The sequence below is a fragment of the Narcine bancroftii genome, chromosome 1 (genome assembly GCF_036971445.1).
Source record: "Narcine bancroftii isolate sNarBan1 chromosome 1, sNarBan1.hap1, whole genome shotgun sequence".
NCBI lineage: Eukaryota > Metazoa > Chordata > Chondrichthyes > Torpediniformes > Narcinidae > Narcine > Narcine bancroftii.
The window spans coordinates 301,543,853-301,615,941 of record NC_091469.1 but is presented as its reverse complement, the minus strand read 5'-3'; the positions used below and the strand labels follow the sequence as shown (position 1 = coordinate 301,615,941).

Genomic DNA, 72,089 nt, shown 5'->3' with positions numbered 1-72,089 from the left:
GGAGAACAATGCCTCCGAGGTGGCCCTCACTGCTACCCTCAACCAAGGGGAGCGCCCCGTCGCCTTCTTCTCCAGGACACTCCATGGCTCCAAGCTAGAGAACTCAGCCATTGAAAAGGAAGCCCAGGCGAATGTGGAAGCGGTCCGCCACTGGCGCCACTACCTGGCTGGCAGGAGATTCACAAACCTCACGGACCAGTGGGCCATGGCATTCATGTTTAACACTACCCACAAGAGCAAGATAAAAAACAACAAGATCCTGCGCTGGAGAGTCGAGCTGGCAACCTACAGCTATGACATCCAGTACTGCCCCAGGAAGTTTAATGACTCATCTGATGCCCTCTCTCGTACCTGTGTGTCTATGCATGACAACAGGTTGCAGGCATTGCCTGAGTCCCTCTGCAATCCAGGCGTCACCTGGTTGTACCATTTTGTTAAGTCCCAAAATCTGCCATACACCATCAGGGACGTCAGGGACATGACCGAGGCCTGTCGGGTCTGTGCAGAGTGTAAACCCCATTTCTTCTGCCACCCCCCCACCCCCCACCCAGGCCCATGTTGTAAAGGCTACTCGGCCATTTGAGCGTCTCGGCATGGACTTCAAAGGACCCCTGCCTTCCACAAACTAAAGCATCTACTTCCTCACGGTGGTGGACGAGTACACATGCTTCCCTTTTGCCATCCCTTGTCCGGACACCTCCACAGCCCCCACCATCAGGGCATTTGGGCAGATTTTCACCATATTTGGCTACCCCGCCTTCATCCACAGCGACCGAGGGTCTAGTTTCATGAGTGACGAGCTGCACCAGTACCTGACAGCGAGGTGTATCGCGACCATTCGCACAACAAGCTATAACCAAAGAGGCAATGGGCAAATGGAACATGAGAATGGGTGGTCTGGAAGGCTCTCAGCTCAAAAGGGTGGCCCGTTGAGTTCTGGCAGGAAGCCCTGCCCGAGGCGCTCCATGCCATTCAGTCACTCTGTGCACGGCTACCAACGAGACCCCTCATGAACGTCTGTCCTCGTTCCCCAGGAGGTCGGCAACTGGAATGTCACTCCCAGCATGGCTCACGTCCCCGGGACCGGTGCTTTTGCGTAAGCATGTAAGGACACACAAGGCCATAGCCTTGGTGAAGCAGCTTTTCCTCCTTCATGCAAACCATAACTACGCTTTCGTTAGGTTCAGCAGTGGCAGGGAGGACACCGACTCAACCAGAGACCTGGCACCAGCAGGAGCACACATCACACCACGCCATCCTCCAACACAGGACGACGCTGACCGGGCATATATCCCTGTCCCCATGCAGCTCGGGGGCACGCAGTGCCTCCTTGACCACCAGGGGCCTGCTTCAGCCTTAGGAGTCAAACCCACCCCCCCACCCATCCAATAAGACCCCGGCCCCCCTGCCACCCCTCTGCGTGGCACCACACCAGACACACACACACCCCTCCCGCCAGCACTTTCCCTCTGACCAGTGACCACGAGCCAGTCCTACGATGGTCGCAGAGACCCCAGCGGCCGCTGAATCGTCTCAACCTGTAAATATTGTATGTACATAGTGGGTGCGATTCCTTGTTACTGCCCCCCCTACCCCCAGGACAATTTTAAAGAAGGGGGTGAATGTGGTGGTACACCACCAGCCTACTGCAAGGGGCAACCTCTGTACCTGCAGGAGTGTAAGGGGACAGGACAACATCTGGCCGGCTGCCAATCAGTTGGCCTGAATAGATGAAGCCCCACCTGGTCGGGTGTCAATCAACCTCCAGGATTATAAGCCTGCACCAGCCTCCCATGGCCTCACACTGAGTTGCTGCAGCCACAGCCAGCCTGGCTCTGTGGAAGTCTTTGTGGATTAAAGCCTGTGTACAGTCTTTACCTTGTGTGTGACTGATTCTGTCTAACAGTACACCACAAGGATGTTCAAGCATTTAGAGAAATTCTGTCTTTTCAGCGATAGTCAGCATGGCTTTGAGAGGGGCATTTCGTGCCTCACAAATCTAAATGAGATTTTCAAGGAGGTGGCAAAAGAAATTGATGAAGTTAGCACCTTCTGTTACATTACTTTTTAACAGTGTACATTTTTCTGAAAATACATATCAGCCAAAGCCAGGAATTTCATCAGTAATTCAGACTCCATTGCTGTAGCGACACAAAAAATTAATTCCTATTACTGTTACCCTTTAGGCAGTTTAAGGCATCCTAGTGGCTTTTCCTCTTTTTTTTAGTTTGGGGGAATAGATTTAGGATTAGTTAGTTATAGTTTTCTTTTCTTCTGGTATTTCTTTCTGAAGGAAAAAGAGATATAATATTGAATTTTTTTCTGTCTGTTTATTACTAGTTGCGACGTTCATTTTTAATCTAGGATACGTTGAAATTACTCGGTATCAGTACAGCATATTTTTCTTGCTTTTACTCTTTTTGTTTTGTGTATATATTTCACTGATAATTAAAATGAGAAAGGACAATTCTAGGAGTCAAGAGTGCTAGAATATTGGAAGGCATCAATTCTCTACATTGCCTCTTCCCAGTTTCTGGAAAGTTGTCAGGACAAAAAAAATGAATGGAGTGAAACTGTCTGCAGACGCTACAATTGTAGTGAAAACACACAGTAAATGCTGGAAGAACTCAGCCAGTCTCGCAATATCCATTGGAGGAAAAGATATAATACTGACATTTTGGGCCTGAGCCCTTCTTCAAGATTTATTTGAAAAACAGACAGGCATCCTAATAAAGACTGAGAGAGAAAGATGCAGGGGCAGTCGTCTGAAAAATGACTGACAGAGAAAGCACAGTAAATCTTCAGGAACTCAGTTGGTCTCACAGCATCCAGAGGAGATAAAGATATAACACTGGGGTTTCAGGTCTGAGCCCTTTCTCTCTCGGCCTGTCTGCTTTTTGCTGATGCCTTGAAGAAGTGCTCAGGCCCGAAACATCAGTAATATAACTTTACCTCCTATGGAGGCTGCGAGACCAGCTGGGTTCATCCAACATTTACTGTGTGTTTTTAGGACAAAAAAGAAGACAATTATTCTTTCACAGTGCTGGGGGAATATCAGCAACAAATCATTTGGGTGCTATTCAGCCTAATGTTTACTTGCTTTTCAAAAACAGGACAGAGTTCTGGACAAAGAATGATGCTGAGTTTTCCAAATCAAAAATGATTAAAAACATCATGTCATAAGGCAAAAACAATTTCTCTTTGTGATTATTCATTTAGATTTTGCATCTGAAGTATCCAAAATGCTCACAGAATCTGTTTAAAATTGTATGTGTACAGTCAGGCAGCCCTATCAACTCAGGAGTTCACAACAGAAAATTAGGTTTATTTTTATAATAACTTCAATGAATATAATAATGATCGACTGTGCTGCTTTTAATCATGCTTGGAAAATTTTCATTTAATTTGATTAATAATATCCATTGTTGATTTTAGGTAGATATTTGTGTTGCTTAGATTGTTATTAATTAAATTTTTCATCAATGTTTTTAAAAATAGCATTCTGGGTTTTCTCTTGTGATAATTATTGCACATAGACAAATATTTGAAATTATCAGAATAGGGAATAATCTTAATATTTAATTAGGCATTAATTGGACTGCAAAATATATTATGGAGCTATATCAAATGTATTAAGGGATTTTTCAAACTGTCAGAGGAGTTTAATGCCTCCTGTGATTTTTCAAACTTAAGATTGAAACCTGTAGATACAAAACTAATCTAACCAATCTCTATTGACAAATGGATGTCAGCTAATAAGTTTGAATAAGCAACATCAAATGTCTGGACTCAGAGAACATATTACTGTAAAGTAAATCCAGTGACACCATCTTACATTTAATGATTTAAAAATGCTGATCACATGGCATCTGGGTCACCTCTGTCCCAGTTCCAACACCTTGCTGATTTTCTGCACTTCCATTCCATTGACCTAGGACCATTTCCAGAGTTCCCTTTCTATTCAACTGGGCCCATTTCCTCTGCTTCCTTTTGACTTACCTGGTTCACTGGAAAATGTATTATTATTCTCCATAAAGTCAGAAAAAAATGAGCGCGGAGGTCTTGATAGAAATAGCATCCAACAATTCAGAAAATCTGTCAGTCCTGCACCACTTAAGTCTGTTAGTCCTGCACCACTTAAGTCTTGAGACAAAAGCTTTAGCAATGTCACCTAAGTAAAGCAGGTCTAATTGACAAGTTTCATATTTATTGCCCACATATAATTATTCTTAGATTTAGAGGATTACTGGACCATTATCTGGGCAGATAAATTTTATTCTGTTGCTGTTAGGCACTACCAGTAACCACAGAAACTAGATTGAGGGAATGATAGGCTTTAATGTACAGAAGAACCTTGCTAGCCCGGATCCAGGTACAGGAATGGAGGGAAGGGAGAGGTAGGTGGCTCGACCTTTATGGCCCAGGACCACGGGGGAAGTCTCATAGGGCATGAGTCATTAGTGGGTGGGCCAGCTCCATATATACAGTAGTCAACAATAACTATATACAATGGAGGAAACATATCACCACAGTAGTCACATTCAGGCTTGGCCATTTTGGGTAGTTGATTTCATGTTTTGAAAATCATTGGTGAAAAAGGTAAATTCTTATAATGATCAAGTAATTTTATGACAAGATTTATTGATAAAATATCTTATCTCCCAATTTATGGGTAGCATAATCCCATCAGTTGTTGTGATGAGATTTGAATTCATATTATCAGATCAATAATTTAATCTGGATATTGGTCCAATTGCTTTAACTATGCTACCCTATTCTAAAACTGTAACAAGATGGTTTCAGGTCATTCAAATACTAGTTCTCAATTTCTTGACACTTCTTTCTCATTGTGTATAATCAGAACTTTTTAAAGAGAGCAATTCTTCTCCAACACCAGGAGAGAGAATCTTGTGCATGCATAAATGTTATCACTAGTCATTCAACAACATCTATCCCAGCCCATTTTTATTCGACCTTATTAAAGCTATTTAAATAAATCTTTGTTCATAGTATTTTCCTGTTGTTCATTCAGATCTGAAATGTTGATTACTTTTTACCTCCCGCAGATGCTGCACGACATGCTGAATTTCTCCAACTATTTTGTGCAATGCACTCAACCCCAGCATGTACAGATTTTCTTGTTAAACATTATGAAGGGAAGCTCTCTGGACATACAAATGGTCATGTCTCATTCTCTCTCATTCTATTCCTCATAGCCCACAACCTACATCCAATGACACCTAAAGCTCGATTATCTCAATAGAAAATAGCTGAGCAGGAGAAGCCAGAGAGTAGTCACAAGATCACATAGTAAAGGAACAGAAGTAGGCCATTTGGCCCATCGATCCTGCTTACCCCACTCCACCATGTGCTAAACCATTCTCACATCTAGTTCCAATTTCCGGCCTTTTCCCCATATCCCTTGATACCCTGACTAATTAGATACCTATCAATCTCCTCCTTAAACTCCCCCAATGATCAGGCCTCCAAAGCAGTATTTGGCAACAAATTCCACAAATCCATGACCCTCTGGCTAATGAAATTTCTCCTCATCTCTGTTTTAAATAGTTACCCTCGAATTCTAAGACTGTGCCCTCTTGTCCTGGACTCACCCACCAATGGAAGCATCTACCATATCCAATCTTTTCAGCATTCAAAATGTTTCTATGAGATCTCCTCTCATTCTTCTATACTCCAATAAAATACAATCGAAGAACCAATAAACAGTCCTCATATGTAGGCTTCGTAAATCTTTTCTGAACTCTCTCCAACGTCAGAACATCCCTTCTAAGATAAGGGGTCCAAAGCTGCACACATTACTCCAAATGAGGTCTCACCAGTGCCCCATAGAGCCTCATCAACACCTCCTTACTTTTATACATTATTCCTCTTAAAATGAATACCAACATAACATTTGTTTAGGGCATCCTGCACAAGGACCCCCAAGTCACTAAGCACTTACGAATTTGGAATTTTCTCACCATCTAAATAATAATCTTCCTGTTTATTTTCTCTTCCAAAATGTACAACCATAAATTTCTCAAAATTGTATCTCATCTGCCATTTCTTTGCCCACTCTCCTAAACTGTCCAAGTCTCCCTACAATCTTTTGGTTTCTTCAACACTTCCTGCACCTCCACCTATTTTTGTGTCATCTGCATATTTAGCCACAAAACCATTTAATCCATAATCTATATACATTGTAAAAAGAGCAACACCGACCCCTGTGGTCGGCAACCAACCAGAACAGGATCTCTTTTTCCCCACCCTTTGCTTTCTGCCTATCAGCCAATGTTCCACCCAATCTAATATCTTTCCTGTTATTCCATGGACTCTCATCATATTAAGCAACCTCTTATGCGGCACCTTATCGAAGGCCTTTGAAAATCCAAATACACAACTTCCACAGCCTCTCCCTTGTCCATCCTACTTGAGATTCCAATAGGTTGGTCAGGTAGGATCTTTCCTTCCTGAAACCATGAAGTGGTGGATGTCTGTTTCTCAGATTGCTGGTCTGTGACTAGTGGCATGCCTCAGGAATCAGTGCTGGGACCATTGTTGTTTGTCATCTCTATCAGTGATCTGGATGATAATGTGGTAAATTGAATCAGCAAGTTTGCAGATAACACTAAGATTGGAGGAATTGTGGACAGTGAAGAAGGTTTTCAAAGCTTGCAGAGGGATCTAGACCAGATCCTTGAAAAATGGCAGATGGAATTTAATGCAGAGAAATGTGAGGTTTTGCATTATGGAAGGACAAACCAAGAAAAGACATATATGGTAAATGGTAGTGCACTGGGGCATTTGTTGGAACAGAGGGATCTGGGAATACACTTGCATAATTCCCTGAAAGTGGCATCACATGTGAATAGGGTTGTAAAGAGAGCTTTTGACATTTTGGCCTTCATAAATCAAAGTATTGAGTATAGGAATGGGATGTTATGGTACTGTTGTATAAGACATTGGTGAGCCCAAATTAGAACTATTGTGTGCAGTTTTGGTCACCTAATTACAGGAATGATCTCAATAAGATGGAAAGAGTGCAGAGAAGATTTACTAGGATGTTGCCTGGACTTCAGAAACTGAGTTACAGGGACAGGTTAAATGGGTTAGGGCATTATTCCCTGGAGAGTAGAGAGGAGAGATTTGATGGAGGTATTTAAAATTAGAGGGGGATAGATAGAGCAAATATAGATAGGCTTTTTCCCACTAAGGGTAGATAAAATACAAATCAGAGGACATGGGTTAAGAGTGAAAGGGGAAAAGTTTAGGAGGAACATGAGGGAAAATTTCTTCACACATAGAGGGGTGGGAGTGTAGAATGAACTGCCAGCTGAGGTGGTGAATGTGGACAAAATTTTAACATTTAAGAAGAATTTGGACATGTACATGGATGGGAGAAGTATGGAGGATTATGGACTGCATGCAGGTCAGTGGGACTAGGCAAAAAAAAATTGTTCAGCATAGACTAGAAGGGCCAAAGGGACCTGTTTCTGGGCTGTAAAGTTCTATGGTTCTATGATGGAAAGATGATGACAATTTTTCTACCATTTCCAGGAATATGTCACAAGTTGTATATTGCTGGCTAATCTTTCAGTCCCTTGAATATGGGTCTATTCTCATGCTCTCTCTTCAGGTATATCAACCCCACTTATCATTTTCAAATGGGAAGTTTAACACATAATTCAAAACCAAAATTCTGCAGATGTTGGAAATTATGAACAATTCAAGCAGCACTTCAGGAGAAGGAAAGCCAAGATTATCATGAGTAAAAACATAATGCTGTAGAAACTCAACAGGTCAAATACTGGTTATATGGGACAGCATGGTTAATGTAGCAGTTAGTTTCAGCACCAATCATCGGGACAGGGCTTCAAATACGACGCTGTCTGTCAGAGTTATGTACGTTCTCCCCATGTCTATGTGGGTTTTCTCCGGGTGCTCTGGTTTCCTCCCACCGTTCAAAATGTGCCAGGAGTTTTAGATCAATTTAATGTAATTGTGTGACACTGGCTCATAGGCAGAAAGGGCCTGTAATCATGCTCTATGTCTTCATCAAGGTATGACACTATTATAAGAGACCCATGTGAGATATTAACTCAGATTTTCTTGGGTTTTTTTTTCCATCAACCAGTTATTTATTTTTGTAATGCAACTGCTGTCATGTTCTAATACCTGCCATCTTTGACTATGAGTGTTTTTAAATACAAAGAAATAGATTGTAGGTCAGTCAAGGAAACTGAAAATGTGGACGAGAGTATGGATGAGAGCTGACACTGCTACTTTTGTGTAGATCCTGCATCTTAACAAGTTTCTCTTCCCAGATCTGACAATAGGACATTGACTTGAAATGTTCATTTTATTTCTCTTCTCATACATGCAGACTTGCCCATTGAGTATTCCCAGCATTTTCTTGCTTAACTTCAGATTTCCCACATCTGCGTGTTATTTTTTTTTTCATTTTAACTTTCCCAGTATCACCATGAATTAAATTGAGTAAAAGTCTGTAGATTGAAGTAAAAACCCACAATGTTGGAGAAACTCAGCAAGACAAACAAAATACATTTTACAGTAAAGGTAAAGCTACACAATAACTGTTTCGGACCTGAGCCCTTCATCAAGGTATGAGCCAAATGTTGGCAGGCCCCAAACAAAATGGTGGGGGAAAGGGCAGGGGGAGGAGCACGGGCCCACAGACAAAAGCTAATAGGTGGATAAGGGAGGGAGGGCACATCAGCAATCAAGGGGGAGGGGAGATGGCTCTGTGTGTAGGTGAGGGAAGGGGTGGAAAGCTGGAGGAAAGGAGACAGAGGGATGGGGAGGAGAGGAAGAACAGGGAGTGGTCTAGCAGAAACCAGAGAAGTCGATGTTAATGCCAACTAGTTATAGAGTGCCCACATGGAATATTTTGTGCTCCAATTTAATGGTGGCCTTGGTAAATTGATGCTGGATGGAATATCAGGTGTTTTGAAATGTAAAATGAAAATTGTTATAATTACAATCATAACATATCTATCCATAGAAAAATCCAGGAAAAATATGAATTGATACCTTTATCTCCAGACAAATGGTAAAGTAGTTCTTTCCAATAAGAGCATTACTCGTTTTGTGATGACTTGTGGTCGTTTCATTGAAACCACTAGCCTATTTCAAAAATTGAAAACCAACCAAATTGACATAATTCTAGCATGAATAATACAAATTTATTGACTGAAATATATCCACCACTGACTCAGATGACAGAATGGCTTCATTCTGCTTTGTGATCATTTGATGATTCAGTCATGCTTCTGAATGTTACAAAAGTAAAGAACATGCTAAAGAGACACTGATTTATTGCTCGGAAGTGTTACTCTTCAATCATTCTACTTCTGAGTCACTACGGTGGTTCAATGTTTCCTCAACTCTGTGACCTACCCCAAGGAGACAATTAAAGAAAAGTGTATCTTTACTGCAAGTTGAAGACTGAGAGATGCAAAAGGCACGTTTCCTGTTCACAAAACAAAACTATTGAGATGCAATGTTTGCAAGGTTATTTTGAAGCTTGTGGTATCAAAGGATTGTGATTTTAATATTACATCTGCACTTGACAAGAGTGCCATTAGCAGAAGTGCCTATCATTGTTAAGTATATTGGCACTCCTTTGCAAGTGTAAGTTCATTGCTCAAAGTGGTTCCATTTGATTCTGCCAAGATTTGTGGAGCTGGATAAGTCTCTTCCCCTCAGGGCACTCTTTATTCATGCATTGATGTTAAACCATTTAAAGTGCCTTCTTGAATTTATTGCCCCAATGCATCCCCAGTATCTATGCAAGCAAGCATTTGCTTTGGACATGGCCCTTGTCAGTTCCACTTTGGAAATTCTTTCAAGCAATGAGGCAGATGGTATTCAGTGTCTGAACAATTAGGTCTGATAGTCACTTTTGTTAGTAAACCTCGTGTTTGGCAATTGAGTGCAGCTGCAGTTTGAGAGTTATAGTTCACCATAGTACTATTCAAGAAGAACCACACATTATGGAAAGAAGCTCAGTTCAGTTTTCTGGTAAATGTCAAGTTACATCATGCCAGTTCAAGTCAAGTTTATTGTCATCTGATTAGCAAAGTACAACCCTTTGAAACAGTGTTCTCTGGTTCTTGGTGAAAAGCATGTAGACACACAACCAGATATAAGACACGCAGGCAGACAAACGATACACACGCAGTATTCATATATACAAATAAACAAATAAACATTGTTTCGGGAATATGACTGTCTAGGATGGATAGTGTCAGCCATTTGTTTGGTCATTCAGCATTTTCACTGTCCATGGGAAGAGGCAGTCCTGGTTCTGATACTCCTGTATCTCTTTCTTGAAGGGAGCAGCTGAACCATGCTGTATGTGGGATGGAAGGGATCCTCAATGATTTTGCCCTCTTCAGACAATGATCCCAGTAGATCATGTCGATCGGGGTGGGGGGCGGGGGGGGGAGTGATCTTCTCTACCACCCTTATGGTCCTGTGCATTGACAGCCAATCCATTTACTTGCAGCAACCATACCACACTGTGATGCAGCTAGCCAGGACATCCTCAATAGGGCTCCTGTAGAAGGTTGACATGGTCGCTGCCAGTAGCCTTGCCCACTTCAGACTTATCAGGAAGGGTAGTCATTGTTGCGCCTTCCTGACAAGTGTGGAGATGTTGTGTGTCCACAATAGGTTGCGAATGAAGTGAACTCCAAGGAACCTGGAGTTTGGGGCCTGCTCTCCACTCTCTCCACTACAGAGTTGTTGATGTGTAATGGAGGATGGCCATTCCTGGTACTTCTGAAGTTTATGGTCATCTCCTTCATCTTGTCCATGGAAAGCCTCAGGTTGTTATGCTTGCACTATATCACAAGATTTTCCATCTCCTCTCTGTAGTGGGACTCATCGTTGTTGCTGAAGAGGCGAATAATGGACCAGGTTTCTCCTGCATAACATTTTTTTTGTGTGTAATACTAAAATTAATTATTTTATATGCCAGGTATTCTTCCAGAATGTCATCCTTGGTCCTCCATCAAAACAACAACTGATGTATGAGCATCATTGAAGACATCTAATGATGTCCAGAGCCATCCAACATTCACTTATCAAGATTTGCTTCCACTATCTTCCCCAATATCCTCTGGCACCCCCAATCATCTTATCAATTACCTTGCACAATTATCTTCCCAACACGTCTCCTGGACCAATAAACTTTCTTCTCCACAGAGATCTTTCCCCTTTCACAACTCCTTCTAATTTCTTGCCACTCTCTCAATCTCACACCACCTTCCTTGAACTTTACACCAGTCCCTCCACTCGAACACCCAGACACTTTAGGCAAAATGCTTCCTTTGCAAACTCTATTCTCCAAAATTATGGACTCTTTGTGTGTGTATACTCTATCAAACTTCCACGGGTGCACTGTGGAAAATAAGCTGACTGGTTACATCACGACGTGGTTGAAAGCTCAAGTGTCCAGGAATGCAGAAGGCTGCAAAAGTGGCAGAAATAGCTAAGACCATTACAGGTATTAAACTTCTGACCATTGAGTTCATCTGAGGAAGTATTACCTCAAAAAGACAACCAACATCATTAAAGAAACGCAAGTCCCTGGTCATGCTCTCTTCTTGTTGCTGCCTTCAGGCAGAAGATGCAGAAGCCTGATGTTCAGCACGTTTAAGTTCCAGAAAAAAAATATTTCCCCCAGCTATCAAGCTCTTGAACCTCATACTAGTCTTAGCATAACACTACCTCATGGCCCTAATTATCTGCCTGGATTACAGACTCAGCATACCTTTTCCACTATATGTTGGGAAGTATTTTCCCTCTTCCTATTATTTTTTTCTCTCTTGTGTATTGTTGTGTTTTACATGTTTTTTTTAATATACCTGGGAATTTGCATCAAGTAAAACTTCCATTGCATCTATACATTGTGACATCAATAGTCCACCAGCAAGCATGTCCCAGCCCAATGAATGAATTACTGCATGAGTTTGTTTTCAGCAACAAACCAATGGCCATCCTTATAGTTGACAAAGAGATTTGTGCAGGAATTCTAGCAATCTTAGTGACATTGCTCACCTCATCCTCATTCAAAGGAATTGCTCACATTCAGAAACAATGACATCATCCATTGATTTCAGTGGCTAAATCTTGGAACCGCAGATGAAATCATATCACATGCCACATATGGACAATCTTCAACCCCATTATGTTGTGAAATATGGTCTATGCTTATATTTGGATGGGGAGGAACAATAATCACAATTTAAAATGCCACCTGTATCTTATGCAACAATATGCACCATCTTCATGACATTTTACTGTCAGATTGTCTCTAAGTATCTTAACTTCTCATCAGTTCCAAGATTTCTTTGATTGCACGGGAGGAAGATGGTAATTAGCACACATAAAGCATAAGAAATAATTCATAGTGTCTTCTGGATTTGCATACCTAATGTGCATCTTCCTATATTCCACTGGCACCACAATCATAACTTAGTATTATTTGCAAAGACTGAATTACTTTTGAAGCATTTATCATCATCCCTGATGCTAATGGGACAAATCGCCAGCTGATCAGAAGCAAAATCAAGCACCTTGTGAAATATATCTTTTTAATTGCCTGTCAATTCAGTTCTGGGATCTACAGAGCTTAAAGGAGCCCTTTCTTGTTTGACATTCAAATGGATCATGAAAATATTCAAAAATGTTCCTTACTTTTCTCAGTTTTGGCGAACTTGATACAACTAACCAAGGAGATGCAATGGAGAGCAGGCCTGCTGCTAACAGAGGCAGTGGAGGCGGTTACATTGGAGAAGGGAACTGATCCTCATTTACTCATGATCTCTGAAAGGACTTTCTTTTTTTCTCCTTTTGTTTACAATGTGTCATGGCGACTCTTTACCAGCCATTAAATGGTACACAAAGGAAACTTTTCTTTGTGACAATAAATTTCACTATAATAAATCTATAACTCAACATAAATCTAAACCTAATCATACAGAACAGCCTGTCACATCTTAGCCAATCATCAAGAACACATTTGCGCTCAACCTGTTTTATTCTCCACATATTTCCAGCTCCCAAACCTCTTCACGAAGTTAGCAATTGTCAAGTCAAGTTTATTATCATCTGATTGCACAAGTACAACTCGATGAAACACAACTCTCCAGTCCTCGGTGCAAAACTTGCAGACATAACACACATACAGACAACAATACGTATGCAGGACGAGTATTCATATATGCAAATAAATAAATAAATGATGCTTCATGAATTTGAGAGTCATAGATGGTTAGTGTGAGCAGTTCCTTTGAGGGTTTAGCATTCTCACTGCCCATGGGAAAGAGCTGATCCTCAGCCAGGTGGTTCTGGCACTGACACTTCTCTTTCTCTTTCCTGATGGGAGAAGTAGAAAGATGCTGTGTGCAGGATGGAAAAGGGACCTCAACAATTTTGCGCACCCTCTTCACAAAATGATCCCAGTAGATTACGCCAAAAAGGGGGGAGGAAGACTCCAGTGATCCTTTCTGCTACTCTTATGGTCCTGCAGATTGACCTCCATTCCATTTCACTGCATCAATTGTAACACACTGTGATGCAGTGGCCAGGACGCTCTCAGTAGAGCTCCTGTAGAAGGTTGACCTGATGGTGGCTGGTAGCCTTGCCTGCTTCAGTCTTCTCATAAAGAGCAGTTGTTATTGCACCTTAATGACAAGTGAGGAGGTGTTGTGAGTCCACAAAAGATCACTAGTTAAGTGGACTCCAAGGAACTAGGTCCTCTCTACTCTCTCCACTGCAGACTTATCGATGAGTAGTGGAGGATGGGGTTGTTTCTGGTCCTCCAGAAGACCATGATAATCTCCTTCCATCTTGTCTTGTTGATGTTGGGACTCAGGTTGTTCCTCTCATACCATATCACAAGATTTTCCACCTCTGTAGTGTGATTCATCATTGTTGCTGATGAGGCCGACTACTGTTGTGTCATTTTCAAATTTGATGGACACTGTTGGAGCTGGATCTGGTGATACATTCGTGGGTTAGTAACATGAAAGGGAGTGGGCTGAGGTGTACTAATGCTCGGCGTGATGGTACTCGACATTTTGCTACTGACCCGGTCAGACAGTGGTCCTTCTGTGTAAAAATACAAAATCAGGAATTCTTTCATTTTGATTCCTGCAAATTTTGTACATTAAAGCCTCTTACAGTAGTTATCAACATTCTTATTATTTAATTTGCTTTCAATAAAAATGTAATCGATATTCATGTCAAATTTTAGATGTGGAGGTAGCTGAGGTCAAGGCAAAATCAATGCCTTAGTTTCCAAAAACATGTGGTCAAATCCCACATAAAGATCAATTAAGAAGAATTAAACAAGTCTCCAGATGCAACAAAGAAGAATAACTTTTTTTTTAACAGCCTTTCTTCTCACTTGACCAGTGTTCAAAACTATAGATGACAGATTCACACCATCTATGGGAAAGAGTGCAGGCCATTACAGCCTACAAAGCGAGGGTGAACACCATAGAGAGATGTGAAGCTTGATTATCCAATGAGTTGAGCACCTTCTCTGCCTGCTTTGAGAAGAACCAAACAGTGCCAAATAGAATCCCTGTAAAGGCTGAGTTCCCTGTGATAGCTGTCTCTGAGGATGATGTTAGAACATTATTCAAAAGGGTGAAACCTCACAAAGTGATAGGCCTTGATGGTGTATCTGGCAGTGTTCTGAAAATCCATGCCAACCAACTAGCCGAGTGTTCACGGACATTTTCAACCTCTCATTGCTGTAGTCAGTAATTATCTCTTGCTTCAAAAGGGCATTAATCATCCCGGTGCCCAAGAAGAGGAGTGTGCACTGCCTCAACAACTATTACCCACTAGCACTAACTTCTACTGTGATGAAATGCTTTGAGAGGCTGGTCATGGCCAAAGCATGTACCTAAGCAAAGATCTGGTTCCAATGCAATTCACCTATCGTCCCATTCACTCCACACCTGATGCAATATCGCTGGCTCTCCACTCAGCTCTAGAACACCTCAAAAAAAGCAACTCATATATGTGGCTGCTCTTCAATACCATTATTCCCTCAGTGATGGCCAAGAAGCTACAAATTCTAGGTTTCTGTACCCTGCTCTTCAACTGGATCTTTAATTTTCTCATCAGAAGACTACAATCAGTACAAATTAGAAACAATGTTTCTTCCTCACTGATTATCAACACAGGTGCACTCCAGGGATGCATGCTTAGCCCACACCTCTACTCATTATATATCCATGACTGTGTGGCCAGGCACAATTCCAATGCTATCTGCAAATTTGCCGATGATACCACAAACAACAATGTGGAACCATTCAGGATAGAAATAGATCAGCTCTTTGAGTGCTGTCACAACAATAACCTTCCACTCAACATTAACAAAGCCAAGGAGATGATTGTGGACTTCAGGAGGGAACATGAGGGCTCAGTAGTGAAGAGGGTCATGAACTTCAAATTCTCAAAAACAAACATCTCCTAGGATCTGTCCTGGAGTCTCCATGTTGATCCAATCATAAAGAAGGCCCACCAGGGGCTATACTTTGTGAATGCTTGAGGAGATTCAGTATATCACTGAAGACTCTTGAAAACTTCTACAGGTGTACCATGGAGAGCATTCTGATTGATTGCATCACTGTCTGGTATGGAAGCACCCAATCTCAGAACAAGGAAAAGCTCCAGAGGGTTGTTAACTCTATCTGTGACATCATAAATACAGATTCCACTCCATCAACCACATGAGGCCGGTGTCTTAAAAAAGCAGTCTCTATCCTCAAAGTCCCCCACCACCCAAGCCATGCCCGCTTCACTCTGCTGCCATCGGGATAAAGGTACAGGATCCTAAAGTTGAGCACTCAGTGGCACAAGGACAGCTCCTTCCCCACTGCCATCAGATTCCTGGATAATCAATGAACCAAAGACACTGCCTTACTTTTAATTTTTTTAAATATTATTGTTGTAAGATGTTTCATAATATGTGTGTTTGCTCTATAATTGCCGCTGCAAACCACCGAATTTGTGACTTGTTCATGACAATCAATTCTGATTCTAAGATGTCCTCGACTTACGATGGGGTTACATTCTGATAAACCCATTGTAAATGGAAAAATCATAAGTCAAAAAAGAATACAGTACCACACCTACCGAACATCATAGCCTTGCCCACCTACCTTAAACGTGCTCAGAATACTTACTATGGCCTATAGCTGGGCAAATTTATCTAAAACATAACAATCACACCAACACCACCATGTGGCAAATTGTGAAACTACAGTACCAAGTGACGACATACAGGTATTTTCATTACAATGTGTGTCGCTATTGTAACATCAGAACTTCGAAAAATCATGTTGAACCATCTTTAATAGATGAGCATCTGTAATTAAGAGTTTCAAATGTACTTGGTGATGTCAAAGTAGAATGTAAATGTTTTTTCTCTATGTTTATGTGTAATTTTAAACTGGGAGCTGGAATTCACCCTTGATCAAATGTGAATGCCAGTTCTTCAGCTTGGAAGGAACTTACAAAGAAATACAGCAGAATTAGCACAGTACTTTAAAAATATTTAGACAATTGCAGCCACTCACTAAGAATGAGAAATATTTTTTTAATCTTTCTTTTTAAAAAAATTTTTTGATGTTTACATCATGCACAATTGAACAGTACAGTTATATATTGTATTGTAAGATTCAAAAGAAGATTCAAAACTTATAATTAAGAACCCCTTCCATTAAGCAAGGTTAAAAACTGACCTGTAAGAATTGAGTGACAACAACCTGGAGATGGTGGAGATAGACAGCACAGCACCAAAGCTTCAGAACAACCCGAATTCTTTAGGTTATGATAATAGTCCATAAATGGGTCCTATGTCTTTTGGAAGTTAATATTTGACTCTTTAATTTTTTCTAAACTTAAACAAGACATAATATCACCTAACCATTGTGCATGTGTAGGTAGAGTATTGTCTTTCCATTTAATCAAAATTCCATGTCTGGCTTGCAATGAAGTAAAGAATAAAATTTGATTTTAAGATGTTTTTTTTAATCAGTTGGGTTGACACCCAAAGTATAAACAACAAGCTTGACATGGTTAAGATAAAACTCCAAGAAGCCGATATCTAATTGTATCAGGAGTACAAGATTTACAAATTTGGTATTGTTCTTCTTGATTGGAAAGTTGTTTGAAGTGTTTATTTTTGACAATATAGCAAGTAACTGGTGTTTTTGTATGTATTATTATTTGGCAGTCAGTGTTCATCTATATTTGAATTAATGCATTATGGCATGATTGGCTAAATTAATTAGAAAATGTATAAAATCATCAGGAAACTGAAAAATGAAAGCTACTTGGGAGAATGAGGCAACATTCGAATTATTTGAAATAGAAATCATTGGTCAGATTAATAGAGGCATTTTATACACCATCTATTGGGTAGAGGAGGTGCAAATATTAAAAATTGCAGTGGAAGTTTATAATGGTAGCAATTAAAGAATTTTTAACTTTTCCAAAATAAATAGATGAGAACCAGTGGCAAGAGATACAGCAAATCAGATAGGTATATGAAATGATTACTCAATTTTTATTTCCCATCAGGATTGGTAGAATAGCCCATATCATTTCCAGCCCTTCTAATTTATAGCCCCCTATCAAATAGATTTATTTAAATCTAGTCGATATTTGATTTCAATTTTTTTTTCTGAAGACATTTTTGATACTTTCTCCATATTCACTTCTCTTATCTGTTCTGGTTCATTTCCCAACATGAATTCCAGATCCTGAGATCATCCAACATTCATTTCAGTTCCTTAATGTACCTGGGCCCACTTCTCAAAGGTGTAGACACCAGGCATATTGGAAGTTTCCATGACTTCTCACACCCTCCATGATGAGCACATCCTCGTTAACCGATGCAACAGCCCTGTGTCCATGAGACTCAAATTTTAGTGGCTTCATAATATTCCACAGTATTGTTAAAATCTGTGAAGTCACTTTTCCGACAATGAGGATGGAAACTGCTGAGAATATGTATCATTACTCTGATATCTGCAACTTAAAGACCTCAGATCCCGAAGTGTGGCTGTAATCTTGAACACTGATAAAATGGAGCCAAATTTGTTATATTGTGTACTTTGATGTTATTATATGTATGGAAAACTTTTAAATAAATTTTCTTTAAAAAATGAGTCATGTGGTGATTATAAACTCCACCTTGGGGGTGGGAGAGGTCCAGATCACCTAGAGAAAGTGCATGCGTAATACATCACCTCTCCTTTCTCAGTGTAGTGATCACCGCGTGGCCACCGTCTGGCTGGCCAGCAGAAGGTCACCGAAAATGGCCTCTCCTACATTACTGCATCATTAGCAAAGCCTTCTCATCAGTGTCTGCCGTTTTCACTGAGTTTGCTATGTCATGGTGCGACCAAGTGTCTGGCGGTATAACTGGATGTGTAGGCTGGGCTCATTAGCCTTGGTTGCCAGCCAACCTAAGAGAAGGAAAACTCTGACTTCAACCCAGGAAGAAGCCTTATCAGGGCATCCATTGAGGAGAAGGACTCTCCAAATGAACACCTACAACCCGTCCTAACTTGGCAGATAATCCCCAGGGACCAGTACCACGCACACTGCAATCTCCCTAAAAAGTCCATTGCGCATGCTCGAAGGACCTACCCATGTCTACAATCCCTCCTAAATCTTCGTTCACAAAGTCAAGCCATGATGATGAAGTCCACCTTGAATTAGTGTCAACAATTAGCAATATTGCTTGCAAATGTAACAGAGGCTATATGTGGTGCTTCACTAAAATGAAAAGTAACATGCTTAATTGTGGCTCAAGGCAAAATTGCAGAAATAGCACAAATGGTAGATCAGAAAGCTTAATAAATATGACAGAGTGGAAGCATTTACCATGAATGACTGGATATATTTGTCAAAATGAATGCACGTGGAAATAGTCAATAACGTACTCTGGTCAGTGTAAAATAAAGTTATAATTTCACTGGGCTTGAGTACTTCCAAAATGCTAGCTAAATTATTAGCACCTCACATACTAATATCGTTTGTTTGTGAGGCAGTTCAGATGTTATAGATGAATTATGACTTTGTATCATCTGAAATAATACAAACCTTTGAATGTGGTACATGTAATCAAATGCCAGAGGACACAATCAATGATTAATTAAATTATGAATTTGAAAATTTAGAAAAATGATGACAACATGAACCGTGTGTTGAAGACCAGCCTGCAGTTCAAGCTCAATGAAGGACGTAATCAGGTGGAGCTTTTAGTTCCGCTGGAGCCCACTTTTACACAATCAAGCAGAATCGCTGTTGAAGTGGATTAGGGCACTGCTGCTCAATGTGTGAGTTTGAAAAATAAAGGTTGAGAACCACTAGGTTGAAGTCAGAGTTTTCCTTCTCTTTGGTTGGCTGGCAATCAAGGCTAATGAGCCCAGCCTACACATCCAGTTATACCGCCAGACACTTGGTCGCACCATGACGTAGCAAACTTAGAATGAGAGGGAATTTCAGTTTGTGTAGGGTTCCAGGGTCCAGGGGTGGCAGATAGAGCAATAGCATTCTTTTCATCTTCTTCGCTGGGGCGCAGTTATGGAGGTGGCTTTTTTTTTTACGAATCCACCAGTTTTTTGTGACCTGAAAGGTGAGAAGACAACCATTGTTATTAAACCTTAAGTCCATGTCGGAGAGTTCCATGTATATTGATGATATATGTAGCAGAGGAGATGTACCTATGTGATAAATTATATTTGTATAGCAATTGGATGCCAAGTGGAAGAATGCAGTCTTTTAAAAAAAAACACCAATTACTGTACAAATAGTTTCAAATTAAAAATGATTCTGAAAATTCCCTTGCTAAATGAAATGTTATAGGCAAGATTTTGCTGTCTAATGATAAGATCGCATTACAAACATAATCTGAGCTACACCAATGACTTTAAGAGAAATAATGCACATGGTTCTGCACAATGGCAAAACAATCAAGTTATTGATGATTATCATAAGTACACAATGACCAGTACTACTGGGTAAAGGTTAGTTTTGGATGCTTTGACTTGAATATGCAGTTTGAGTAAAACGCAATCGGGATTGAATAAACAGTTAATACATGGTCCAATTGGTTTCATGATTTCTATGGTATCATCACTGGAGTTCATCCTGCATCCACCATGGTGTGTGGTCAATCCACTGCTGGAACATACATATGACCTTTTCTCTTCAGCCATGGGTGGGAGGAATGGTTGTGAAAGTTGGAACAGTGTGCAGTGTGGATGAAGGTGAATGGACAACCCCATTAATTGTAGCCCTTCATTTTGTGATTATATATGATTAGTCTGAATAAAATTGTTAACAACGAGCAAATGCCCATCCCCATGTCAGATGATCTCTACGTGTAGCTGGCAACAACCAAAAATTTTACCTGACTGGAATTAATACCTTCTCCCCGTTGTCTGCATGGATTTCCCCGGGTGCTCTGGTTTCTTTCAACCTTTCAGAAGCGTACTGGGGTTGTAGGTCAATTGGAAGTATTTAGGCAGCCCAGACTCATGGGCCAAAAGGGCTTGTTACCTTGCTGAATGTCTAAATTAAACAATTTAAGTGGTGCATGAAAATATGGCACTGGCCTTGACCACTCATGAACTGTTATTAGGGGATATGGGGAGAAGGCAGGTAGGTGGAGTTAGGTCATAAATTAGATCAGCCATGATCATATTGAATGGTGGAGCAGGCTCGATGGGCCATTTTTGGCCTACTCCTGTTCCTACTTCCTATGTTCCTATGTTCCTATGTTATATCATGGGCATTCGGATCAACAGCACTTGAATCAGATAGGCTTCAATGAAATTGAAATTGCAAAGGAAGCAGCATGTATCTTCAAGGATTACATCTAAATTTCATCATTGTTCAGACATCAATGGAATCAACACAGATAAAAAGTTAGAATTGATTGATCATTATATGGTTGAAATCTTCCACATTCATTTGCTGGAGACTGCCAAATCACATGTGCAGCTGTGCAAAAGATCGTAAATCACATCACTCATGCATGCAGCACTTCACATTATGCTTAAGAATAATGATCCACCAAGCATTATTGTTTTATGGTACATTTAATGAGATAGAATTTCCAGGTCAGAAGTTGAACCAAGAGCAGCAGCAATCATCAAAGACCCACACCACCCAGCATATGCTTTGTTCTCACTGCTGCCATCAGGAAAGGGGTCTAGGTGCCACAAGGCTAGCACCACCAGGTTCAGGAACAAACTCAATCAAACCCTCAAGTAAGGACTCTTACTTGTGCACTTTATTGAATTTCTTTTGTTCTCTCTGCACAGTCAGTTTGTTTCCATTAGTTATCTGCTTACAGTTCTTTTATTTGCTTACATGCTTATGCTGTGTACAGTTTATTATTTGCACTACCCATTAGTGGTAATTCTGCCACCCCTGCAGGAAAAATGAATATCAGTGTTGTATTTGATGTCATGTATGGAATCTGACAATAAATCTGAAATCTGAATCTGAAAGTGACCTATGGTAGTTTCTTAAAGTGAGTGAGTATCATGTGAGTGAGTGAGTGTGTGTGAGGGAAAAATAATCTATTTTCCTTTATTAGCACTGAAGGAGGAATTTTAACTCTCTGCACTTGTCGGGATCTAGGAATTAAAACAGAATAGCTGTGGTAAACCACCGTTATGCAATAATTAGCTGCTGCTGGCTGGACATGCCTCCCGAGACCAAACCTACCCATCGCCCTTTGCATGCTCCCCATTTCACTCTGCCTTGATCAGTAAATGAGGTTAACAACTGTTCCAGTCTATAGTTAATAAATGCATATCTGTTTCACAACTTCAGTGTTTTGTGATTATTTGATGGTGCATCAATAGCATTTTATTGTTCTATTTGGATCTAAAAAATTTAAGCAAAGACTTCAGTAGGGATCACATTAATAGAATAACTGAGTCATAAGATATACAATATCTAATAACAAGAGTCAGGTGTCCCGTGTGTGTGAAACGTAATTAATTCAAACTGAAATGGTGGCTATCTTTCAACACAGTACTGAAATGGCACTACTAATATTATTCTTTGTTCACTTCTTGCCATGTGGTTACTGGATCACCTTCACAGGGTAGATAAGGTTCGACTCTATTGGTGTGCATCCAGAGTTGCCTGTAAACCAGGCAATTCAAGTTCAGTGATGTTACTTTCTCAAATAATATTGGTGTTTCTGTTTTCATTTTACAGCAGCTTTGTGATTTTTTAATAAATACTCATACTTTTATAGAGATCAAACCTGATAATCTGAATTTAGTATTCTTAACTTTCCACTTGCACCACTTAAATTTATGTTTTGGGATAATTAATCCAATAAATGATCACTATCCAGAATCCTGTATAAAATGGATTAGCCTGGTATTCTCTTGAATATTTTTTTTTAATTTAGACATACAGCACGGTAACAGACCATTTTGGCCCATGTGTCCATGCCGCCCAATTTACACGCCATTAACCTACACCCTCCAATGTGCTTCAAAAGGTGGGAGGAAACCAGAGCCCCCAGAGTATACCCATGCAGACACGGGGAGAACGTACCAACTCCTTACCGCCAGTGCGAGATTTGAACCCTTTTCCCAATCTCTGGCGCTGTAAAGGTGTTGCGCTAACCACTTCGCATCATGCTGACCCCTTCCTTTATCAAGGATTTTATTTGATATTAATAAAAAACACTCTTGCTGCTGCCAACCCTGTCCCCTTCAAGAGTGAATAACTTCCAATAAATTCGGAGAGATGTCGAAAGAACAACATGGTTAAAAAAAAAAGAAACATTGAAAAGATTGTATCAAAAGGCTGCAGCAAAGTTTAATTGTTCTTCTGCCCTCACATCTTTCTTCAAGATTAAACAAACAGGATTGCTGCGCCAGTTATTTCATTTGCCAAAGCTCTGGATTTATCTCCGCATGTCCATTTTCAAATAAAACAGCATTGAAATTTAACCTGCAGTTCTTCCCATTTTTAATGGATATATGTGCAATAATTCTGATTTTAGTTTACAAATTCCTAGCGTGATTGGATTATGCACAGAGGAACCAAATGTCCCTGCTATGTCCATTGGTAACCGAAACATATTCTACAAATCCCTCTGATTTCTCAGTAAGCTTTAAATTCAAATAATACTAAGGTGGTGTTATGATTACTGATGGCTGTTAAAACCTCTGTCAGACAGTAGGCTGAGTGGGATCTCTACCTGTTAAAATTCCCAGGGAACTGATCCTATTAAGATAATGGGGTCATCTTATTCCCAAAAAAGGGCCGGTGCTTGACAATATGAGAACAGCAGGAAACAAGGAACAACCAGGGACCTGAAGGAATGCCGTATATTAGTTGAAACCTGCTAACTTAAAGAACTGCATCTCTTTCACTGAGCATGGTCGTTGGGGATGGAAACAGCAGGAAGAGAGAAAATAGTAAGCATCATTCTTCACTCTGTTACTGTTGAACAATCTGTCAGAATGAAGACAAAGAAAGAATGGGGCTGTTGGAACAGACAGAAAAACTCAAAGGCAGAATTCTAGAGCACCAAAAAGAACTACTGAGCCTATGCATCAGTAAATGTATAATCTTGTAAGATAGGAAAAAAAATTACTCAGTATTTACTCAGGAAACTGGAATAGTGTACAAGGAAAGAAGGAAAACAAACAGTAGAGGCATGGAGCATATGGAGATTAAACAGGAGGGGGCGCTTGCTGTTTTACAGGGAATAAAGGTAGATAAATTCCCAGGGCCCGACATGATGTTACCTCGGACCTTTAGGGAGACTAGTGTAGAAATTGCAGGGCCTCTGGCAGAAATATTTAAAATGTCCTTAGCCACAGGAGAGGTGCCGGAGGATTGGAGGGCAGTTCATGTTGTTCCATTGTTTAAAAAAGGCTCCAAAGTTAAACCAGGGAATTACAGGCCAGTGAGTCTGACATCAGTAGTAGGTAAATTATTGAAGGGTGTTCTAAGAGATCAGATATACAAGTATTTGGACAGCCAAGGGCTGATTAAGGATCGTTAACATGGCTTTGTGTGTGGTAGGTCGTGTTTAATGAATCTTATAGAGCTTTCAAGGAGGTTACCAAGAAAGTAGATGAAGGAAAGACTATGGATGTTGGATGTAAGGCCTTTGATAAGGTCTCATATGGAAGGTTAGTTCAGAAGGTTCAGGCACTAGGCATTTGGAAAATGAATTTGAAATTGGCTGAATAGGAGAAGTGGATGATTGATTTTCAGACTGGAGGCCTGTGATAAGTGGTGTGCCTCGGGGATTGATGCTGGGACCATTGTTGCTAGATGTCTATATCATTGATCTGAATGATAATGTGGGAAATTGGAGTAGCAAGTTTGCTGATGACACTAAGTTTGGAGGTGTTGTGGACAGTGAGGAAAGCTTTTGGCATCTTGGTCTTCATAAATCAAAGTACTGAGTATAAGAGTTGGGATGTTATGGTAAGATTGTATAAGACATTAGTGAGGCCAAATTTGGTGTTTTGTGTGCAGTTCTGGTCACCAAGTTACAGGAAGGATATCAGTAAGATTGAAAGAGTGCATAGAAGATTTACTAGGATGTCCCTGAGTTACAGGGAAAAATTAAATAGGTTAGGACTTTATTCCTTGGAGCATAGAAGAATGAGGGGAGATTTGATAGAGGTTTACAAAATTATGAGGCGTATAGACAGAGTAAATGCAAGTAGGTTGTTTCCACTTGGATTACAATGGATAAATATGAGAAGACCTGACTTTAGGGTGAAAGGGGAAAGGTTTAGGGGGAGCATTAAGTGGAACTTCTTCACTCAGAGAGTGGTGGGAGTGTGGAATGAGCTGCCATCTGACATGGTAAATGCAGGCTCACTCTTAAGTTTTAAGAATAAATTGGATAGATACATGGATAGGAAAGGTCTGGAGGGTTATGAAATGGGTGCAGGTCAGTGGGAGTAGGAGAATGATGTTTCAGCACACATCAGAAGGGCCAGTGGCCTGTTTACTGTGCTGTAGATTTCTATGGTTCTATCACCATTCAGGTCCTTTACTTTGATTAAGTTGGAACCTGAAATATTAACTCTGTTCCTGTTTCCACAGGCACCAAATTACCTGCTAAATATTTCCATCATTTTACGTTTTTAATTTTTAAAGTCCTTTCCCACCACATTATTTTCTCAGAATATGGATGTCACAATTTTCTTTGCGAAACATAAGGGAGATTTTTGACCCTGTCGCAAACTGTGCGTCTGTTCCACCCCTACAATATCTCTCTCCAGTTGGTAGCAAACTTTTCGTACTCTTTCCATTATAGATAACATTGTAATCTATTTCACTTGAACTGCAATACCTTCATCACCACTAGTCTAACCAGCCACCAATGTGGCTGAAACCAGTACAGTTTACAGGATACATTACAAGAATTTGGAACAAACCCATCTGTAGTAACCTCTAACCTGTGACCACCCACCTTTTAAAAAGATCGGGTATTAAAAGTGATGCTTTCGAATATCATTGTGTCTATTATCTTCTCAATGTCATTCACTGTTTTAATTTAAACATTTATCTTTCCTCTCCATAAGAGACTGGGTATTAAAAGTGATGCATTAAAAGTATTAAAAGTGATGCTTCTGAATATCATTGTGTCTATTATCTTCTCAATGTCATTCACTGTTCTAACTTAAACATTTATCTTTCCTCTCCATAAGAGAGGAATTGTGTGAGAATTTTCATCATATGGAATAAAAACAGCCACCTGCTCAGCCAACCAATGATGTGTAATAAAAGCTCCTCTCGTCAGCAGAGATCATGACTTTAGAATATTTTTAAAATGCCACAGCCTTCCTCTGTCCTTTCAATCTGCCTGGAGATGGAGCACTTAAAGCTTGACTTTGATTTGATTACTCAAAACCTTGATGACCTTTCAACTTCTGCACTTTTCAGCTGTGCCTAAATGCCAAAATCTAGATCCAATCCTGAACCAACTTGCCCTTGTTGCTGACCTGCATTATCTTTTCTCCCCACTGCTTCATATTTAACAGGTAACATTCCTGAATTGCACGCACGATGTTTAAGCCTACACTTCATATTTTAATTTTTAATTTAGAGATACAGTACAATAACAGGCCCTTCCAACCCATGAGCCTCCACTGCCCAAATACATCAATTTGTCCTCTGCATTCACTGTCACTTCCCACTTTTATAACTAGCCTTTAGACTCCCCATTTTGATTAAGAGTTTAGACACCCTCCAGCAACTCTCTATTCAGTCTGGAATCAATTTCCTCCTTTTTTAAGATTCATCTTATTATGAAATGCCTTGGATATTCTGCAGTGTGGAAGGTGATAGCGTGTGCATTCTTTTTGTTGATATGTTGTAGCATCATAATGTCCATGGATTTTTCTGCAAACTGCCCTGAAACCAACTGTCATTTTTAAATCACCAATTCCAGGTTAGACACCAAGGAGCTGATAGTTCTGGCACAAGTACAATCTGACCAATTTCCCAAACAGAGGAACTCATGGCAACTTGACTTGGACTATGACAATGAATGCAAAAAAAAAGAAATGGTAAACTACTGTTCTACTGATATTGGTTACTGCCGGCTGGACACACCTCCCGAGACTGATCCTACCCATGACCCCTTTGCATGCTCCCCACTCTTCCTGCTGGTTGCTGCTCCAGTCTATAGTCAATAAAAGCCTATTGACCTCAGTCTTTTGTGGTAATTGATGCTGCATCAGGTATCTAATGAAGAAACTTTAAGTCAAAGTTGAGAATAGAGTGATCCCCTACTGAAAGGAATGATCAGGAGCAAAGAGATTAGCAATGCTCTGTTCCTATAGTAACATGATGGATTTTATCATGCAGCTTCATGAAAATGTTATCTCAGGAAAGCAGCTGATCAGGTCTGACTCATAGAAACTACAAGCGATCAAAATACTTACTAATTTATGTTTCGAATCAAGAACTGTATCAGAGCTTGATTCATCCCAAGAGAGCATATTTGGCATCGTGCATGGGAAGGGATACAATGCCTAAAGTGGAATAATGTTGTCTTTATTGTTTCTTTCTTCACAAGTACGTAGATGGGAAGGATATGGATGGCTATGGGCTGAGTGCATGTCAGTGGGACTAGGCAGATTCATAATTTGGCACAGACTAGCAGGGCTCTAATGTTCTATGGTGCTATGATTCATCTTGTTCACATATAGTGTCTTAAGTTCCAGCCATTGGAATATGTTGTGTGATTACTGAAATAGCTTGTGCTCACTTGTTTAGTGTCTATCTAATTTGTAATCCTGAACGTATGGTTATACATTATGTCAGGCACACCTGTTGGAATTTAAGAATTGAACATAACTCTGGTGATATTTATTATGACAGTTCCTATTGTTGCAAGCATTTCTATTGACTGCAGAAACCGCAATCTCTCATGACGGAAACAAGTTCCTTCTCTATTTTTGCACATTATCCATTATTGGGAATGCATTTTATTATTAATTGTTTTCTGGGATTTGAGCATTACTGGGGAGAACAGTATTCATTTCCTATCTCTTGAGAAGGCCATGGTGAGCCATCTTCCTGAATCACTGAAGTCCTTCCAGTGACGGTAACACCATGTGCTGTTGGGTTTGGAGTTCCAATAGTTAATGAAGGAATGGCAACATACTTCCAAATGAGGATCTATGCTAGTTGAAAGGGAGCCTGTAAGTTGATGAAGTTCCTATAAGACTGGTGCCCTGATCGCTGATGCCCTTGTCCTTTCGCAGTTGAGTTTGTAGTCCTAGGTGTGCTGTTGAGTTACCAGAGTAAATAATGGTGTGCATTTTGCAGATGGTACTTACTGAAGCCACTGTGAGTTTACAGTATGATGAAGAGAATGATTAGTTAGCATGACGCATGGGATGGCAATCAAGTTGACTGCTTTGACCTGGCAGGGTCAAGCTTTTATGGAATTGTTGGATTGACATTCATCCAGGCAAAGAGAAATATTCCAAGACCCTTCTGATTTGTACCTTGTAAATGGCGGAACTGTTTTGAGATGTCACTCACCATAGAACAGTGGTTCCCAACCTTTTTCTTTCCACTCACATTTCTCTTTAAGTATTCCCTATGCCATTGTTGCTCTGTGATTAGTAAGGGATTTGCTTAAGGTGGTATGTGGGTGGAAAGAAAAAGTTTGAAAACCACTGTTTTAATCATATCGAATTGATTTGTTATGTGCAGGGTTTCATAACTCCAAAGGAAATGGGCCAATGACAATTTTTCTCAAGCAAAATATTTCAGTAACAATTAGGTCTAGAGCAGTGATTCTCAACCTTCCCTTCCCACTCACATACCACCTTAAGCAATCCCTTTCTAATCACAGAGCACTGATGGCATAGGGATTTGAGTGGAAAGAAAAAAGGTTGGGAACCACTGCGGCATAGAATATCTGCCAATTGAATGTAAACTAATTGGTGAAATGTTTCCATTTTTTAAAAATTGAAACAGCCTTCACTTTTAATTACCACACCAAAAGCTTAAGGATTTTTAAGTAAATGCTGGAAAACATAAATAGTATTTCTCTCTGAACTCAGTGACAATCTAAAGCTCAGTATCAATGAGGTCTATTAAATACAAATAGAGATTCTGTTACAGAAACATTTATTTTTTTAACTACATCTCTTGCTGCAGAATAAAAGCAAGTGGAATATTTTAAAGTGACAGTAAAATATTGAAGTTGCTGGAATTATAGCAAAAAGTACCAAGAATATTCAGCAGGTAAGGCAGCATCTAGGAGACACATATAGAGTAAATATTGGAAGTAAAAGCATTTGTAACAATTTCTCAGCAATGACAGGAGAAGGGAACTATAGAGTGGGAAAAGTAACAAGAGCTAAGACTCCGCTTGGATGGAAAGATAAAAATAAGATGCCGGGTGTAAGCAAAAGTGGTAATTAGACAAGTGAAGAATCAAGATGTATGCATCAAGAAGTGTGGATTCCTATTAGAAAAACATGTGCCATAAGTAGTGGTTTGAAATTGTCGACCATAACTGAGTCTGGAAGATTGCAAATTGCCCAATGTGGAACTATTCTTTGTTTACAAGAAGAGTACAGGAAGTTGAAGACACAGATCTAGGTCGGCGAATGAATTGGAAAGTGATCAGATCTCAGCAAAACATCATCATATGACCTTGTCAGTATGGCAGAGAATGCCAAATGGAGTAGAGGATGGTCAAAGATGTACGAGAATACAAGGACATGCAAGTACAGCGGAAAGTAGGAGCTGAGTGGGTCACTCAGTCTTTCCTTCCATTCATAATGTTTGTTATGGCAGGGTCAAGCTTCTATGGAATTGTTGGATCAGCATTCATCCAGGCAAAGATAAATATTCCAGACTCCTCTCCTCTTGTAGTCAGTTCTACATAACCTCCAATTCCCAGACTTTCACATAGATCTAGCCTCCTGACCTTTCTTAGATAGAGAATTCAAAACATTCAAGACCTCCTGTAAAATTAAATTCCTACATCCCTCAGTTACTGTATAAAAGATGGCTCTCTTTGTCTGAAACTACGTCCTTTTGCTCAAGACTCTTATACTGCGATAGACAATTCTTCTTCTACCCTGCCATAGCTCTTTAGGATCTTAAGATTCAATAAGATCACCACTCATTCTTCTAAACTCCAAAAAATACAGATCTTTGCAACTGGACAACTTCTCAGCCCAATGGCCTTCTCTTGGGTTGGCTCCAAAGCTGGTAATAAATAAAAAGACCAAAACTGTACACAGTTCCCTTGGTACAGCCAATCAAGTTTCCAGAGTGCTTCTCTACCTTTAATGTCATTCCTCCAGCAATAAAGGCCAATATGCCATTTGACATCTGAATTACTTCCTGCACCTGCATGCTAACTTCTATGCTTCTTTTTCATTGTCGCAGGGGTACTACAAAAGGGCATAGGTTTAGGGTAAGGATTTTTTTTTTAAGTTTGGAGAGGAACTGAGCAAGAAACCTTTCCACTCATCGGGTGGTTGGAATCTGTCACTGTGATTGAGTGGGTGGTAAAGGCAGGTTCTCTCACAACATTTAAGTATCTAGAGTAGCTCTTCAATTGCCAAGGTACATAATTTATGTTAAAAATAAACAAAATGCTGGAGAAACTCAGCAGGCCTCACAGTGTCCATAGGAGGTAAAGAAGGCTTGAAATGTCAGTTATATATCTCTACCTCCTATGAATGCTGCAAGACTTACTAAGTTCCCTCCAGCATTTCTGTGTTTTTACTGAAAGCTGAATGTCTGCAAAATTTTGTCTTTCATCTCTGAAATTATGAACCTCGTGCTAGTACATGAGATTCATAGAGATAGGTTGACATGGGTATGGTGGGCCAAAGGCCCTGTTTCTATGCTGTAAAGCTCTGACACAATATCAAAAAGATATATTCTACTCTTTTACAGCCTCCCTCCAATGGCACATTAACCATTAGGCTGAGTAGGCTGAAGCCTAGGGCCCCACCAGGTAAGAGGGCCCGTCATCACTACTGGCAGAGCCTGCATCAGAAGAGATCTAATCGGGGGTGGGGGGGGTCATTAGGGTGACTGTGGGGTGGCTCAAACTTCCATTTAAGAAATTCAGCAGGGGGAGTGGTGGGGGGAGTGGGTTCCAAACCTGCCATGGACCTCCTCCATCCATTGCACTTCACAATTCTCCATCCCTCCAGCATTTCAGACTGTAGACAGACCATGCAGGAGAACCTGAACGCCCCCAAAAGACTGGTCTTCTTACTGTTTCTCTCTTGCTCCTGATGGCCTCCTATGATTTCTCATTTGTCTTTTCATCCACTATAATTCTGGGGAGGGGCTGGGGGGATGTATTGGCTCTCGGCACATTAAAGTGGTCCATATAAGTATACAGCTCTGTCGATCAAGGCGCTCTTTTCTCACAAAATGCATCAAGATTTTGTTTTCAGCATGAATGCATGTTGTGAGAAATTGGGACTGGGATCCTCGGGGCCAGGGTCTGATCCCTGCAGATTGAATAAAGCGATAATGTCACTTCAAAGCAGCAGTTCTGTACAGATGAGAAGGTTGTTGTTGTGTGAGACTGGGCTGCTGTGGGGAAATTCATGAATGAGTGGGAGTACTATAACAATTTCCAAAGTATTGTAACAGTGCCCTGCTTAAAACAAAACATATTGAGTATTTTTTTGTGTGAATGCATGAACATGTTTAATGTACAGAAGAACAATTTCTGCAGATCATCTATTGGGTGCACTGTACTTAGATACATGTTAATGTGGGATTTCACTGCACAATCCGTGGACCTGATCAATCACGTAATTAAATCAGGTCACCTGGTAACAGACATTATTTATCTGCTGATTGAGATGTGAATATTCATCTTGTAAAATCTGCCAACCTTTAGCAAATTTCGACTAAGAAGCCCTTCTCTGTTCCAAATCCCTTATGATGCTAAGGTGTCCACTGGTACATCAATATAACTACTTGTCATCATGGGTCCACCTTTCAATCAAGGCTCATGAAAGTACCGCATTCATCTGTCAATCAGCAGCAGGATCTAGATCCCATCTATCAGTTCAGTCTCCGCCAGTCCCAATGCTACCTGTCAATCAATGCTCACATGGGTCTGAGATCTGCCTCCTGCAGCAGTTTCCTTTTTTTAAAAAAAAAGGTTCTCCTTTCTCCCGAGTTATTTTGTATTAAGACATTTTTAGAACTGATTTTATTTATCTTTTTGTAACCAAAAGACTTTTCAAATTATTCAGGGCTGGCAGATAGCTTCTGTAAGGTAAAGTTTTGTTTGATTTTAACAATGTTTTTCCACCCATCCTCCAACCAAACACCAACTGTATATTCCCAGCTCATACCCAGTGGATAAATTTAGAATATGTGGGGGAATCACACACAAAGGCTAATAAATGGAACAATTTCACTTTATTGTATTCAACAAAGGGTGGGGGCCATAGGGCAGGGGTCCAGGTCAAGGGTGCAGGCCTTATTAAAGCTCAGCCTGGGGCCCAGGTGGCAGTTAATCCGCTACTGCCATTCATTCTTCCTTTTGATTCTCTGACCAAAGTGCATTACTCACACTTTCCATCTTCAAACTCCATTTACCAAATTTTCTTCTCCCACTCACTGAACCTAAATCCTGTTGTTGAGTCAAAATATCTTCATCGCAGCAGACCAGCTGACTATTTTTGTTCACAAGCAAAATATAATCACTAACGCCCTGTCCCCTCTTCCCAGTCATTAGAATAGATAGGGGAAGAAGGATGGGAATTAATGGGGAGTGAGAGGGAAGTTGGGTTTTATATATTGTTATATGTTATATATTATTATCCTGGATAAACTTGTACCTCTCACTTTGTTCATTTTAGATTGGTCACAGTGTTTGAGCAACCAAAAGAAAACAGAGACACACACCGAGAGCACTTCAGTTTATACAAATCTTTATTACTAAATCTAAAGCTGATTTCAAACTACAATATGCAAGCCCTTTCCAATTATACTTATCAACGCCTGAACTGGTCCCAACTGCCGAAGCGAGGCAACGACCGCACTCTTGTAGTAGGTTGTCGGGGCGCCGGTAGCAACTTCTCCACCTCTCCCGACCAAGACATTGGTTGGACTCTAGAAGTTCTTTTTCTTGCTGAGAGACGTTTCCACCCCTCAGAGAGTCTGAAACTTCAGCAGCGGGACCACGGCTTATATTACCCAAAAATTACTTACTCAAGCACCTATTCCCTGCGCAAAAAAAAAGATAACCGAGCACGCCTAGACTTCTATCAAATACCACAACTTTCTAGCTTATCACTTTGAATACAATGATTTACTTAGCTGCAAGGTCTCGCCTGATAGTCTGCGACCAACAATCCCATCAATCTCAAACTTCAGCAACCGGCTAACAAGCAGGAAGATTAAACGTTCTTGGTTCCAGATGTCTTTTTGTCAGATAACTGCATCTCTGGGCCCCATGGTGGAATTTAGCTTATGTCTGTTGATTCTTACATTATTCTCAAAGTAGATTACTGATACTCAGCCTTGCATAAGCAAAAGCATGGTCTAAATCCTCCATTACAATTATCCACATATATTTTTTCTATATATGAATTTTATTAGAATTTGATGTAATTGTGGTTTTAAATTTTTTAATAAAGTATTCAAAAAATAAAGAATAGATAGTAAATAATTGAAAGCCAGCAACTGATCCTTGGGACACTTCACTAGTTGCATATTTCCAAGCTGAAAAAGTCTCATTTATATTGATTCCCTGCATTCTATGACCTGAAATATCTTTAATCCATAATAAATGTTCCCATTAGATTTTATCTTGTGCAGTGCATTTTACATGCCATCTGATTGAATGCTTACTGGAAATAAAGTTTTGCCTGCCATGGACATTTGATACTCTGGTAGAAGAGGTAAATTTAACTAGGCATTATTAACAGAGGTTAGATGAGATACAAACCAGAGCACATGGGTTAAGGGTGAAAAGCGAGAGGTTTTGGAGGAATTTCTTCATACACAGAGTAGTGGGTATGTGGAATGAACTGCCAGCTGAAGTGGTGAATGCAGGCTCAGTTTTAATTTTTTTTTAATTATACAGGTGCATGGATGGGAGAGGTATGGAGGGTTATGGACTGGGTGCAAGTCAATGGGACTAGACAGAATAATAATTCAGCACAGACTAGATGGACTGAGTGAAGCATGAAAGTCTAGATGCTGTGATTGTAGTAAAAACACACCAAAATGCTGGAGGAACTCAGCCAGATTTTCAGCCTACACAAAATGCAAAGGTATATTGCTGATGTTTCGAGCAGAAATCTGACCCGAGATATCAGCAATATATCTTTGCTTTTTATGGATGCTGAAAGATTGGCTGAGTTCTTCCAGCATTTTGGTGTGTTTTTAAGACAAGATGGGCTGAAGAGCCTGTTTTCTGAGCTGTATTTTTCTACGTGATGAGCTGAGAAGAAAGTGGATCCCCTAGGTTTGATCGAGAACGTATCGTGGAATGGAAAGGGAGGCACAGTACGGAAAGAAGAGTGGGTCTGGAAGTAACCTTTCTAAAAAATTGAAAGGAATGGGAGAAATTGTGTCTGGTGGCAGCATTGCATTTATTCCAATTCGAACATCAGGATATAGCCAGACTGTTGCATCTGTTTCTCCCTCCATAGATACTGACGAAACTGCTGGGTATTTCTCATATTTCATGCTATTTTTGCAATATATATTGTTATTCTTCAACTTTATTTTAATTTTTATGCTTTCCTCAATCATCTAAAATATGTTATCTACTATTTCAAATACATTGGTGCATTAATATTTGATGCAAGCTAAGTAATCTCATCAAGTAATCTCAGATACCTTAGGACATGACAGGAAAGTACAGGCCCTTTAGTCCATGATGTTTTGCCAACCCTTATATACCCACACACAAAAAAAAACAAAACCCTCACTACCTCATAATTTTCATTCAAATATGTGACTGTCTCTTAAATGTCCCTATTGTTCCAGTTTCCACTACCACCCCTGGCAATGCATTCCACGCACCCAAAGCTCTCTGTAAAAAAAAAGCCTGATGTCTCCCCTAAACTTTCCTCCCTTCACTTTGTACACATGTCCTCTGGCGTTTGCTTCTCCCTCCCTGGGGAAATGGTGCTGACTGTCGACCTTACCTATGCTTCTCATAATCTTGTAGACCTCTATTAAATCACCTCTCATCCTTCTTAACTTCAAAGAGTGAAGCCCTATCTCTGCAAACCTTGCCTCACAAGACATATTTCCCAATCCAGGTAACATTCTGATAAATTTCCTAAAGACCTCCACAAAGACTAAAAACAGTATTTCTGGGCTAATTTTTTTCAGAGCTGATTTTAGTTCTGTTGATTTTAATGAAAGCAGCCCTGTACAAAGGGATTGCATTGTCCCTGTTTCATGTACATCTGATGTGGTGACAACTTTGTAGATGGAGCATCAATGCCCAACCTCTGCTGCACATCAAATGGTTGTTCAGCATTGTGAATTATAGTTGTCAGTTTACTGTATATAAACACACTGTAATTCATGGCAAAAGACTCAGCTTGCATCAGTTCTCTGTGCAAATTCAGTTATGAATAGCTGATTAAGCCATCAGCCCAGTTGCAGATTTTTAAAAAGCCAGGGTATTTGTAATCTTGTATGAAGGATTTTTTTTTAAAATCACTCCAACAGTGGGGTTATTCAGTTGCTCAGGATAAAGCATTGCAAAAAAAAGAAATGAATGCTTCCTTTGATTTGTATTTTTGCTGGCAGAAATGTTTTAATAGATATATCTAGTTATTAAATTCACCACTAAGAAACTGACATTATCATGATTAAGCTTGTGATTTTGCAAAGAATAATGTTCTCTGTGTGTAATGTATAAGGAATGTTAAAGGCCTTGCAAGTGTAAAAAGGAAGAAGAGGTGTATGATTCTGATACATTATACAGAAAGAAATGATGACAATCCAATTTCACGCCACATTAATGCAAATAGACTCCAATACTGTCTTGGATAAAGTCTTTATGTATACTAATGAATCACCACACAAAAAAGTATTTTGGTATATTTAAACAAGAATACCTCTTTTTTTTCTACCTATCTCTTAAGGCAGCTTGGTTCAGCATAGTTTTGTGCCATAGTAAAAAAAAATGTATTTGTTGTCGCTAATAGCTGTTGTACACGTCTCCATGAAACACTAAAGAGCATAAAGATTGAATCCTAGAAATAATAATAAAAAAGAAAATTTTGGAAAGGGTCAGCATGTCAGAAGCCATCAGAAGAAAAAGACACTGTCTGTGATTTAGGTTAAAGGTCCGTCAGCAGAATTTGATGCCACCCCCCACCCCCCCGCCCCACCCCAGAACCAAATGACTGTGTTCTTCAAGCTGTGCTTTTTTGAACATTATGTGCATTTCCTCATGCACTTTGAACCCATTCAATAACTCTGTGTGCATTTATCTGTATTTTGTCTGCTGCAGTGGCCACATGTACATTCGTGTGACGAGGTCTCAATTCGAATAGCAGATCATTTAGTTAAAGGACAATATCCTTTGGATTCAAGGTAAAAAGGACTTGGATTATGCTACTGATGAAAGGTTATTGGCAAAACACTTACTTGAAGTAATCTGAGTAGGATAGGCTCATCTGCCAAATCCTCGATTAGAGAGTGTCAGGAATGTAAACCAGGAATCCTATCATCCTATCATCCACTGTTAAAGACAAAAAAAGAGAACAAGTCTCTGATTAGTATATTTAAAAGCAAGCAAAAAAAAAATCAACATTTTGGGGAAAAATATGAGGGCTTAACATTAAAAGCCTGCATTCATTCATTTGTTCTAATATTACCTTGCATGGCTTCCAAACAAATGTCATTTGATTACACAACTATGAAGGGTCTTGGCAGGTTTAATTACATTTCCTGTGTTGTATCCTGTTATCTCCACCAAGAAATGAATTTAACTCCTGGTGAACCAACATTAATAAACATTGACCAAAATATCTATGAGTATAGAATGCCATAATTAAAATCAATAACTTTTCATAGTAAAATTTAGTAAATCTGGCTACAGGCTTAAAAGGATCATAAAGAAAACATCCAAGGATATAATTTATATTAATTTTTACCTTCACTGAGACTCTATTATAACCATCTTCAGAATTTGCATGGAATGCAAAACCTCTCCACATGCTGATCGGCTCTTTCTGATCAAAACAACTATTTGGTGAAATGTTTGATCTCCAGAAAAAATTGATTAATTAAAAGATAAAGGTAAAGATTCCATTATTGTCACGCAATACTACGTTTAGAATGTGACATTCATGAAATTCTTTAACTTTGTCTATGGCAAGGAAGACAGAGAGTCACCACTTTGTCCAAGGCCCCTCACAGAAATGCATGGACACGAGAAATAAACTTAGCACAGAAGTTGCAATCCCATAGGAAGAGGTTTGCTCAATTATTTGATACAGACATGATTCACTTGGTGATAAAATTGGGGTAGGGTTGTTGGTAACCAGTGATGTCTGGTACAAAAACTGCAGTCAATCTGATCATCCTATACAAATGGGGGGCAACTATTTTGCTCAATCACTGAGATGAGTAATGTCCAAAATCAGGGTTTAGGCCAATGTCAGAGTGTTAAGGTAACATTTAGAGTAAAAGCTGGATAACATTAGTACAGTCCAAAGGCTGCAGAGTGCATATTTCCTATCTTAATACCCTAAACAATTTCTTCCAGTTCCTTTGATAATCTTATAGCATTAATAATGTTTTAAATAATACATAATACAATAAACATTTAAGAAGCCTTGAGTCTTGATGCCTTGTGGGTCTTGGTTTGTTTCACTCCACCCAAATGGTTTCAAGCCCAATACTGATAATATGTTTCAAGGAGAACTATCGATAGTGCTATATAAATGCAAATTGGTTCTCGGGCTTTTGGCTTGGGGCACCACTGTATAACAATTGATAACAAAGTAGCAATTCATTTTAAATCACCATCAATATTTGTTTTTTATATAGACTAAGAAGTTTATGGTTCACATCCTTCTCCAGAGACTTGCAGCATTTTTACAAACCTAAACAATACTCAGTTTGTGGTCCAATTTGGAATGTTGTTTCTTCATGAGAAGATAAAGAGTCCATTTTTTAAATTTATTTTCAATATGGTAGAAGCCGATTACAGCCATTGAAACCTATGCCACCCAATTATACCTAATTAACCTACAATACCTACATTTTTGGAGTATCTGCCCTCTCTAATTGCCATAAAATATCCTTTTCATTGACCCAAGATTTAATATGTGCCCCACATCTCCTTCAGAAGCAAATGAAGATATCACGTGTCATAGAAGGTTCGGGCTTGTAACTGAACTGATCGTTGGCTTAACTAGTACATTTTTAGTTTTTTTTGTGCCAACTCTCTGACTAAATGATTTCAAGATTATCAAAGCCTCAGGGGTCATGTATTCAAACATGAGTGGACTGTAGGGACAAGTTTTGCACCTCAAGTTGAAAATTACTGGCTTGATATAGTGAGCCATATAGAGCAAAATGGAACCATCAGGCAGATGCAGGTCCTGTTTGACAAATTTACTGGAGTTCTTTGAGAATATAATGAGCGCAGTAGACAGAGGGGAGCAGATGGACGTTGTTTACCTGGATTTACAGAAGGTGTTCGATAAGGTGCCGCATAAAGGACTGAAACAGAAGATAAGGATGCATTGAGTTAGAGGTGATGTATAAGCATAGGTAGAGGATTGGTTAACCAATAGAAAACAGAGTTGGGATACAGAGGTATTTTTCTTGTTGACAATCGGTGTTGAGCATTGTGCTGCAGGGGTCAGTGATGGGCCTACAATTGTTCATGGCATACTTTAACGATCTGGAAGAGGAGACAAAGAGTAGTGTATCTAAGTTTGCTGATGACAACAAATTTAGTGGAAAAGCAAATTGTGCAGAGGATATGGAGAGTCTGGAGAGAGAGATAGTTAAGTTATGTGAGTGGGGAGGGTCTAGCAGATGGAGTACAATGTTGACAAATGTGTGGTTATCTACTTTAAAAGGGAAATGGAAGATTGGATTATTATTTAAATGGCAAGCGATTGCAGCATGCTGCCATGCAGAAGGACTTGGGACTACTTGTGCATGAATCGCAAAAGGTTGGTTTGCAAGTGCAGCAGGTTATTAAGAAGGTAAATGGAATGTTGCTAGAGAGATTGAGTAGAGGTGCAGGGAGGTTATGCTGCAACTGCTCTAGGTACTGGTGAGGCCGCCTCTGGAATACTGTGTACAGTATTGGTCGGCTTACATGAGGAAGGATGTACTGGCTTTAGAGGTAGTGCAGAAGAGATTCATCAGGTTGATTCCAGAGATGAGGAGGTTAGCCTATGATGAGAGATTGAGTCATCTGGGACTGTACTTGCTGGAATTTAGAAGAATGAGAGGGGATCATATAAAATTATGAAAGGCATAGATAAGATAGAGGTAGGTAGGTTGTTTCCATTGGTGGGGAGACTAGAACTAGGGGACATAGCCTCAAGATTCAGAGTAGTAGATTTAGAACAATGAGGAGGAACTGCTTTTTCCAGAGGATGGTGAAGCTGTGGAATTTGCTGCCCATTGAAGCAGTAGAGGCTACCTCAGTCAATATATTTAAGACAAGGTTGGATAGATTTCTACATAGTTAGGGAATTAAGGGACATGGGGAAAAAGGAAGGTAGGTACAGATGAGCCCATCATCAGATTAGCCATGATCTTATTGAAGGGCAGAGAAGGCTTGTGAAGTGCCAGTTGATGAAGTAGACAAAGACGATGTGGTCAAACAATAATCATGGCTTTTATTAGCAGAAACTCATGGTACAATAATGAAAGACAATAGGTGCATATACAGTTAACTCCAAGGGGAGTGTCCTTAACAGTAGAGATAATGCGCAGTCAATGTTAGTACAGCAAGGCTCACCAGAGGGGAGACAGGCAGCTTGGCAGACATTCACCACAGCTTGATAGGCCGGATGGCCAATTCCTGCTCCTATTTCTTATGTTCTTATGTTTTCATAATTTATGTATTTTTGCTATTTGTAAGATTTTATAGATTGCCTGCCATGGTTCCAACATCATAACACTGACCTATATGGAATCATGTCCATCTTAAAATTTCTTGGAAAACACTTCCACTGTCTGACTTGATTACTTAAAATTCAGATGGATTTTTTTTTCTGTCTCTGCAATTTCTATAAATGAGTAACAAATATGATTGAAATGTTAATGCTAACTTGGCTGAGATTTTTGTTGAGTACCATTGTCAGGATTGACCAATTGCATCTCAGATTGACTAAATAGAGTCTTACTTGGTGGACACAAGCAATGTCATCTACGCAACAAGTCAGCTCCTAATTAAGCAGTGATTTAAAACAAATTGATATTTATGAATCATAATGAGATGTTTTTCGACCCGTGACAAACTCATTAAGAATAATGAAAGAATCTTCCTTTTTTTGTTGGTGGGGTGTGATGATTTTTCACGAATCTACTTTACATTTGGCTAAATCAAACTCACTGTTCACATATAGCTTGTCTCAGATTTAACCAGATGAGCAAACTTGGAACCCCCTACCAGCACATCTGACCTTCCCCACCATCACTGGAATCATCATTGAATCCAGCAGGCAGAGCACTGATATTTGAAGGAGAGGGATTAGACTCTCTTGACATCCAACACCTCCAATTTATTGTAAGAGAGGGTGGCTTAAGAACCAGAATATTTAGGCCGCTTGGTTAACACAGTTAGTGCAACACTATTACAGCACCAGCGACTGGGGTTCGAATCCAACACTCTCCGTGAAGAATTTGTACGTTCTCCCCACGTCTGTGCTGGTTTCCTCTGTATGCTGCAATTTCCTCCAACCCTTCGATAATGTGTCAGATTTGTAGTTTAACTGGTGTATTTGGGTGGCATGGGCTCATGCACTGGAAGGGCCTGTTACTGTGTTATATGTCTGTAAAAAATATTGAATCAAATGGGACAACAAATGTTGTAGAAAATAAAGAAGCTCAAGCGTGTCAAATACTTTTCCTATTTTAATAGTTTGTTAGTAATTTAGCATTTTAATTAGATTCTTGAATTATCTGATTTTTTTTTAATTGTTCTGGAGGTGGAACCTCATTGGAAGGCAACCTGGAAGTTTTCTTTACAAAGTGGGTCTGCTTTTTCAGTCTCCCCATCAGAGAACTTAACTGCAGGTGCAGTCAGAGAGCAGGCAGATCCCACATGATCTGGTCCATTACATTCACATTCCACTGCTTGATTGCATTAATACAGGAGTTACTTAGTCGTTTCATTGTGCCCTGATTAGACCTTACTCTGAAATGTACGTTGTATCTGTCAACAAGGTCAGGATTCAAAAATTCTATCATGTTTGTTTCTCATTTACAGATTAAGAAAGATAAAACAAAAAGATCAATATAATTTTCAAGTTATCAGCACCAGCTCAAACATTTAATGAAACTATAATGACCTTGCCTTAAAGGTGGTGATAAAGGAAAATGAAGACTTGACAATCAATGCTGTTTTGCAATACTTGCACACGTCTAGTGAAGGCAGATGGGACTGCATGGCAATATTGCCACAGATTAGGAACTAGGCCTCTGGCAAGGTCATTGGTACTACAGATCAAATCTATTCAAAGAAAAGGCAACATTTTGCAGCTTCTAGAAATCCGGAATAAAAATAGAAAATGCAGGGTAGCATTCAGATCATCAAGAAACATTAGTGGAGAGAAACAATTAATAGACTCATGGAAGCAAGATTAGAAGCAAGCCCCTTGGCCACCACAATTAAGCAATTTTTGTTGAGGGAAGTCTGCAGACAATGGTGTGGGGTCCAATACATAAAAGTGCTAGAGAAGCTTGGCAGGTCATGCAGCATCGATAGGAAGCAAAGAGTAGCCAATATTTTGGGCCTGAGCCCTTTAATTTTGTATGGTTTTTGCTTATACTTTAATGAAAGGCTCAGACCCAAAATGTTGGTTTTGTTGGTTTGTTTTTACTTCCTATTGATGCTGCATGACCTGCTGAGTTTCTCTAGCACATTTGTGTTCAATCATCAACTTTGGTCTTTGCATGCCTGGATGTGGAAGCTCTGGATTCAAAGAACCTAATATGCCAGCTCATAAGACAAAAAAAAACAAGGCTTTTCTATTTCAGTGTAAGAAACATTTAGTTGTGTGAATAATCTAATTTCCCACCAATCTATACATTTTAAAGTGTGACATCTAATTCCCTAATCTTAATTATTATTGGTAGTTTAATCAATTGTATTTATCAATTTTATCCAATCTTTCTGTTAATATTTTTGTCTTTCTTTCTCTATCTCAGTGGTTCTCAACCTTTTTCTTTCCACTCACATACCATTTTAAGTAATCCCTATGCCATCGGTGCTCTGTGATTAGTAAGGGATTGCATAAGGTGGTCTGAGAGTGGGAAGAGAAGGTTGAGAATCACTGCCCTAGACCCAATTATTACTGAAATATTTTGCATGAGAAAAATGGTCATTGGCCATTTCCTTTGGAGTTTGAAATCGCATACCTAATGAGTCAATTAGTTATGATTACAACAGTAGTTTTCAAACATTTTCTTCCACACACAGACAACCTTAAGCAACCCTTTACTAATCACAAAGCACCTATGGCATAGGGAATACTTAAAGTGGCATGTGACTGGAAAGAAAAAGTTTGAGAACCACTGCTCTATCTTATTTAATATTCAATTCAATATTCTTTGCAGATGAACTTTACAATGTGCTTTCAAATTAAAGGGTTCGTATAGGGATCAATTTGTTTGTAGAACACATCGGGATTGTTAACTGTATGAGGTACTGATTAAACTGAATACTGTATGCCAATTAATACATTGCACTTAGAGAAAAATATGTCAATCATGGAAAGAGTGTAGAGCAGATTCACTAGAATATTACCAAGGCTACAAGGGTTAAATTATGAACAAAAATTACATAAATCACAAGAATTCATTGCAATTACCAAGAATATCAACTAATTAGGTGGGTTGAAACACTTTTCCTCAAATGGGACAGTTCAAGACAGGAGAATGTAACATCAATACGAGAGCCAGATTGGTCAACAAATAAGTTATATCAAGAATGAGAGTAGAGAATTCATTTGCACAGAATGTAGACAATTTAAATACTAAATAATTTTAAATTGAAATAAAGAAGATGGGAAAGATATAGAGGCAAAGTTCCCAGCTGAAATTAAACACTGGCCAGCCAAGATGTCATCAAATGGTGAAAGACAATTAAGCAGCTGAACCATCTATTCCTGCCTTGAAGATCCAACTGCGCTGGGTAGGTCACGTCTCCAGAATGGAGGACCATCGCCTTCCCAAGATCGTGTTATATGGCGAGCTCTCCACTGGCCACCGAGACAGAGGTGCACCAAAGAAGAGGTACAAGGACTGCCTAAAGAAAGCTCTTGGTGCCTGCCACATTGACCACCGCCAGTGGGCTGATATCGCCTCAAACCGTGCATCTTGGCGCCTCACAGTTCGGCGGGCAGCAACCTCCTTTGAAGAAGATCACAGAGCCCACCTCACTGACAAAAGACAAAGGAGGAAAAACCCAACACCCAACCCCAACCCACCAATTTTCCCTTGCAACCGCTGCAAACGTGTCTGTCTGTCCCGCATCGGACTTGTCAGCCACAAATGAGCCTGCAGCTGACGTGGACATTACCCCTCCATTAATCTTCATCCGCAAAGCCAAGCCAAAGAAGAATTCCTTTCACACAAATGGAAAGGTTGCCAAGCAACATTCATTTACCAGCAGTTTCAAAATCCCACCATTCTCTTCTCCTTTTATCTACCCTAGAAATTGCAAAATTGAAATTTTCATTTAGTCCATTGTTTGTTCAATTTTCACAGAAGCCAGTGAATTCCAGAGACTGATAGGACCAGAAGGAAGACTGAATCATGGAGATGGCAGTTTTGGATTCAGAATATATTTAGAGATTCTGTCCAGAGATTTTCAGTCAGCTCCATCATAAAACAAGGATATTGACAGTTTTTTTTTCTTGATACTCCATGCCAGAAAATGTTTAACACTTCAAGCTTGTAAAGTACAATATTTTGTCATTTTCTAATGCAGCACCATTTAGATGGGCTAAAGAAATGTATAGAACGTGATGAAGACATCTCCTCCTGTTATAATATTTGACACAGGAACAGCTCATAGTTAGTAAAGTATTTGTGCATAATGAATAATGAATCCAGATTAATGTAAAGCCATAAAATTGATTCCAGGTTATTTTGAACATTGGAAGAGGCTTATATATGGACTGCAAGTGGTTACAGGAAGAGGCTTTTAGTTGGATGTGTCATTCTTGCAGATGGACATTTATTGTTCTTTTCATTTTTCCAGTCAATGTGCCTCATTTCCCTTGCTTGGTGTGGCACACAATATGGTATAATGGGAAAAATCGTTCAATTCCACAGTAAATGCACCTCCAAGGCTTGGTCTTTTCACCAGATATTCTGGAGAAACAAACAATTTGTTGGATAACATTATCAGTGGGAGAAAAAGAGCATTCAATGTTTCAGGCCAGAATTCTTCAGCAAGACTGAGAGGAGATAACCAGTGGGAAATATTCTATTTGGATATTCATTTACAAAGCAAGGATTTTTTAAAAAAACAGCAAATGTACATAAGATGTCACATTGAAATGAATCTAATTTCATACAAAATTAAATTCTATAAATGTTATAAAATATGAAGAAATTAAAGTGATACACATTTACATATTTTCACGAAAAAAAACAATTCAACAGAAATTAATTGAATTGACGTTCAGTGACATTAATGGCTCTATTAACCACCACTATCTCTGCAACTATGCATATCCATGATGCCCATTGCCAAGACATAGCATCATTGGGGTTTGATTGCTAGATAAGAATTCAGAGATCTGAACCATTGATCCAAAGACATGGGCTTGAATGCCACAGTGGCAGCTGGAGAATTTAAATTTGTCATTAAATACATTTGGAATTGTTTTAATTAAAGATAATCTTGATAACAAAAATAAGGAAATATTTGCATTGTCATCCAAATTGTGTCCTTCATGGAAGAAATGTTCCCAACTTTAACTAATCTGACCTGATTAATATTCCAGACTACTATTTGCATTTGCATTTGAAAGAAAGGACAATTAAGAAGCAATTGAAGATGAACAATAAATGCTGGCATTGGTAAAAATATATCCCAGATTTAGATTCCAGAAGACATTTTCCATAACACACAAACCAGTTTTGTTGTTTGATGGAGAGTCTTTCAAGAGGGGTTGTTCACTTATATTGTTCTTGTACTCCTTTGTGTTTGTGTTACAGAGGAGTGATCATATTAGATTATTTAAAGTGAAGAAGTGAATTGAGAAGATGGGTTGGTATAAATTACTTCCTTTGGTTTGGCGTCCAGAAACCAGTGGCATAACTTTCACACTGAGGCTGAATCCTGTTCCACAATGGTGGACTTTAAGACACTTTGTGCTGTCAGAGTGCCTTTTCAATTTATTCTATTATTTTTAAAGCATTTGATAAAAAATTATTCATTGTTTTTACAATTAAAAAATAATGCATGTACCCACAATGTATTTTACCTCATGTAAATTAAGTAAAGACATTAATATTAATTTTCAAAATAAAAAAAAGAAACACTTACTTGCTTTCAGTATCCATTCAATTAAAATTGTGATTACATTCAATCAAATGTGGCTCTGAATTAGCCAGATATCACTGCCACCAATCCATGGAATCAGATGTGAAATGTATATGACCTATCAGTTGGCAGACCCAGATGTTTTTTTAATCTCCTCCCACAGATACTACCTGACCAACTAAACTATACCAGCTGTTGCTTTGCCTATCAGTTCTTCATTTTCATAAATTGTGTGCATTCATGAGTGGCCAATCTTTTAATTTTTAATTTAGACATATAGAATGGTAACAGGCCATTTCAGCCTATGAGTATGTACCGGGAGTATAGGTCAATTGGGCAGTACAGACACGTGGGCCAAAATGACCTGTTACCATGCTGTATGCCTAAATTAAAAATTAAAAGGTTGGCCACCCCTGGTCCTCCTTCCATTACACTCACCCTTTTGCTTTGATCCTGTCACACCTCTTGAGAAAATGGGGCACTTCATATTTGTACACAGCAAGAAGCATTAGTAATGGATGGTCCAATAAGTGGCAAAAAATATTATCAGCCACATCAAGGTCAGGTGATGATCATGTCGAACAAGAGAGATTACAACAAACAAATGCAACACGGAAGTCTCCAGCTACTGTAATTGTGGTAAAAATACATAGAAATGCTGGAGGATCTCAGCCAATCTCGCAGCATCCTTAGGAAGTAAAGATATATTACGAACAATATTGTATGTTACTAATATTTTGTGCCTGAATACTTCTTCGAGGACTCAGGCCTGAAACAGCAGTCAAATACAATATCTTTATGTCCCATGGATGCTGTGAGACTGGCTGAGCATTTCTGTGCCATTTTACTTTAGATAAGGGGTCTCCAAAGAGGTCAATATTGACCCCCATGGGTTGATGGGACCATTCAGGAAGTCAATAAATGCCAGTGGGTTGAGAGGAGGGGGGTCGATAATGTGGGGTCGATAATGTGGGGAGGGGTCGATTTAAAATAGTGCCTCCCCCACCCAGTCCAGCACAGCCACTGCCACGACCCCATCCACTGTCCAGCCCAAGGGAGGGGTTGAGGCTTACCTGCCATCACGCTTCCCACTCATCACACATGCACCAGCTGGCCGCACATGGCCTGCGGACCCCAGGATACTACATTTAACAGGTAAGTGCCTTTTCTGCTCCTTAATTTGTCCTCCATTTGTAGGGCCTACACCCCCCCAAATGGAGGACAAATTAATGTCTGGCTGGAGATGGTGCTGGACCAAGGACAGAGAGCTCAAAAGCCAGCCTGTCTGGCTAAAACTGGATGTCTGGCCACCCTACCCAGCGCTCCCCACCCCACCCCTATCAGCTCACAAAATCAGGGAGGATCCCTACTACCCTCCAACCAGCGCCTTCAGCAGAGATGTAGTCTGCATCTCCCAAACACACATGCCTCAGTATATACAAGGACAATGAGTGCAGGTACTTGAGAGTACCACCATCTGCAAGATTTTCTTCAAGTCAGGCACTAATCTTTTAACAAATGTATCACTGTTCCTTCATAATCAGTGTGTCTAAAATCTGTAACTCCCTATCACAGCACCGTGGGAGTACATTTACCAACCAAACTTCACTGGTTTCTCAAGAAAAATTTTGGATGGACAAATATATGTTAGTCCTGTCAGCATCACCCACATCTCATAAATGTATAACAAAAAAAACTCCTCAAAATTATAAGTAACTCTTTGGCTAGACTCTCACCATCTTCCCATTTCCTTTCTTAATGTTTTATTGCCATCATCTTTATCAGTCAAAATGGGGTTAATGGCAGCGAAGAAATGTTTTGAACCATTGTTTTAACCTCTGACACAAATGAAAGGGAGAATCAAGTTTGTTTCAAATTAGCTTTCAGGTTTATTCTACCTCTGGATTCCCAACAACAGTTCAATTTAACTTAAAAAAAAATCAACATCATGTCAACATCACCTGGAGTCAAAAAAAATTAGCATTTTTTAAAGACTATGTCTGCTTTTTAAGAAAAAGCAGTCAAAGGCACTAATTGTATGAGCTGCAAAAAAAAAATAGATTGAGTATTATAAAGCAAAATGAAGGCAGTTCTCATTTATCATGTCTGAAATTTCGAAAGCTGCCTTCAGAAACCAATTACCTCGATGCTTCCTGCTGAAGTGGTACCAGCAGGCTCCAGTTTTGGCTTATTTCTTCCAACATGTGCATTAGAATAGGATCCAAAGGAAAATGATGAATAGTTTTCAAAGCATTTTTGAAGTGAATGGAGAAAATGGAGGGTAGTTCAGAAATTGTTCCATAGTCAGTAATTGTTCCATAGTCAGTAATAGCAAAATTTTGTATAGCCTCATACTCATTCCCTCATTTGTAATAATTGACAGATAAAAATATGGGGTCATATTTTGCATATTATTCAAATTTTCCCTCTAAGCAGAGAGTCAATCTCAATGATTTGAGCAACTATATTTCAATACAGTAATATATAAAGAACAATCGAATGAACAGTAATAAAATTAAGGAGTAAAGGCAGCCGATAGTGCTGGACGGGAACCTAGTCCTCACAGCGTGTGGTACTTGTGTTATGCAAGGGTGCGTGTGCTGAACGGAGAGAGTGAGCAATTGAAGTATTCCATGGCAGGTATGGCAGATAATGAAATATGTGAAACTACTTTTGATTGTCAATTCCTTGTGTGAGAGCAGACGAAGGGCTCTGGTCAAAAATGTTGACGACCTTTTACTTCCTATGTGTGGGAACTGCTGAGTTTTTCATGAACTAGAACATAGAACATTACAGCACAGTACAGGCCTTATGGCCCACAATGTTGTGCTAACTGATATACACCTATCAAATAAAACTAAACCCGCCCTATCTCATAATACTCAATTTTTCTTTTATCCATGAGCCTGTTTCAGTCTCTTAAATGCCACTATTGTTCAAGCCTCCACCAGGCAATGCATTCAAAGCACCCTCAACTCTCCATGTAAAATATTTCTCCTCAATTCTCTCCTAAACCTTCCTCCCTTCAGTTTGAGCAGATGGGTGTTTGCTAAACCCACCCTAGGAAAAAAGTGCTAGCTGTCTCCCTTATCTATGCCTCTCATAATCTTCCAGACTTCCATTAAGTCACCTCTCGTTCTTAGCTTCAAAGAGAAAAGCCCCAGCTCTGCTAACCTTGCTTCATAAAACATATTTGCCAATCCAGGCAATATCCTGGTAAATCTCTTCTGCACCCTCTCCATAGTTTCCACATCCTTCCTGTGATGAGGAGACCAGAATTAAACATAATGTTCCAAGTGTGGTCTCACCAGAGATTTATAGAGCTGCAACATTATCTTATGACTCCTGAACTCAATTCCCCAATTAATGAAGCCCAGCATACCATAGGCCTTTTTAACTAGTCTATCAATGTGCATGGCAACCTTGAGAGAGCTATAGATTTGGACTCCAAGGCCCCTATGTCTTCCATATTGTTAGGAATCCTGCCATTCACCATTTACTCTGCCTTCAAGCTTGACCTTCCAAAATTCATCACCTTACACTTATCCAGATTAAAGTCATCTGTCACTTTTCAGCCCAAATCTGCATTCTGTCTTCTATATCCTGTTGTAGCCTGTGACAACACCTTCAACCTTCAATGTATCTGCAAACTTACCGACTCATCCCTCTACTTCTTGGTGCAGGTCATTTATAAAAATCTTCAAGAGCAGGAGACCCAGAAGAGATTCCTGCAGAACACCACTAGCCACTGACAATTAAGTGGAATACTTTCTGACCACTCCAACTCAATGTTTTCTATAGGCAAACCAATTCCAAATCCATACAGACAAGGTTCCATGCATCCCATCTTCCATGACTTTCTGAACGAGTCTCTCATAGTGGATCTTGTCAAATGCTTTACTAAAATCCATATACATCACATTTACCACCCTACCTTCATTAATTTCTTTTATTGCCTGCTTAAGAAACTCAATTAGTCTTGTAAGGCATGACCCTCTCCTCACAAAGTCATGCTGACTAAACCTGAGAAGACTGTACTTCTCGAAATACTCGTAAATCCTGTCCTTAAGAATCCTCTCCAATAGTTTTCCCCAACAATGATGTAAGACTCACAGGTCTATAATTCAAAGGACTCCAGCATCTGCAGATTTTCTTATTTACTTACATTTGATGCTGTCATGACTGAAGCGGTAACATTGTTAAATCCTCTCACATTTACATCTTGAGCAAACTGAATGCTTTCATCTTTGGTGTTATTTCCATCAAAATGATTATCTTACTTCCTTTTCAAAATACATTCAGAGGTACTCAAAACAAATCTTGAGAGTATCTGCAACTGCAGAACTGAGACCTGAAGGCACCCATTGTGGCCACAGGTGCCAAGTCCAGTTATGGTGCTAGCATGGGATGTGAGCACAGCTGGAATATTGGATCAAGTATATTCAGGACTATTGTCTACTGGTCCTGCAACACCTTAGCTTCATTTACATTTTTAATTTCATGGCCTTTCTCCTCCTTGTCTCTATACTCCTTGCCAATCCTTTAGTACTGCAAGATCTGGAAACCCTAGAAATTATAGACTGGTGAGCCTGACATCAGTAGAAAGTAAATTATTGGGAGGTGTTCTAACATATTGGATATACAATTATTTGGATAGCCAGAAACTGATTCTGGATAGTCCACATAGCTTTGTGCATGAAAGGCCGTGTTTAACCAAACTTATAGAGCTTTTAGAGGAGATTATCAAGAATGTTAACAAAAGAAATGCTATGGATGTTTTCTACTTGGACATTAATAAGGCCTTTGACAGGTGCTTCTCAGACTGGAGGTCTGTGATTAGTGGAGTGCCTCAGGGATTAGTGCTGGGACCATTGCTGTTTTCCTTCTATATCAACGATCTGGATGATAATATGGTAAATTACATCAGCAACTTCACAGATGACACTAAGATTGGAGGAGTTGTGAATAATGAAGAAGATTTTCAAAGCTTGCAGGGGGATCTGGACCAGCTGGAGAAATGGGATGGAAAATGGCAGATAGAATTTAATGCTGACATTTGGAAGGACAAACCAAGAAAGGACATACACAATAAATGGTAGGAACTGAGGTGTGTGGTAGAACGCAGGGATCTGGGAATAGAGATATATAATTCCCTGAAAGTAGTGTCACAGGTGAATAGGGTTATAAAGAAAGCTATTGGCATATTCACCTTCATAAATCAAAGTATTGAGTATAAGAGTTGGGATGTTATGGTAAAGTTGTATCAGACATTGACGAGGCCAAATTTGGAGTATTGTGCGCAGTTTTGGTCATCTAACTTCAAGAAAGATATCAATAAGATGGAAAGAGTATAGAGAAAATTTACTAGAATGTTGCCTGAACTTCATGAACTGAGTTACAGGGAAAGGTTAAACAGGTTAGGATTTTATTCTCTGGAGCATATAAGAATAAGAATATTTGATAGAGGTATTTAAAATTATGAAGGGGATAGACAGTGTAAATGTAGATAGGCTTTTTCCACTGAGGGTAGGTGAGATACAAACCAGAGTGAAAGGGGGAAAGTTTAGGGAGAACATGAGGGGGAACTTCATCACACAGAATGGTGGGAGTGTGGAATGAGTGTGCCAGATGAGGTAGTGAATGCAGGCTCAATTTTAATGTTTAGGATGAATTTGGACAGACAGGTACATGTTTGGGAAAGGTATGGAGGGCTATGGACTGGGTGAAAGTCAGTGGGTTGTGCAAAAAAAAGGTTCTTCACAGACAGACTAGAAGGGGCCTGTTTCTATGCTGTAATGTTCTATGGCTCTATCTCTAAACCTCTCTAGTTCTGACTCCTAATGCATGTTCAATTTTAATCACTACTTTTGAGAGCAGTGCCATCAACTGTCTGAGCTCTGGGCACTGATATTCCTTCCCAGATCCCTTCACCTTTCCCAATCTCTTTCCTCTTTAACACACACTTTCAAATATGTCATTTACCAAGCTTTATCAACTGGAATGGCATCTCCAAACCAAAAGTATGAAAAATTAATTTACTAAACATAGAAAACAATTCTGTATGTTTTCAATGCAATCCTTGACTTCCAGCAGCAACCAAATCAGTTTAATTAGAAGGCAACTTATACAAATGGAAGTATGGAAATTAAATAGTTAAAAGTAGATTAGTACTATTCATTGACTATAAAATATGAATTGCATTAATAAAGTTAGCATCATTTAATTTACCATCATTTTGGCAAGAAATTCTAACCCTTTATTTTCTTGAAGATGCACACTGAAATGCAGTCAGCAAAATCCCCACCACGGTAGTAAGTTTCCCTTTCCTTAATTTGATTCTCCTTCTCCTTGCCAACATAATTGTTCACAATTAGAAATGCAGAAACATCTTTCCTAAAACCCCAGAGTTGCAAATCCATTAAATCTGAAGAAATTGCAACTAATACAAATATCTAAAAACTTATTCATTCCAGTCAGCATGAAGCATTTGGAAAGACGAGTCTTCCTGTCAAGACCTCCTGAATCAAGTAAATTGCAAAACAGACGATGGGAAAATAGTGGGTTTTAATTATTTGCAAATAAAAACAAACATACTTTCTCAAAGGTATCGGTCTCTGAACACCTGATTCACAAAACTCATGAAATAACATTAATATAGCTCACATCAAAAATCACTGTGATCTTCATAAAAGTGCCACTGATTGTGGTTTTAGTTAAAATTGTAATCTCTTATCATTCGATTTCAGCATGCTACACTTTTTGACTCGTAAGATCCCATCATTATTTTTGCTACGTCTTTCCGGTAGAGTGGTGCTCCAGGGATTCTCACTTAATCAACAATCAATAGAGGACTGAGCAAAATAAATTACTCATCTTCTGCTTTCCCTAATCAGTTCCTTAATCAATTGATGGAATTTAAATCCTTAGGGCAACCAACAAAGATGATGAAATACATTAGCCTCATGAATTGTGCCAGGAGTAATCCTAGATCTTAATGGCTTTTCAGACACTTGTTGGGTTTTTTTAAGCACAAGAGCTGTAATATACAGTTTTAATATACTTTTTTTTAAGCACAGGTTAATGGACATTACTCAATAGATGACGAAAGCTGCTTGTTTTATTGCGGAAAAGCCAGAAATCCTGGCAAATTTCTACAGATATGTGGTGGAAAGTGTGTTGACTGGCTGTATCACTGTCTGGTATGGGGACACCAATACCTCTGAATGGAAAGCCTTGCAAAAAAAAGTAGTGGGCACAGCCCAGTACATCACAGGCAAAACCCTCCCCACCATCACAAACATCTACAGGGAACACTGCCGTCAGAGAGCAAAAACAATCAACAAGGATCCACTTCAACCAGCACATGATCTGTTCTCGCCACTACCATCAGGAAAGAGGTGTAAATTGTGAAGTTTCTTTTATTGTAAAAAGAAATGTAGGTTCTTTTAAAACTATACTTTATTAGCTATAGATCTATAGAGCCATAGAACTCATGACTGTGTGGAAACATCCATCTTGAATCCAACCCAGCTGCAAACAAACTAGTCTTTGACTCCCTCTAGTGGTCAGGAGTATCACTAGCACCCTATATTACATCCCCTTTCCTTGTGATGTTTAATCTGACAACATGACACTAATATAGTATTCATTTCAATTTAAAGTTCAATGCAAACGTAAACACAACATCAGCAGCACAAACTTTTCAAGTGTGTAGTTCCTTTTCTTTCAGAGATTCAGCCTGTCAGATGTTTTGATAACGCATGTGGATCTTCTTAAAACAGATGCTTGTGTCAGCTCTGCTGGTCCACCACTGTCTAGCATTCTGTTGCTGTGCAGGCTGGATCTTCTGCATTTTTCTTTTCCTGCAGTGTCTCTTACATTTTCAGCAGGCTCTTTCAATTCCTCCTCAATATTTGACCATACCCTGTTCTGACAATGTAGGGTCTTAGATTTATTTCCTCCAGAACAGAGGCCTTTTTGTCCCAAGTGTGGGAATCTTTTATTGTAAAAAGAAATGTAGGTTCTTTTAAAACTATACTTTATTAGCTATAGAACTATAGAACTTATGACTGTGTGGAAACATCCATCTTGAATCCAACCCAGCTGCAAACAAACTAGTCTTTGACTCCCTCTAGTGGTCAGGAGTATCACTAGCACCCTATGTCTCACTGTGTCATGTGGGAAGTGTAGTGCGTAGTCTACATCCCATCAGAAGCTCAGTGGGTGACATGCTATGTTCAAGTGATGAAGCTTGTTACTCAATAGAGCCACTGTCTATTTGATTTTTGAGCAACTGTTTAACTATGTGAACTCCTTTCTCTGTTTTACCATTTGACTGTGGATGCAGCGAACTTGAAGTCACATGTCAAAAATCATATTCCTCTGCAAAGTTTTGGAATTTTCTACAGCTGTAGCTTGATTCATTGTCACTGTAGACAATTTGAGGAATTCTACATCTTGTAAAGATAAATTTCATATATTTGATCACACAAGCAGCAGACATGAAAGGAAGATGCACAATCTCCGGATAGTTCAATAGATAGTCAATAACCAGCAAGTAATTGTTTCCATCCTGTGGATTAGATCAATCTCAACTTTCTGCCAAGGTTCTGCTGGTACGTCATTTATTATCATGGGTTCCTTTGCCTGCTTTGTATGATGTTTCAAACAGGTCTCACAGATTGAAACCATTCTGTCATTGTCAGCATTTATCCCTGACCAATAGACAGCAGTTCTGGCCCTCCTCTTCCATTCTTCCATTCCAAGGTGCCCCTCATGCACCCTTTTAAGCATCTCTTGTCACAATGATTGAGGAATGATAATTATGCTCTGAGTAGAAGCCCATTGACAACACTAAGCTCTGCTTTGATGTTATAATATTGCTGACATTCACCTTTGGCCAATTTTCATTCAGATTCTCAATGACCTTCTGTAGAACTATGTCCTTTACTGTTTCAGCTGTAATCTGCTTGGATTTCATGTCAGATACAGGAAGAGATTCAGTGATCATATGGAGATTCACATCTGTCTCTGTGGAACTCTCAATGTGTGCTTCATTTTGTGTCATTGCCCTGGATAATGTATCAGCTAACACTATAAATTTCCCTGGTGTGCACACCAATTCAAAGACATAATGTTGTAGCTTCGTCATCAGTCTTTGGATTCGCGGGGACATTTCACTGTGATTTTTCTTGACTATTGCTATTAATGGATTCTGGTCTGTCTCTGCCACATATGTTGGTAGACCACATACATAACTGTGAAATTTCTCGAGTCCATAGACCAGGCCTAGACACTCTTTCTCGCCATTCAGATGTTGTCATGTCCTTGATGCGTATGCTACTGGCCTCCAATCTTCTCCCACAGCCTGAAGTGTACAGCATCTATTCCATCCTTCTGGATGGGACAAAGAATGTCAAAAGCACTGGTACTATAGTTTGAATGATCTTCTGTGATTCCCATTCTCCCTTGTGGTTGGCAGTCCACTTGAATTTACATTTGTCCTGTAACAACTTCTTTAGGTACATTGTTTTGGAAGACAGGTTTGGTATGAATTTATGAATGAAATTGATTATTCCCAGCTCTTGTCTGGATCCACACCAGCCTCCAACACCTTATCCCCCAGAAAAGTTATTTCCTTCATGCCAAACTGACATTTTTCTCTGTTTGATTTTAATCTATACTTCTAGATGCATTGTTGCACTTTGATGAGCCTCTTGTGTTGTTCCTGATTGGATCCCCAAAGGATTATGTCATCTATGTACACACCTATCCCATTTATGCCTTCTATGATATGTTCCATTGTCCTTTGGAACACTTTTGGAGCGAGGAAATTCCAAAAGATATCCTCAGATAGAAGTATCACCCATGCAGTCTATTAAATGTATAACATTTTGTGCTATCTTCATTCAGTTTTATTTGCCAGAAGCTATGGGATGCATCCAATTTAGTGAAAAACCACACCAGCCGTCTCACTTGTAATTTCATCCCTGGTAGGAATCTGATAACATTCCCTCTTTATACTGGCATTCAAGTCTTTTGGATCCATGCATATGCTTTGGTCTCTGTTCTTTTTGACACAGAGCATTGCATTCGCCATTCTGTGGGCTCCTCCACTTTCTTTATGACCCTTAGTGCCATCATTTGGTCGAGTTCCTGCTTGAGCTTTTCTTTTAGTCGCGTTGGAACTTGCCTCAGGGCATGCACTACTGGCTGTGTGTCTTCATTTAACTGTATCTTATAGGTGAATGGAAGAACTCCAAACCCCTTGAAGATGTCTGGAAATTGAACTAGTATTTCCTCTACTCTATTCCATTCATTGTCACTGTTAATATAGTGCACCTGCTTGACTAGGCTTAAGTTTTCACATGCTTTGTCACCAAGCAGTGATTCAAGTCCATCTGGGATTACTATGATGGTGCTCTTTATCTTTAACTCTCACCTTGAGTTTACATGTACCTTTCATGTTGATGCTTTGTCCATTGTAGCCTTTGATCCATACAGGATTTCCATTGCTCTGATGTTGCGGTCACAGATCAAATTTTCCTTTCCAGCTTGAAAGGAATATTTGTTACATTTGTATGCAAAGACACAGTCCACTTATCCTGATTGATCGTCCTTGACTGTTCAGTATCTGTTGGTTTATAATCTTTCTGCACTACCTTGATGAAAAGTGTATCGCGGAGAGCAGCTTCTTCTATAGTGTGTACGGCATGCGCACCCAGTGGAGTATATGCTTGATATCATATCAAACCCTGAGACTCATTTTCCTGTGAGCCAAGCAGAATTTCTGCTTATTGGTAGGTGCATAAGACTGTGCTCAAACAAATTTGAACAGATTAGCTGTGCAAATATAGTAAAAAAAATATATTCAGTAATAAATAATGTGCAAAATTAGAGTCCTGAAATGAGTCTCTAATCGGTTCTGTTGCTTAGGAGTGTGGTAGAGACCAGAATGTGCACAATATTGCAAGTGGCCAAAGTTTTATCTAGGATAAAGTAACTTTCCTACTTTTATATGTTTATACTCAATGAAGTTGAACATTCCACATACATTCTTTACCATCCTATCTACTTACCTGGCCACTCCAGATACCTCGATATACCAATGCTTTCAACACCCCTGCCATTAATTATATTCATTTCTTTCTGTTTGACCTGCCAAAATTTAACTCCTGGTACTTGCCTTGATTAAACCACCTACCATTTCTCGGCCGATATCTGTAACTGATCTACATCCTGTCGCATTCTTTGAAAACCCTTAATAATTTCTTGGAAAATCTTGTGATATGCTGAGAGTCTCAATGTAGACAAGACAAAAGTGATAATTGTGTATGTAAAGATGACTATGGAAGACCACCCTCCACTGCACATCAATTTTACTCTTTAGTGGAAAGAGTAGAGAGTTCTTTGAGTAGTGACCTATCCTAACAAACAACATCTCCTCACTTGTCAGGAAGACATTATAGTGACTGCACTTCCTGAGAAGACTGAGGCAGGCAAGACTACCAGCTGCCATCCTGTCAATTGTCTACAGCAACTCTATTAAGAGCATCCTGGCTGGCTGCATCGCAGAGTGGTACAGTTGCTACATTGCATTGGTTTGGAGCTCGGTCCAAAGTTCATAAGAGCAGCAGAGAGGATCACTAAAGGCTCCCTTTGTTCCCCACCCCCCATCATTGTGATCTATGAGGATCATTCTCTGAAGACAGCTCAAAACATCTTGAAGACCCTTACCACCCACACACAACATCTTCCAGCTACTCCCATTGGGAAACAGATATCACAGCCAGGCTTAGAAATAGCTTCTTCCTATAGGAGGTGAGATACTGAATGGCTGATAATCAGCTTATACAAGCTCCCCAAGACGGTCCTAGTTTTTTATTTATTTATATATATATGTCAGTTGTAAACTTTTGTGCTATGTCAATATATCTGTTTGCATGTTTTTACACTGAGGACCAAAGAAGGTCCATTTCCTCCATTTGTACTTAGACAATTGAATGATAATAACTTGAACTTAAATGTTGTATAATATCCACATTTTCTGAATACAGAATTGAAAAAAAACTTAGAACGTTCACTACAATTATAAGTGAGCCATATCATTGCAATCTTGGGTCTGGGATGTGAATTAATGGCGATGATGTATATCATCTATCCTAGAAAAAATATCAAAAGATTAAAGCAAAGACCATCCCAACAGACACCAATCTATTGGCAGCAATCAGTTTTGCTACTTTTTCCATGCACGATGTTTCTGTATTTCTTTGAGTGAAGTAATTAAGAAAATTAAAACCTTATCAACTCTGCTGGCATAAGATTGGAGTTTCTGCTGAACATTCACCAAATTTGTAGCCATCAGAAAGCTAATCGTCCAGAACTGCAATATGGTGTACTCTGTTTTATTATTTTACTAAATAAATCTTGACTGCATTTTGTAAAGTGAATTCCTGAATATATTTTTGAATTGTTCTTCCCACCCACCCCTCCACCCCCCACACTCTTGGTGGGTCTGTGGAAATTCAAGGCAACGTGCAAAATATATATGGCAATTCTGAATGAATAATATGCAATCTATTAAAACAAGATATCTGTAAGATTATCTGGCCAATTTGTAAACCAAAGCAGAAATAAGTTTCCAAGTCAGGCGCACCTCTCTGCACTTTTGTATGTAAGTACAGTGCTACAAGTGATGCTTTAGCTTGGAAGTCCTGCCAACCTCATGAAATAATCTTAATTTGAGCATTATTTAAATTTAACCTTTTATTTGTATCTTTGCTGTTCACAACAAAAAACTTTTTCTTCGTAATTCATCCAATCTTTTTGATTATTTTCAGTTGATGTGAATGAAGGTAAAAATGGAAAGTTTACTGTCTGCCCATCAATATCTGAAGTAGGAAAGTAATTTTAGCAAGTAACATCAAATGTTGATTTATCCTTTTTCTCCATCATACTGATTACACCTCTGCATGGTTCTGAAATTTTCTGAACTCATGTGTGGAAAGGGTTAAATGTAGCTGAGAGCAATACAGACCAAGAAATAAAATCACAAAGATTAACAAACCTCCTATATATATAACAGGAGAAACCAGAAGTTTCTAACTTTAATCCCTGACTGACTGAGCAAAGACAAGATCATTTGTACTCACTCTGTAACCTCCTGCCCTTGAAGGTATCCTGCTTATCAATATGAATGTCTTTGTACAGGTATTATAGAATAGTGGCAGAAAAAATGTTTACTTTAATGTGTAAATAACTGAGCAAAATTGTTGTTCTTCAGAGTACCGGCAATGTGATCTAGAAGTCTTGACCTCTCCATAATATCATACTAAAGTTTTGTTGGTAAAGTCTTCATCTCCAAGAGTATTTTATCCATCCAAAGGGTAGATTTGTTCAAAATTATGCTAGGCTTGCTGCATTTATGCTTTTTATTTTATTTTCATACAATTATTCAGCTCTTTAATAGAGCATAAGGCCAAAAAGTGGTAGGTGCTGATGTTTTGATCAAGATATATCCATCTGAAACCTCAGCATTGTTCCTTTCTCCACATTTTGTAAAGTAATATTTTTACATGTTTATGCAATTTTTTTGTTTTGATTTTCCCTCAAACCCTTACGCCTGCTCATTCAATCCAGATTTAAAGATAATTCTGACAACTGTTATTGAAAAAATGTCAGATTCCAAATTTGATATACAAGTTGCTGTCTGAAAACCTTAGGAGGAGCAATCATCCATCTCCTTGTGAAGGGAGGGAGGCACTGTTCAACTGTATCTCTCAATCTTTTGACTTGCTCATGCTAACAGTAGTAATCATTCCTAATTACTTCACTTACTGGTAACATTCAGTTACAGCAGAAGCAATTAAAATGGGCTGTGCTTAGCTGCCTGTCCCTCCTAACAGGTCCATCAAATTCCAATTTATCTTGTTTCCAGCTTTTTTTAAAAATATTTATATAATTCACATTTTTCCCTCTGGTGCACCATTGACAGATCATATTTCTTGACTGTGATATTATTAGGTGGCCAATAGTCAAATCCCACCAGTGATTCCTCCCCCCCCCCCCACCTTTTCTATTCCTAATCTCTACCCAGATAGATTCAAATTTGTTTCTTTGATCTGACATCATCTCTCACTATTCCTCTGATCTCATCCTCAACTAAGAGCGCTACCCCACCCCCCTTACCTTCCTGCCTGTCCTTCCTTATTACCAGATATCCTTGGATATTTAATTACTAATCATCTTCATCTTTCAACCACATTTCTGTAATGGCCACTAAATCATACCCCTTTGTACTGATTTGTGTCACAATTTCACTGGCCTTGGATCAAATACTACAGACAGACAGATAAAATACCCTTAGAGTTATTGTGCTTATAAAATCTGGTCATCTTTGCCTCTTTTGCACTTGACCTTTATACACACTACTCCTAATTTTCAACTTTTGTTTCTACTTTATCCACACTCTTCTCATTTACATTATCCATCCCTCTCCAATCTGTTGAACCCACCCACCTACTATTGAGTTTAAAGCCCTGTCCACAGTCCTACTTTTATGATTAGCCAGGATCCTCAAACTCCCTTAGCAGAACCTCTTTCCTGGTTCTCCTACCTCATTTGTACCCACATAGACCACAACAATTGGATCTCTCCCCTCCCACTGCAAATTCTTCCACAGGTTCAGATAAGATGTCCCAAACCCTGGCACCATGAAGGCAACACAGCCTTTGGGACATTCTATCCCTGCAACAGAGAACTTTTTCTATTCCCCCAACTATGATATCCCTGATTTTCACTACATGTCTCTTCTCTCCCCCTTCTTGACTGGCTTCCTGAACCACAGTGCCACAGTTAGGTTGCTCATCCTTCCTTCAGCCCCCACTCTTATCCACTCAAGGAGTAAGAATCTCAGATGTGAGACAAAATCAAGGGTTGAGGCTCTTCCAACACAGTCTCTTAGGCCCCACTACCTGCCTCACTCATAGCCACACCCTCTTGCCCCTAACCACAGAATGAATTTGAGGCTGCTATTCACATGGGTGTGACTGCCTCCTTTCTGTTTTTGAATATTTTATTTTAAAATTTCAACCATGTAATTATACATTTTATATAAAAGTATACTTAATTAAATTTAAGATTACAATGATTACATGGTATTATACCCCCCTTCCCCCATCCCCACTATAAAAATTATAATAATTTTTAAATGATTTTTTTTTAAAAAGCATAAATATATAAACAATGGAATTATTCTGGATTGCACAGAGGATTAGCTCACACCCCGGGATCTTACAAAATTTATATGTATAATGAATTTTAAGGTAGAAGATTATTACAGATCTTAAATGGTCAGAATTTCCTTTTTTACATATTTATCCATAATCTTTGCATATAGTGTGACTACCTCCTGAAACCAAGTGTGCAGGTATCTCTCCCCCATCCTGATGTGTCAAAGTGTTTGAAGCTCAGATTCTAGATCATCAATTTTGAGCCTGAATTCTTCAAGTTACCAACCTTGCTGCAGATGTAGTCATCATGAGCCACAACAGGGTCCGCCAGCTCCAACATCATGAAGATACAACACATCAACTAATCCTGCATGCCTACTTCATTTAATTACCTCCAATTTGGTGACTTTTGTATAACCACTGCAAAAGCCTTACCTGCTTCTCACCTGTGCCTCTTCACCAAAGCCTTGAGCCAAAGCTTCAAAGTCCCACTCCTACACTGACCCACTCACACATTGGCTGCTCTGCTTGAGCTTCCCCTCTTTTTATTGGCTAATTAGACAATGGAGAATCTTAAACAAGCACCTAGCTCTCCTGCTGCTTTTTAAAGCCTTCCTAAATATTACAAATACACTGATGTAAGGTTAACCAGACTATGATTTTCTGGATTTTCCCAATTTCCCTTCTTCAACAAAAAAAAACCTATATTGGCTATTGTCTAGTCTTCCAGCACCTCACCTGCAGCTAAAGAGGATACAAAGACCTTGGCCAAGGCTCCAGCAATTTCCTACTTTACCTTCCACCAACATAAATTTCACCTCTAATTGAACAAGCATTGGTATTAAGTTTGATGTTTTGGCTTTTTAAAATCTAATTGTAACCAAAGTTATTTAATGATCATTTGTGCGAGAAATAAGTACATTGTTTCAACCTACAATACAGTGCTTTGATTTATAATAGCCAGTAGCATTTTGCTATTAAATAAAACAATATTCCAGCCGTTCAATTGGAACTTCATTCATATATTCATAAGACAATCATGATGGAATGAAAAATAGAACCGCTGAAAAGGTGCAATAACACTTGGAAGGAAGTTCAGAACCTTGTAATTGAAGAGAACAGTTTGAAATCCAATTAAAAGAGACTAGATATCCTGATCGCAAGGCTGATTAGAAATTAGAATGCTGATTGGAACATTTTGTCTGGACTTCCTCAGGGATAGACAAGTGAAAATCAGAGTGAGGTACTTGAGAACACTGCAAGAGAAAACAAAGCTGGGAATGTATAAACTGGGTGATAAACGAGATACTTTTCTTTATGTCAGCAAAAAAAACCTAAAATTCCAATTTATTCTGGCTGCCAGTGAGTCTTTTTACAAGTTACAAGTTAATGTGTGTGTTGTACCCAGTTGCAACATCAGCTCAGAGAAGACAAGAATCTGGTGAAAAGAATACTCGTATTGATAAGTTTATTTACTGATACAGTATATTGTTTCCAAATCACAATCAAACAATTCTATTCCTTTGAATTTTTTTCTGTTTTATATTTCTATTTTAAGAATATGTGAATTTAGCACAGAGAATCATATTATGAGTTTTTTTGTGATGCATTACACCACTGCAGACTTTTTATTCCTTGCTCCAACTCTCTTTCTCTGCCTCACTGAACACATTTGATCACTTCTCTTTCTGTTTCAGCTGAAATATTTCACTTTCCACAGCTGCTGCCAAGTCTGCTTGATGTTTCCTGCATTTTCTGTTTTTATTTCAGCCAACACGTTGTTTCGATTATTTTGAATTAAATTATTTTGGCTGAACTTTCTAATGTAAAGATTATATTGCAGAATGGTTTTAGAATGCAAGATCAGCTCAAATCTGGAGAAATAATAATCACTTACTGTACTTAACAGCTGTTGCAATGGTAGGAATAACATCAAAGAATCAGCTCGCATTCAATCCGATTTCTAATTGAAATTTGCATCCTTCTGGCTTTCTTTTAACTTCCCTAAGCCCTAGTGAAAGTAAAGAATGCATACAAGTAAGTATGACACTGCCTTGGTAACTTTCTCTGATATGTTCAAACCCAAAGCAAGAAAGATTGCAACATTTGTGCTGGTGACTTTTTGATCCTGTTTAATTGTCAATAAAGGTAATTTGAAGACAAGAAAGGAAAATCTCCCAATGCAAACCAACTGCCTGGTCTGGAAATTCGATCACAAAGTTTACAATCAATAGAGAACACAAATCTATTCACAAATGGTAACTAACAGAGCTTGTATCATTTAAAGGATTTCCTGTTTCCACACATATGATGAGCGTACACAAAGAGTATGCAAAGCACATGTGGGTGACAGCAATCCTTGTGCTCTTTCTGAGACTCCCCTTTGAAATTGTCACGTAATTAATGCTCATTGAAGGGCACACACAGGAAAGTAGGTCTTAACATGAGGGACATGCCCTGCATTTGTGCAATTTAAATGGATCATCAATCACTTGGATAGTGGTTGGGGAGTTATGTTGCATTGCACCATACTTTCTATTTTATTTTTTATATAGAGATGACACGATAACAGGGCCTCCGACCCACGAGCCCAAACCCACAAATATATTCATGTGACTAACCCCGTATGTCTTTAAAATATGGGAGGAAATTGGAGCACCCGGAGAAAGCCCATGCAGATACAAGGAGAGCTTCCAGACAGCGGTGGATTTGATCCTGGTTCACTGGTGCTATAATAAAGTTGCATGTTATCTGGAGGACAGTCCAACTTCAAAGTGGTGGTGCTTTGATTAAATAATGAGTCCAACAAACTAAGAGGCCAGGACTAATAATCCAAAATATGTGTTGTACTTTGGAACTTTTTACTGTTGAAAATGCGCCCATGAAATTACCAGATAGGTGAAAAATACATTGATTTGCCTTGGAAAAATCTGCTGACATGCGATGGGCAATGTCCACGGAGATGGTGTAACAAGCAGCTAGTGGTATCCAGGCAGGAGAGAGCTCAGTTCCGTGGATGAGGCAAGAGTAACAGCCTTCATTTCTTCTTTTGCTCTAACTGAAACTGTGAAAATGTATTTATCTCTCCTTTTATATTTACCATTTTTTTGCCTCATAATGCATTATGTTCATTTAATTTATATTATTACTGATGCTGTCTCTTACATTCCTGTGTTGCTCAAGCAAGTAACAATTTCAGTGCATCAGGATATTGTTCTTTAATATATGACAATGAAGTCTCATATATAACTGGAAGAATATCACAACAATGTAAATATGTATATGGGCATATGTTCCACAGTGTTTTATGATTTAATTTGTCTATTCATCCTTCTGTGATCAGGGAATAAAGTTAATGTCAAAGCCAATACCTTGAGTAAGATAAAGCATTTAAGATCAAATAACATTTGAAAAGAATGAGGCAAAAGTGTGCAAGAATAGAGGTTTAGAATAACTAATGCATTAAATATAATACCTCTGTTACTGCATCTAAACATTTCAGCGATTTGGCTCCTAAGCTACAAGACATTAAAAACGTTGAGCAATGTTGATGTTTTACAGTGAGTAAATAATAGCGAGTACAATTGATGCTGACAGGGTACATTTAGAACTGATCTTTGCAGATATTGAGGTCCAGGGGCATATAATTGGAACAGAAAGTTACACCAGTGAAAATCTGGAAAGGAATCACATTAATGATGTCCTGCAGTAACCAGTACTGATGATTGATAATGCAACTGATCTTCTCATGTCACTACTGGGGAAATAAAAGAATAAAGTTTAAGGCATTTTACCCCATATAAAATGATTGCAGATGTATTTACTCTAGAAAGTCAACAATGTAGAGAATATTGAATATAGCAGTAACAAATCAAGATTCACATTCTGGAAGCTACCATGTGGATTCAATGGCAATGTGTGGGGAGGCAGCGGACCAAATCGAAAGGAAAGCACCTGCAACCTGCGTACGGAAAAAGTCCAAGCATTTGATGTGCTCCTATATATGAATGACAGAGAGTTGACCAAAGGTTGTCAAGTACAATTGTAGAACTCATCATTTTTTGTGTGTTATAACCATCTTGATTACTAATATGAAATATTCATCCTGTGTCTTTATTAAATATTGAAAATATTGAAAACATGTTGATTAGTTCTAAATGTTTGACCGCAAAATCTTATCATCATCTGCTTTATTGATTTCATCAGATCAATATTTCAATATATCATCAACAATTCTGCAGATTAATTTGTATCTCACACATAACAACACAGAATGAAGCCTGTTGGCCCTTGCAGTCCATGACAACTTCCTGGAGAGCAATGCCCCTTTCCCTTTTGTTCTTTACTTCAACAGCCCATTCTCTTTCCAACATATCTATCAACTCCACTTTATTTTTAATCATTAAATTAAATGAGAATTTATAGTTGTTAATTAACCTCCCATCGCATCTTTGGGATATGGGAAGAAACCAATGCAGCCAGGGGAAACCCATTGCTGTTAGAATAGAAATTTTGTAGCTACTTTGTGATATGATGGACTTGAATAGCTATTTTCCTGTCTCCTGCAACTCATTTTTTTTTGTGGCCTTGTGAGTTGCTGGATAACAATCTGATAGCAATACTTTCAACACCCAAGACTTAATGCTTCTTGTAAATGCATGACTGTGTGGCTAAATATGGCTTTCTAACTTTAGCAACAGATTTGCTGATAGCACCACCATGATGGACAGAATCTCAAACAACAATGAAACATCACGTAAGAAGCAGTGGGAAGGGAAGGTTGAGAATCACTGCTCTGGACCCAATTGTTACTGAAATATTTTGGTTGAGAAAAATCATCACTGGCCCATTTTTTGGAGTTATGAAACCGTGCACATAACGAGTCAATTAGGTACGATTAAAACAGTGGTTTTCAAACTTTTTCTTTCCACCCACATCCCACCTTAAGCAATCCATTAGTAATTACAGAGCACTCATGCCATAGGGATTACTTGAAGTGTTATGTGAGTAGAAATAAAAACGTTGAAAACCACTGGTCTAGTGCCACAACGAACTCTCCCTTGTTGTTACCAACTATTTATCCTGGTCCAATCACATTGACCAAGAAGGTGCATCAAAGTCTCTACTTCTTTAGAAGCCTCAAGAAATTGGCATGTCCCCATTTTTTATCTATACACAATCAAAAGTATTCTGATTGGATGCTTGATGTGGGAACTACTCTGCCCAAAAATGCCAGAAAAATAGCAGAGTAATGGATCTAACTCAGGCCATCTTGAAAACCAACCTCCCCTCCATTGATTCCTTCCTTCTGCATCAAGAAAGCAGCCAACATACTGAGATCTATTCTATCCTAGTCACACTCTCTTCCCTCCCTTCCCATAGAGCAGTAATTGCATGAGTTTGAAAACATGAACCATCTGATTTAAGGATCAATTCTTCCCCGTTGTTATCAGATGATTGAATTGATCTCTCATCAGTTGCTTTGTTCTGTTTTTAATGATGCTGCCTTGTACCATGTTTAACTTAATTTTTTTCTCTGTAACAAAATACTGTGCAGGGTACTTTTGTTTTGTTCTGCATACCTGTTGTGCCAACAGAGGGGGAGGGAGGGGGGGGAGGAGAAACAGCAAGGTGCCACACTGGTGGTAACTGTGTATTGAGAGTACAACTTTAACCATGTACAGTGGAACCCCGATTTAACACGCCCCGATTTAATGCAAATTCAGATAAAATGCAATGAGTTATTGGACTCATACAAGGTATGTGCTGCTTAACGTCCCCGTTCCATTCTTTGAGATGGGACGTTAAGCGACCCCAGTTTAAAAGATGCAGTACCAGGTGGCAGGTGTGGCCAACCTGTGGCACAGCGGATGTTTAGAATTAGTGCATCTAAATAATGAAGGTAAGTACAGAAATGTTTATCTTTGAGGAGGCCTGCCATGAACAGGGTGGGGGGGTGTGAGTGCCTGCTGCCATGAGCGAGTGGGCTGGTGAGTGCTGCAGCAAACGGGATGGGGAGGGGGGATTCAGCCGTGATCGATGTGTGTATATATTGTACACAATGAAATCCTGATTTAGCGCGATCCCACTTTTTTGTGATGCAATTTTTTTTGGACCCAATACTATTGCGTTATAATGCGGTTCCACTGTATATTGATCAGAATAGATATGACTGACATTGTGAGTGTAAAAAAAATGAAGTTTTTGTTTGTAAATAATTTATTGTGAAGAAAGTATTTTTTAATTAATAAAAAAATTTGCAAAGCCAATACAGTGCTCAACATATATGGTGCTTCCAAGAGTGCCATAATTTGGTAGACAGGTGTCCTTTAAGGGTTGGAATCCTGACATAATTAATGTGAATGAGCATTGAACCACACACAGGCTGAGGTAACACCATTACATGTGCAACACCACACAAGATGTTTTCATCAGAATTAATTTTAAATATAAAACTCTAGCTGCAGTACCAAGCAAATACTTAGACTCGAAGAGCTTTAACATTTTTATTTAACAATTAAATTTCTGGGTCCTACTGCTTTCAAAGGCATTTTAATGTCATTGCATTAACACAAATTGTCTAAATATATTTTTTTTCAGTACAATAAATACTTTTTTTTTGTTGAGGGTGCTTCACCTTTTTAAAATATTTAAAATATTTAAAATATTTCAAAGGCCTAATCTAAATAGTCTGTCATCCTACATCACCCCATTTAGGCACCAACTGCAATTAATTAACCCTAATTTTACATTGAAAATTCTCGAGTTATTAGCAGGCTGAACCTGGGCTATGATTCCAGTTCCTGAAATTAATCTATCGTGAAAAATTAGTTAGGTGTGGGTTAATTGCATCCATGTTTGTCTTGGAAAGGCACAAATTATATAAAAAGGTTCGCCGAGAGGATAACAGCTAAGCATTTCCCGAATATAAAATAGAGGTGCTGATGAGATATATTACAACACTTGAAACACTTTATTTTAGGTATATTCTTTTCATTTGCTCAATGAGTTGGAGCTCAGACTTTATTTGTGATATTTTTCAAACTCCAAATATCTTTAGCCTCAGATCCTTATCATTCTTTTCTCAAGTAACATCACTTCTATTTTCATATGACGCATATTTTCATCAAAAATAAGTTTGACCACAGTGGCTGCCTTATATAATGATATGTTTTATCATCCTGGTTTTGAGAGGTACTTCTGAACAGAATGCTTAAGTGAACCATTTTGTTTTTAAACTGTAACACCAGCACATTGCATGGTTAGTTCATCCATTGGTTGTACAATATAAAGGCTTAACAATGGGAAATTGATGACATCATCAAAGCATCAAAATGCATGTCTAGAATATGTGAAGGATGGCCCCACTCTGTAACTGATGAAACATGGTTGCAATATGTAGAATTAATGGGTATGGTACAATAGTGGTTTAATTACAATATCCAGAGACTCAGTCCATTGATCTGGAGTCAAAAGTTTGAATAGTCAGCGGATGGGGAATTTAATTTCAAATTATTAAATAAATCTGGAATAAAAGTCTCAGTCAATTATGAGGATCATAAAATGACAAAGTTGTTGTAAAATCCTTCTTAATTCACAAATGGTCATTGGTGAGGATATTTGCCATCCTGAACTAATCTGTCTCTGTGACTCCATATCCAACAACCTGGCTGACTTTTAACAACTGTTCAAAATGGCCCAGGGAACCATAAAATTCAGGGGGACATTAGGAATTTAAAAATAAATGCTGGTCCTGCCAGCAATTTCCAGATACATGAATGAAAACATCTTCAGGGTTAACCACAGCATTTCCCCAAAAACATCCAATCTGCACCTTCCAACATCAGGCAGGATAAAGACAGCAGAAACACTGGAAATGTTAACCTTCCAATTTCCTTTTGAGCTTTGTGTACCATTTCCATTAACTGCTGGACATATTCAAGAAAATTCCTCACCAACAATGCAATGGGAAAATCTTCACTGATGGATGATAGCCTTTCAAAGAAAATTGGATGTCTGGCCATATCACAAGACTTTTTTTATATGAAATGTTAGTGAGTCAAAATTTCTAGCTCAGTAAAGTAAAAGAAGGCTGGGTTTTATACCCAGAGAATGATATTTATCAAGAACACTGGACAAAATCTTAACTTTCTAGTTTAATCCCTTGAAAATTAGCTATCTGAATTCATCACCTAGTTTCTACTTAAATTAATAATGCCCAAATTTGGCTCACTGGGCTATTTTACGTCAATTGAGATTATTTTATCATTTACACTTCAGGATTCATTCCAGTCTTTTTTACACTTACAGTTACAATCAGCAGTATTGAATGCATGGTAATGAGTTGCTTGGCTATCAGGTATGGTATAATAATTTAACTGAAATGGTTTGGAATTGCCAATTACCATTGAGTTCAATAAAAAATTATCAATCTAATTCAGGGTTAGACTCCATTGAGAGCTTAAATATTTCCTGCCTAGGCCTCCTGATCTTATTGCATCATTAGGATTTCACTAATTTATCCATTGTTTTTTTTTTATTTTAGAAATAGAGCATGGTAACAGACATTTTTGGCCCAGGAGCCTGTACCACCCAATTACACCTAAATGACTACAACCCTGGTATGTTTTTAAAGTGGGAGGAAACTGGAGCACCAAGAGGAAATGCATGCAGACACAGGGAGAATGTACAAACTCGCTACAGAGGCCGATTCCAATCTGGTGCTGTAACAGCACTGCACTAACCGCTACACTCACTGTGTTCTGCCCCTCAGTCACTCAGGTTTGATGATGCTTTGTCTCCACTCCATTTCCATGTATTCTGTGGTGCTAATAAGAAATGTGCACAAACGTAGAGTCTCCTATAGAAAGGACAGGCTGTGTTTCATGGGTAGGTGAGTGTGTACTTTGTGTTGCTGCTATTTTCCCTTGGTGTCTATGTGTTTTCATCAATAAAGCACAAGATCCTCAGTGGTTTCCCAGAAGCTCCTTCTGTATCCCTGTGATCACAGTTCAAAGATTTCTAGAAGTTATTCTGGATTTTGAAGTTTCTTTATAGAAGCTTGAGAGAAAAATCATTTTCTCTGTCCCCCGAGAAATTGTCTGTTGTGATAAAGCTTCATGTATTGGTATTGTTTAAGGAATCTTGGGGAAAGCATGTAAACAAAGTGACTCACCCTTTGGAGCTGACTGAGGATAACTAAAAAGTCAATGCTGAGAATATTAAATTGGGAGCAAATATTGCTATTGATATACTTATCCTGCCAATGGATGTGGGGAGGATTCTATAGACTCAACATTGGTAGTATCTCTCCAGTGCTTTGTTGTACCTTCTGTGAGTAATCCCTCCTTTCAAAGGCATGAGGAAAGGTGCAGATCATTACTGCACTGTTGACCATGAGCTAAGTCCTGAGTTTGAGATCATGATCTCAGAATATTCTTTTCCTCAGATGGCCATAGATGTGCTGGTGCACTGGAGATGGTGGTGAGTTTCGTCATTGATTTGTCTTCACTAAGAGGTCACACCCAAGAATTACACTTTCCGTGGGCTACTGTGGACCTATACCATTGCTGACGTGATGTCATGCAACTGGGAAAGGTTAATAGAGAACATTTGAGTGTTTAAAGTTCAGCATTCTCTCAAATGTTAGAGCGAACTTGTCGCTCCAAGTATGTGCAAATGCAAATGAGATTAGTGTACTGCAGATCGATAGCTGAGATTAGATTTACCCTAGTTTTTGAGTAGAGGAAATTATGGCTGATCTGTTTCTTATTTATTTTATAGATTTACTCCATTTTTGAGAAAAGTTTATAAAGATATGAGTAATGTTGATTCAGCCTTGCTTAGCAGTATTCTGAAGAAGGTTGAATTTATAGCAAGCCCATTAAAAGACGACATAATAAGTTCATTCCCAAGTTCCTTCTACCAAGTTTTGGGTCTCTTTGCAGCCTGGCCAAGTGAAGACATTAAATAGTGATACATTTTTAAAGCTTGAAAATAAGCCACTCTGTCCACTGTCCACACTGCCACATCCTTATTAATCCCATCTTCCAGCACCTGGTCTGCAGCCTTCAATGCCTCAGTGATTCATTTAGACAACTCAAATGCTGTCAGAGACTCTGCTTTCACTGTTCTCTCCAGCAGTGTAGTCCAGAACTTGCGAATCCAAAGAATGATGATGAAGCTATAATGTTATCACTTTGAAAAGGTCCCTTCACATTGCCCCTTACAATCTACATCTGTGAGTTTTATTCACCTTAGATAAGAGGAAAAAATTCCTGCAATCTGTGGTGATTGAGAGTAAGTGAGCATCCTGACCACTAGAGGCAGAATCTTCCCCCTCAGATTAGATGCACTAATGGTCGTGTTGATAATAAAATATAAGTAATACAAAATAACCCAAGTTTCTTTATCACAATAGGAGAAACATCACATGTTACCAGGAGTGGGTATCAGCAGTGAAGCCACCTATCACTGTGAATTAAACTGGGAATGTTCGACCATGAGTGGTGGTTGTTCAAACCTCAATTCATTCTGTATCAGCAAACCAATGGACTTGAGAGCAAACTGGATGTACGGATGATTGCACTGTCGCTTACCACAGCAGGACCTCAAGCACTAGAAGTTTTCAACACGTTTGTTTTTGCCGAGACAGATGAGCAGGGAAAGTTCAACAAGGTTATCAAGATGTTTGATGGACACTGCTCACCAAAACAACAAGATAAATGTTCGAAAAGTACGTGTTTCACTCACACATGCAGGCAGAGAGCTCTGATACTTTTTTTAAATAAACAGACTTGAAATTGAAAGCAAGAACATGCAATTTTGGATTGCTGCAAGATTCAATAATCTGTGATCAAAACTGTGTTCTGAATTATTGACAAGAAAGTGATTGAGAAGTTGCTACGAGAGATGGAGCTTACTTTAGCTGGAGCTGTGAAGATACGCCACTCCAATGAATTAGTTCTGCAGCACACGGTAAAGTTTGATGAGAGTGCAAGGGTTAGTAAAATGAAGGCACAGCTGTAGCCACGGTGTCTGGACGCACACATAAGCAGAGAACAAAAAGACGATTGTAAATGATGTGACACTCAACATGCACCAAAACAATGCCCACCCTATGGAAAAGTCTGTTATCAGTGCAAAGGATAGAATCATTATGCAAAGCAATGTTTTTCCAAAGGGAAATAAAACAGAAGTGAAAGTATGCTGCCTATAGAAGAAAGTGCCCTCAGTGCAGGAAGGTTTCAAACCAACAGACACTGAACAGTGAAGCATGAACAGAGTTGAGTAGGACAGGTGGATGGTGCCATTCCATACAAACGGAGCAGATATTCCTTTCAAGCTGGACACAGGGGCAAAGGCCAATTTGATCTGTGAGAGCAACATCAGGGCAATGAAGATAAAGCCACACTTCCACCCAAATTCACTTCAGTTCAATATCTACAATGGACAGCACAATGGCACATGTAGACTCAAGGTGAAAGTTAAAAGTAAAGGGCACTATCACATTAGTCGCAGGTGGACACAACTCA

The 72,089-nt window shown here is 39.1% G+C and overlaps 1 long non-coding RNA gene across 1 annotated transcript; it reads right to left on the bottom strand.

Moving 5' to 3' along the window:
* Positions 1–19,507: 19,507 nt before the first annotated feature.
* On the bottom strand, positions 19,508–61,045 carry LOC138751892 (uncharacterized). The gene is made up of 3 exons (XR_011350247.1): positions 60,991–61,045; positions 36,217–36,310; positions 19,508–19,689 (listed from the first exon to the last, which is right to left on the bottom strand). It is a non-coding gene; the product is annotated as an uncharacterized lncRNA (long non-coding RNA).
* Positions 61,046–72,089: the final 11,044 nt, after the last annotated feature.